Source organism: Chionomys nivalis, chromosome 1 (assembly GCF_950005125.1).
Source record: "Chionomys nivalis chromosome 1, mChiNiv1.1, whole genome shotgun sequence".
Taxonomy (NCBI): domain Eukaryota; kingdom Metazoa; phylum Chordata; class Mammalia; order Rodentia; family Cricetidae; genus Chionomys; species Chionomys nivalis.
This window is the reverse complement of record NC_080086.1, coordinates 126,763,640-126,835,728: the sequence shown is the minus strand read 5'-3', so window position 1 is coordinate 126,835,728 and position 72,089 is coordinate 126,763,640. Positions and strand designations below refer to the sequence as shown.

The 72,089-nt window shown below is 44.2% G+C and overlaps 1 protein-coding gene and 1 long non-coding RNA gene across 2 annotated transcripts; one reads left to right on the top strand and one right to left on the bottom strand.

Moving 5' to 3' along the window:
- Window positions 1–47,791: 47,791 nt before the first annotated feature.
- Window positions 47,792–60,778, bottom strand: LOC130878214 (uncharacterized). The gene is made up of 3 exons (XR_009057437.1): window positions 60,622–60,778; window positions 50,977–51,219; window positions 47,792–47,874 (listed from the first exon to the last, which is right to left on the bottom strand). It is a non-coding gene; the product is annotated as an uncharacterized LOC130878214 (long non-coding RNA).
- On the top strand, window positions 48,240–50,128 carry LOC130878207 (protein RCC2-like). Its single transcript, XM_057776047.1, has one exon. It carries the CDS (start codon window positions 48,357–48,359, stop codon window positions 49,914–49,916), a length of 1,560 nt encoding a protein of 519 aa, XP_057632030.1. The 5' UTR covers window positions 48,240–48,356; the 3' UTR covers window positions 49,917–50,128.
- Window positions 60,779–72,089: the final 11,311 nt, after the last annotated feature.

Sequence of the window (72,089 nt, the reverse complement as noted above, 5' to 3'; positions counted from 1 at the left end):
AGAAAATAATTAAGGAGAGCATACTCGAAATGAACAGCCTCTGCAGGATCTCTTCTTTCCAACACGCGGAAGTCCGAGATAGAAAGCTCTGTGGGATTTCGTTTCTGGAAATGAAGAGGAGGGCAAAAGCCAGGCTGACTACTCTTGAAGAAACAATGGCTAAGTGTCTCTTTCCAGATAAGAAAAACCAGACTTCGTGGATCATTTCTTTGTTTGTTACAAGAGAAGATATTTTTTTGGGGGGGGGGGAGTGTAGAACATTGGAAACTACAGGATGGGGTGTAGCCTTCTCTCCTGGTGTGAAGTTGGGGTTCAATGTTGCTTCATGGCCTCTACTTTCAGCTGTCAATCAGCCTTCTTTTGGGATATCAAGAGAGAGGGTGACTTTGAATGTTCTCTCTCTTAAAATAAAAGAGACACATCACTTTTTATGAATGTGGAAACTCCACTGGACCACATCCCATCCATGAAATATAATGGCTTAACGCAGAAGCCATACCACACCCTATACTTCAAGTGTTTAGAAGCCATCCTGCCATTTCCCCAACAGAAACATCACGGACACTCTGGGATGGCTAAATCTGATTGTCAACTTGACAAAGCCAAGCAGAGGATACTCAGTTGAAGAACTGCCTCCATCAGATTGGCCTGTGGGTATGTCAATGTGGTATTTTCTTAATTGCTAATTGAAAAAGAAGAAGCCAGGCCACTTGGGCAGTACCATCCTTGGGTAGGGGGCCTAGACTGCATAAGGAAAGCAGCTTAACTTTAGCCTGTGAACAAGCCAGCAAGATGAGTTCCTCATGGCTTTTGCTCCAAGCTCCTGACTTGAGTTCCATGGCTTCCCTCCATGAAGGTCTGTAACTTTAAGATGAAATAAACCTTTTTTCTTTTCTTTCCCTAAGTTGCTTTTGGCCCCATCCCAGCAGCAGAAACCTAACCAGAATAGATACTGCCCGAATCTTTCCCCAAGTTGCTAACTTTCATTGATTTAAAAAAATAAAACCTTATTCATTCATAGAACAATATTATAACTCCATATGTGACTTGGATATGGAATAAGGACATTTCCTGTTTCCCTAGAACATTTGTACCCAACAGTGAGAAATACAAAGGGGCAGAGTATAGCATGTCTCTTGCTTCAAGTTAGTTCACTTCAGAACTTGATTTCTGTTAGGTGGAGTTCCAGTCAGTCTACAGTGCCACTTTCTTCTGCTGGAACTTGTTAAAAGTTCTAAAACTGTCTTGTTCAGGCAGTTTCAACTCCACTACATGACTTGGCCTGCTCCCAAAGCAAAATCAGAACCTGTCGAGGGTCTACATGAGCACACCTGGATTCATGATGTATTTCTTCACCTGTCCCATGCCTTCTGCAATTGGCCTGGATATGTTTTGTTTCCTTTGATGAAAATCCAACTTCAGGTCACAAGAAATCAATAAGAGCTCTCTACTCTGTTTGACAGTGAAACTAGAGACCCAAGTAAGATGCACTCTCTGTGTTATTAACTGGAAATGGAGTACTCACCTGCGTGCACACGCCCACATACTGCTAATGGAACTTGTTCCCAGACAAGCTGCCAAACTGGAAGACAGTGCAGAAAGCAATTATCATGAACAATAAAGATGTCCTCTAACAGATGAAAAATGAATGTGAATGGATCTGAGTGTCTTGTCGAGGACAGCCGTTTTTATTATGGTCTGAGATTTGAGGGACTCCGTAAGATATTTAAGCAACACAGGCATAGACAGATACACACCTCCCCCCCCCCCCCACGGAGAGAATAAGGAAAGAACATTCAAAATATAACAAAGCAGAGAGGAGTTCACTCCCTAAATCTCAGATCCGAGTCTTGTCTCTAGAGAATATCTCAACAGTGTCGTAGAGAGCTTATGTGGTATACGTGTGCGTGTGTGCACGGCACAGGGAGGGTGTGTCTCTAATGTAAACATACCGGGGCATTACGCCTGATCTTGAGGAGATGTTCTTTCAGAACACAGAGGTACTCGCTTTATATCCAGTGTGCCTTATGCATCCTCCGTGTTGTGGTAATCTCTAGTCACAAGGGCAAAACCAGACCTTGTTCTGGTGTAGTATAAATATTCCTATGAAGAAAAGTTTCTGGTTCTCTGGCTTTCCCTTCATATCCATCTCCATGGAGACACACAAACAAAGCTTTAGCTACAGGCCGCTGGGGCAGCCTGAGCAAAGACGCAGCCAGTTGTTCCCTTTCTCTGGGAGTGCTCTAGCCAGTCACTAAGGTTTCCTTTCCAGCCTCCGTGCTCCCTGGAGAGCAGCACTTTTGTCTGGAGCAGAACATCTCTGTTGGAACCAGAGCAGGAATGCTACCATTTCAGGCGCGGGTCAACCCTCTCGCACCTTCGGTCACACCCGGCCTTCACAGCAAACAGGGAGAAAGAGTCAATTTGTGCCCATGTGTTGTATATGAGAAAACTGAAACTGAGAAAAACTTGACTGAGGTTATTTGTTACTGAGTCCTTATTCTTAAGCACGTAGTTTTCTGCATGCGCATGCGCATATGTGTATGGGGTCTGACTACTTTGCAGCTCATGAACAGAATAACTGAAGTCTTTAGGAAGGACCGTGTTGTAAAGACTCTGCAAAAGGTATGTCAGAAATTGCTTAGAGCTGGCAAGACCCTTCCTTCTTCATGTTATTCCTCACATGTGTACTTGGAGCATACATCCATGACAAGGTATTCTGACCCTTATATTATGAATGCATGTTTTTTTCACTTATCACCCTCTCTTCTCCCTAGATAAACATGCACTACCCAAGTGACATATACAGGGACATTACTTTCTGAGTCTGCTATTTGGTGGTAACAGGACACACATACTGTCAAGCTCCTTCTGGAGGTCAGTCCTGGATCACTGACATTGACCTTGAGTTCAAGATCTATGAGGAGCAGTTCTGGCTTCAACATTGAGAAGCAATGTGGGGAAGGCGTAGCACTGGGTCTGTAAGCTGAAGACAAACAGTGAATGTTTAGGTGTCATCATTGGTGTCTAAGGCAACTAACTCCGAGCTAGCTCACCCTGAGGGTGTCTATGTAACGAACAGGAAGTCACTAGTTGGTCTTCATGGAGTCAGGTTACACAGTAAGAGTGCAGAGTTCTCTACGCTAAGTACTCTGTCCCACCAGCACCTATGAAAGCTACTAAAGGAAATGCTTACCCCATCTTGTTCTGGGACAGGGATGCCAAAGCAGAACTTTGCCTCCTGTGGCTCACCTTCCCCTGGCACTGTCGCTGCCTTGCCCTTTCCTGTGTGGTGACTGCCTCTCCCACTTCTACTGCCCCAGGGTAGTCTCATGCCTTGTGCTGAGGACTGCGGAAAGAGACCAGAAAAGCTTCAGTGAGAAGTGTCCTGGCCAGCTCTCCTGGGAGTTACTTCCACCGAACTTCACATTGGAAATGCACCAAATGAGTTATATTTGGGGTTTGGTTTGGTTTGGTTTTGTGGTGAGACAGGTATTCTCAGTAGCCCTGGCTGTCTCCGAACTCCTTCTGTATACCAGGCTGGGCTTGAACTCAGAGATCCGCCCGCCTCTGCATCCCAAGCACTGGAATTAAAACCATGTGCCACCACCGTCCAGTGACAAATGTGTCCTGAAACATCTATCCACCAAGGCAAGATGGTGCCCTGATATCTAGGCCCTCTGGGAAACTGTCCTACATCAAAGCACTGGGTTCAGCCTGAGGTAGAATCCGTCCACTCAGTCCAAGGAACTCTTCTGTTATCATTACTATGAGATAGGATTGGGCTGTACACACACAAGGGAAGAGCACTCTTGACTTCTGGCTGTTTCCAGAAAGTTCACTTTCTGGATCTTATTCTATGGTAGTAGTTCTCAACCTCTGGGCTGTCGCCCCTTTGGGTGGGTTGAATGACCCTTTCACAGAGGTTGCCTAAGACCATCTGCATATCAGATACTTGCATTACGATTCATAGCAGTTACAAAACTATGTAGCAATGAAAATAATTTTATGGTTGGGGGTCACCACAACATGAAGAACTGTATTAAATGGTCTCAGCATTAGCAAGATTAAGAACCACTATTCTATAGACTAAAGGAGATGAACTGTTATATAAATTGCCTTACTTAGGCCTGAAGAAAACTGCTTTTACAGAGTCCCAGGTTAAGTTCCCATAAACCATGTAATGTGACTTAAAACCTCTTGTTTAGTTCCAAGGGGTCCAGTCCCCCCCTCTTCTGGCCTCCTTGAGCACTTGCATACATGTGGCACACACAACACTCATGCAGGTATTATATATATATATATACATATATAGAGAGATGTATATGTAATATATATAATCTTTTTTAAAAGGTACAATTCTTATAATGTACTGTAAAATGGAAAACCCGTCAAATATCAAATGATTATCAACAAGAGAGTGAGTGGCAAGACAAACTGTGGTGAATCCATACACTTTGGCTAGTTAGCAAAACATAAGAGAAATGTAATGTATTATTATGTACAGAATCATAAGTTGGCCCTAAAATAATCATGGTTGTGTGGAGGAGCCAAATGAAGAAGAAACCATACAAATGAATCCTTAGTGACAGGAAGACAAGAGTAGCTGTATGACAAGGGCGTGACCAGGGAGAGGTGGAGAGAAGGATCACAATGAGGCATTGGGAATTCTCTCAAGCCCCCATCCTCCCATTCCTTTCATAGTCCCCACATGCTGTAGCGCCTTAGTGACTAAATATTCACATATTCTCTCTTACCTTTCTCAAAGCTGCTTACTCTTAAAAATAAAGGGCTCCAGAGGAAAGAATTGGATCCCCAAAGAGTTACACCTCTAATAACAAATTTTCTATCACAAGGGCAGAATAGTTTAAATAGCACCTTTTAATGGCTTTAAAATACACCCTTCTATGACTATAACCTCAATATTTCTTTTTTTTTTTTTTTTTTTTTTTTTTTTGGTTTTTTGAGACAGGGTTTCTCTGTGGTTTTGGAGCCTGTCCTGGAACTAGCTCTTGTAGACCAGGCTGGTCTCGAACTCACAGAGATCCGCCTGCCTCTGCCTCCCGAGTGCTGGGATTAAAGGCGTGCGCCACCACCGCCCGGCAACCTCAATATTTCTTAACTATCTTCCAAAGGGAGGCACGAGACTCAGACGTTTCTAGCATTTAACATAAAATTAGGCAAAAATAGCACACAATGTTAGCCAGGTCCTCTGACCCCAAAGCACAGATCTTCCTCCTATCCTGTGAGTCTTCCCCTTAACCACCCTTTTGTGCAAGACTTCGGGCCATTTGCTGTCTTGAATTAAGGCTGACATGAACTTCAGTGGAACAGCCAGTTTTATGGGACTTTCTGTAAGTCAAATAGGTACCTTGAGGATTACTTTTAATTGGTCTAGGTAGTCTGTCAAATGGGTTTCACCTTCTCCTTTTCCTTGGACTTAACCAAACTGTGGCATGTTGTACACAGAGAGGACAGTGGCCTATAGAAACATGCCAGCGTCCTCAGAGTCCTGGGACACTGCTCTGGATTAGCCTGTCCGCTCACCTTCCATGAACAGCTTAGCTCTAGTTGCCGAGACATTTCCTAATGGTCCCTCAGGGAAGAAACACTGCCCTTCTGGTGGCCTTGGCCCAGCCCTGGCCGTAAAAAGGGATTTCACGTCATTAGTGACTTCCCTTTCACAGTTCCTTTGCTTGAGATGTCTTGGCAGCTGAAATGACAAAGAAGACTCCCTCCTCACTCGTGATTTCATGGAGAGACAGAAAACACTCCGTGCTAAAGCTGCCATAGGGCAGCTGCTATTTTCTGCTTTAATTTGTGGCTCTCGCTCAACAGCAAGTTGAGATGCTGGAAAATGACCTTAGCCCTGGTCGTCTGGCTACCAGATGGCAAGTGGATTTAACTTTGCACGGTAGGCCGAGTGCCGAAACCAGCCGGGTCTGGATACCTAACTTGGTTCACTTCTCTAGAAGTCTTATGCTATGAAGGCAGAGCTAGACAGAGAGGCGAACTGAAATGTCCCAGATGGCCCCGAAAAGTATGTGTTTGTATGTGTAGACATACATTTTATGTGTATAAAATGTAAATAAATGTTTTACTCAATAGTTCTTGACTATCATCCAAAGGGCGGTAGGAGATTTATTTGCACGAACAACTTACATTTGAGGTCAGGACAAGAAGTTCGAGTCTTCTTTTAGACTTGGTTCATGCACGTTAGGTCAAGAAGAGATAAGAGTTGCAAGCAGTAGATTCCAGAGCCCTTTGATATGTGCATTCCTTTAAAAGACAGAACAAGAACTGTTGCCTGAGTCTCTCCAGTTCCCAAGGTGACGACCATACTTCTCATACTTCTCACCGCATTTAGAAAAACTCATGTTTTGACTTTAACTAAATGCTTTCCTCTTTGGGCCTACTGATCTAACTGCCATCAAGAATCAGAGGTCATCATCAAGTACAGTTTGAAAGACGGAGGTGAAAGGTGTCCTGCGCAGGGTGTTACCCCTGTTGTTTGCTAGCAGTAATGTGGCAAGTTCTTACTAAGACATCCCATCTTCACCTCTGTCTAATAATTGCACTCCCGTGTAATTCTCTCTCAGTGGATGTATGCTAAAGTTGATTTGCTTCTAACAAACATTTTTTTAAAAAGCAGCGTTTTGAAATTAGATTATTCATCTAATTGAATAATTATTGAGCTCCTCGCTTGCTCTTTCATCATTTTGCTCTTACTCTCTCATTTTTTCTCCCCCTCTGATGACAGAGACATCAGATGCCCTAGCCCAGTGGAGAAAAATGCAGCTCTGCCAATAAGTATACAAAAGAGACGGCAAATGGCTTTCTCCCCTCTCCACCCCTGTCTGGACTTCAGTCTCTCCGATTTTTTTTGACCCGTAGAAATTAGAAGGTAGTGTTTGTTATTTGAAGCCACTGAGATCTTGTCTTCTCTGTTAATCAGGCAGCGCAAACAACCTCCCCAGGGGCAATGGGAGACTAACCAATGAAGGCACGAGCCAAGTGCTTACAGGACTCGAGTTATAAATAAACCCTGGTTTCAAGGAGGAGTTTTTCTAAGTTGAAACGGTGGAGTCACCATGTGTAACTCATTGTGCATGTGGGGACTCCACAGACACCCTTCAACCACTCCTTAGGGTTTAGAGATGTTCCTGCCAGATTACTGTTAAAACTGCGGAGGTCAGAACTCCACCCCAGACATCCTAAAATAGTGCCTCTTGTGGTGGGACCTGGATCTGAATTTTTAGAAAATCAGCCTGGCAATTTTGTCATTTAGTTCAGTTTAGAAACTTCTGGAAAAACAAACAACCTTTCCAGGTTATATGTTTTTCTTCTTTATGGATTCTTTGGGGGTTCCGTGTGGTGTGCAGCACAATTTGCACAATCTAGAGACTGAGTCCCAGTGTGAGTTTGTCGTCTTTAAATACACTGTTGAGGGACATCAATAATAGATGACAAGGAAGCTTGAGCAACCTCCAAAGGCTTATTTGTACCCTCAAATATATCAACATAGTAAGGGGACTCTAGCATAATTCCATGAATGGTTTGTTTTCTAAATATTTAAACAAGCAATGGTGTGTTGCTTAAACCAAATGCTGTCAGACATGGGGAAGGAGACCTCGGAGTTCGTCTCAAGGGAACTGGGCTTGGGCGCTACTTCCTCAACTTGGCAGATACATTAGCTTGAGGTTTCTGAATACATCCTATTTCCTTCCCATTGAGTTTGACTTGATTTAGACGGTCTTTTATGTTACTAGACCACAGACCCATTGTCTTGACTTTTCACTTTATGCCCTGCACACTTTTCTGCATCATTAAAGGTTCTCCAAAGCACTGTTTACAAAGATTCCAAGATACTAGTCCGTAGGATATAGTGATTGTATTCTTGTGGTCAAATTCTTAGCGTTATTGCCAAGTATTCACCACCATGTAGGACATTTGTAATAATCATAGCGGTATATAAAATATGCCTAAATTCATATTAACTCCTGAAAGGAGATCTAAGAAATGAAGTGACTACACCCAAGGTTATGAACTTCTAAAGCTAATGTGTGCCACAAATCGCTCTTCAGGAAGACTTACTCAGTGTTATCCCACCAGCAGAGAGAAACTGCCCATTACCAGAGAACTTTGGCAATTTTGCCAGCATGATAGATAGATAGATAAATAGATAGATAGATAGATAGATAGATTATATTGTATTTTTGAGATCTTGCTTATGTGATGATACTTTCTAGTTTGAAGGTCAAATTTTACTCTTTGCTTGACTTTTTATCATTCCAGTGAGATCGAATACTTGTCCTACGATAGTACTGAGACTCTTTTCAATGGAAACTGAGAATAATAACTGTTTCCTCCATTGTGGAAACAATGCAATTATAATTGCTTTTTATAGATTCAATCACATTATATATTTAGCGATATGACTCTTATGATACTAATTTAGTTAATAGATATATATTTTTTTTATTTTTTTTATTATTTATTTATTTATTTACTTTTTTTTTTTTGGTTTTTCGAGACAGGGTTTCTCTGTGGCTTTGGAGCCTGTCCTGGAACTAGCTCTGTAGACCAGGCTGGTCTCAAACTCACAGAGATCCGCCTGCCTCTGCCTCCCGAGTGCTGGGATTAAAGGCGTGCGCCACCATCGCCCGGCGATATATATTTTTTTAAATATTTAATTTTATTTTATGTGCATTTAGTATGAAGGTGTCAGATTTCCCAGAACTGGCATTATAGGCAGATGTGAGTTGCCATGTGGGTGCTGGGAATTGAACCCAGGTCCTCTGGGAGAGCAGCCAGGGCTCTTAATAGCTGAGCCATCTCTCCAGCCCACTAGTAGATATTTTATATGTAGCGAACAATCTCTCATGAGGGATTATAGGGAATAGGAGCAAAGGCAGTCCCGGTCTTCCTTCACCCCACACATTTCCATGTTACGTAGCCAGAATTCAGTAGCAGTATGAACTGTAAGAAGGAATACTTAAGCGAGAAATACACCAGACAGTCTGCATGGCTATATCCGCACTGTCACCCTCAGGAATGTTGGGTGTTGGGAATACAATTTGGTTAATTGTTTTTTAATTTAAGTTTAGTTCACTAAATAGCCACTTCCCTCCCCTTTCCCCCCATACTTCTGAGGTATTGCTCAATTATGGGGCATAGTAGACATCAGCTTTCTCACAACAAAGGACTAAGGATCCATCCTTTCCCCAGTCTGCCTATGTAGAAACTGCTTGGTTTCAACACAAGGAAAGAGGGCGGCACCATAAGAGAGCCATAGTTTCCAGAATGTCTGCAGTAAGTAAATGACTTGCATATTATTGTTCCCTCAATAAGATCATCTCCCTTATTTGAAAAAGAAAAGAAATAAAAGCAAAAGTTATGATATAGGTTCAAAAATATGCAAAAACTCTTTCAGCAAATTTAGTGTAAAACATTCAAGATGTTAAATGGTGTGTGGTTTTTCAAGGGGAAAAGATGGTGGATTTAAATGGAATCCATGTCCTGTCAAACTAAAACTTCACTATCAGAGGCCTGGAATGAATGAAACTTTTCCTGTTTTCCTAGAATCAATCTCTCTCTCTCTCTCTCTCTCTCTCTCTCTCTCTCTGTGTGTGTGTGTGTGCGTGTGTTCATGCCTGGCAGCTACAATGAAATAAAAATTGTAAAAGTAGAATCTGTCCTTTCTTATTTATAATTAAAAATATTTTTTAAAGTATTTGGGGACTCCTTGTACTAGTGCCTGTAAACCCGCAGCAAGGAATGTTGCTTTAGTGGCTCGAAACAGACCATTCTTCTTTCTTCCAAATTTATGGAAGAACTTTAAAGGCTGTGTACAAGCTGTAATTATGCTGTCTGTGCTTAACTCGCTGAGAATTTGGGCTGAGCATGGGCCGCAGACTTAGACATTTGGGCTTCAATTTGCTTTGGTATATCTTTCCTAGCTACTATTTTTTTTTAATATATGATATCACAGTGTGTCTATAAACTTGCCGTTGATCATGGGCATCTGCAACCTCATGCAGATGAGAGGAGTAGTTACTCATGAGTAGTGGCCACATGTGGAGGTGGGATAGGAGAGTCCGCTCCTGCACCTCTCCCCGTGACTGGGATCTTTTTGTTGAGGGGAGCTCGGGCTTTACAGTAGTTTGCTCTTTACCAGAATTATGAAATGAGGCTCACAGAGTCTCTGAAAGTGAGGGCCTCTATGTGCTCACCAGAGAACCCTGAAAAGACCGGGAACCGCCAGGGTTTCTGCAGCTTCCATTAGCACAGGACCGGGTTCTTTGCTTTGCATTGCTCCCCCAGCTTGACCACTTAAAATGGAAAGCAGGGAACCACAGTAGAGAAAAAAATCACTAAGGACTGTACCCATCTGAAACTGGCCACTTCAGATCTTTGTGTTCCTTATGCAATAAGACAAAATTCTCTGAGTTTGAACCCATAAAAAGGTCGATGTGCTTCAACCACATGCTCTCTGCGTTAAGCTGTCTGCCCAGTGCAGAGCACAAAACATTGTTTCCTAGCCATTTATCACAAGAAATATTAATAATATTAACTAATAACTATCATTTAGTGGAGCGTAGCAAACAAAGAACGATGGGCAGTGGAGATTAAAGGGACACTATGAAACACCTCAGTGAGGTAGGCGCTATTGCGTCCTGTGTGATAGGCTGAGACGGGGTCTTGCAGGTGAGCTAAAGTGCCCTAGCATTTAGCAAGAAGGGGTTGTTGCAGAATTACGCCTCAGGCCCGGATTCCAGAGTCCCTGTGCCTCCCCACAATGACTGCTGTAAGTGGTGCAGAGGTCAAATGCTCACAAGACTGTGCTCCGTGTGTCTTCCTTCCTGTCAGAGAGCAGAGGAAAGAAGTGATCAGCCTGCCGCACGCACGGTTGGCACTGCGTGTCTAAGCTGCCGCTCGCACGGTTGGCACTGCGTGTCTAAGCTGCCGCACGCACGGTTGGCACTGCGTATCTAAGCTCCCATTTTCCTTTTCTACAGCTAACTTGCATGAGCAGACAAAAGAGAAAGGAATAAAAATAATCTTTCTTTCCCGATATGTCCCAATGGAAGGTTCCATGGAAAACAGATGGTCCAAGGTAAGCATCCAGAAATTTTATTTTCAAAACCAGATTCAACTGAAAAATCCTCAGGTACTAGGAGAGGGCCTTCAAAGAAGTCTCCATAGTCTTGTGTTTTTGTCTATGAGGGAAATAAATTTGATTGTCCACAATCCTGTGCAGCCAGGTTCTCCCCTGGTGAGTCTATTCCACAAGGAAGTGAATACCTAGGGAAGGAATGGAGAATTCTAACACCCTAGGGCTGCAGCTAATTGAGTCAACTTGTTTGACTGGTCTGCTGATCTACCTGCAGGACCCAGCTCATCTCCCTTCGAATTCCAAGGCTTATAACTCTTATAATTCACTTCTGGATAGTTTTTTCTCACATACATGGAACAAAACATCCCCTTAGCTCTTCTTAAAGTCATTTTTTTTTCTTGTAAATCTGCCTCTCTCCTTTATTTTTCCCTACTCATTGGCTAATGTAAGAGTGTCCCTAGTAATTCAATACTCCAAACCACTCAAGTGATGTTAGTGAAAGAGACAAAATATAAAGAGAAAGTTCAATTTGAACCCTATAAAATTGAGACTATCAATCTATGATATTCTAGAAGCACCCATTGGATCATTTTAGAATCTCCCTTTACAGATGACCCAGATTTGTATGAGAGATTCTCCAGTTTAGAAACAATCTCAGTGGCAACTTGAACTGTTTGGCTGCCTTGTGCCCATCACATTTTCATTCAAAAATCAAATAATGGGCATCTGGGGCAAGCAAGGCCTGGTCTCTGCCCTTAAGAAGCTTGGTACTACAGAGCAGATAAGGAGTTTCTTAGGTAGCACAAGGTATAAGATCTTAAAATAAGCTGGTTTGGGGAGATGGTATGGAAAATTTCTGTGGACAAGAGATGTTTGGTCTGGCTCTAGAAAGGAAACAACTCTCTGCTGCTGGCAAGTGACAAAAACTCAAAGTACTTAGGTACAGCAGGCAGTAGCCTGAAGATATATGGGCTGTTAGACTGCTCAGCCGTGACACATACCTCCAAACAATAGTGCAAAGAAGGAAAGACTTCCTGGGCTCAATTCTCAGCACCTACATGGTAACTCCAGTTCCAGGGCCTCTGTCTCCCTCTTCTGACCTCTTTGTACACTAGACATGCATGTGGTACACATACATTTATGTAGGAAAACCATTCAAACACATAAAGTAAAATAAATCTTAGTTTAAAGGAGAGATTTATTTTGGCTCATGGTTTCAGTGTATGGTCTGCTAAAGGCATTGTTTCTAGGTGACAGTGAGGTAGACATCACGGAAGAAGGATGTGGGACACCAGAGTTACTCACCTTCTGGCATTCCTGAAGCAACAGGAGCAACAGGAGGAAGCCGGGGCCAAACTATACTCTTCAGAGGAATGTTCCCTGTGGTAACTTACTCTAATCAGACCTTGCCTTCCACAGTGCTACTAGCTCTCAAGAGTCCTCTCCATTCTTAAATTCAACAACAGATCCATTCATTGATAAAAACAGAAACTCTTCTCAAAATCTCATCACCAAATACTGCTTGCATTGGGAACCAAGCCTTAAATGTTCATGTGCTTAAAGATACACTTCCTATCCAAACCGTAGTAGAGACTTCCTCACATTAGTTGGTAGGGATGGGGATAGCCCCGAGTCTCGAGGCTTCTTACAGCATTCCATGTGTGCTGCTGCCCTCTCCTCTCTTTTTCCCTTAAGTGGCAAGAATCTTTGCTTAAGATTTCTCATCTCATTTGCTACATGTCTATGTGTGGTGTGACTATTTAGCTATCCCCTCCAAACGGAAGCAGTCCCTACTAGAAGGAAGAGATTCAAAAGAATCAGGAAGTAAACAAAATTTGAAAGACTCAGGAAACTCCCGAAACTTACAGGCTCACAAGACCCCTCGCCAAGGCTATTCAAGCAGTAACAATGGTCAGGGAGTCATCATCCTCCCCACAGGTACTCCTACAAATCTCAATACATGCACTGAGTCAGTAAGTTAGACTTCAGTAAAATTGTTTCTTTGGTCTGCAATCAGTGCCTTGTCTGAAGTGAAAACACATTTGTTCACGACTCCCAGAAAAAGCCAGACCACACTATGCCTCCAAGGATGAATTGCTTCTATTTCTTCAGATCCAGTTTGACAAATCGCAGGGCTACTGAAGGGGTTCGACACAGAGACAATCAGCTAAAGTCAGAGGCTATGTCTCCACACATCAACACGGCACCTGGAAAACAACCCTCATCCATTCCCAGCAAAGAAAATGCCATAGGGGCAACACAAGCACTCCACTTAGGGTCTCACACAGACATGCCATTCTAGGGCAGCGCTTTCACTTTAAATTATTAACCTCAGAAGCTTCCCTAAGAAGCTTCTTAAAACCCTGACTCCCCTTCCTCTCTGCTTCCTAGAATTCTTAATGACAGAAGGTGCTGTGCAAACTGAGTCGGGGACAAAGTCATCCGCAGCCCAATCTAGTCATGGCCTCTGCACTCCTCAGTAACCATCCATCATCCAAATCTCAGATATGGCTGCAGATATAATGGTGACACCAATGGAGTAGCCAGCTTATTCCTGCTTGGATCAAGGCTCTCTTCCCAGGAAGGAATTCATACTTGGTAGTATAAGCCTGGTCAAAAGCCTTGTGGCTATTGAGGTCATGGATCATGTGTAGGAATCTCTACTGATGTTTTGATAAATGGGCATTTAGTTGAACTCCCTGCAAAGAAGTATATTTGTACCCATAAACTGGTACAGCTCTTAGCCTTAGTCACAAAGAAACCTCTTTAGACAGCGGGCAATGGTTAGCGGATTCCTAATGTGCTGAGTGCTAAGCCCTAAACTGAACGTATGCATCACCCCTTCTGTGGCCCAGGGAACATCCTAGTGGAAGAGGGAGAAGGACTGTGAGAGCCAGAGGAGGGGGAGGAGTTTCATAGAATGCTGCCTTCTAGATAATGACATCACCATTGCAACTGTAAACACACAGCAGCTCTGACCATCTGCATAAAACTTGAACACATGAAAAAGAATGGAAAGTTGCAGGGGCAATAGTTGGGAAGGAAAAGGAGTCAGCAGGAATTGGAGGGAGCTAAGAGAAGGCAACCGGAGCAAAGATAGAACCACTAACTCATTGAGTACCAGGAAGTACCTGTCAAAAATAAAATGGTTTTAAGAAAGTTGGTTTCTTGTTCAGTGTTGTTTCAAGTGCGTGTGATGTGAAATGTACCTGCTCAATGACCCTCAGATGTTAAACAAATTGCAATTGAGTTGTTCCGTGATGATGGTGATAACCTTGCTACATGCTACCTTACTACATACATTAACAGTTGGCTCGCTCCATAACATCGTCAAATTCAGCTTTAGAGAATGCTCAGACTAAGCCAGAGGGCCATCAGCAGTACATGAGACCTATCGTTTATTCTGGTTGCTGATGTCTGTTACCCCCCCACACACCCGTCCAGTGACTAAAATGACCCTGAGTGGGAACATGGGGTAGAGCTTACTCTACCACGGGCTTCTCATGGGTTCTGGGGTCACTCACTGTGGGTCTTCTCGTCCATAAAATGGGAGCATTCATTGGAAGGGTGGTTTGCAGAGCCCATCTGTACTCTAAAGCTCACTAAGTCTTGATGAAGACATGGGGTGTTCACATCTACAATTCATTCTCAAAATGGTGCCTACGAAATTCATGACAAAAACAGTTAATTTTGAAATCAATGAGGTGTGTTCTAGTCTAGGAAGTGCAACCTCTTAGGTACCACTCACCTCCATATTTCCAAATAGGCTCCTTACCGACCCATCAGTTAGCATCTCCAGGCAACCAGGCAGGAGTCCTACCGGAACACAGGCAGATCAAGGCACAAGGTATAAGAAGGCATGCAAGAGATTTTTAACAGGTATACCACTAAAGTGCCAACACGCTAGCTTCAAGGAGTTATTCCTCCCCAAAGCAGTGCATGTTAGAGGCATTTATTTAGTGGCTCATGAAGGGGTCCCTGCTTCTGCTTCACATTCTGCAGCTGTTTGGGAAATGCTATGGTATGGCTCAGATCAGTGGAAACAAAGTCTTTTAGACGCCAGAACAGGACACGCTGGTCTGAAGTCTAAGCTCGGTAGACGCCGCGGAGAAACACTCCTATAGCTCACAATGAGCCCTGTGTCCTGCTCTTAATCGGTTTTTAGGTAAAGTTATTTCATCTTTACAACAGTCCTGGGAGGAGAGTTTTCCACTGAAGGTTTGGATTCACAGAGATTAAGCAATGGTCGGGGTCACCCAGGTGATTAATAGTGCCTGTCAACAAATTATGGCTTCAAACAACAGCTCCATTTCTCACAGTTCCATCATCCAGGAGCTTGAGGTCAAGGTATTCGCACAGTTACACTTCCTTTCCAAGGCTCATCCTTGCCCATCCTAATGCCTGGTGGACCGACGTATTCTTTGGGCTGTAGAAACATTACTCTGATCCCCTCCTCTGCCTGCACACGTTTTCCACCCGTGTGTCTATGCCCCCTCTTCTGTCTCCTGCACTGGCCCTCAGATCCCGGAACTGCCCTGGTAATCCAAAATGATATCACCTCATCCTCAAATATGACATCTGCAAACTCTTTCGATGTGGGATTTCCCCCGAATGCTGTGAATATATTTTATTACCATTGGTTAACAAAGAAGCTGCTTTGGCCTAGGGCGGGGCAAAGTATAGCTAGGCAGGAAAATTAAACTGAATACAGGGAGAAAGAAGGTAGAGTCAGGAAGACACCATGTAGCTGCCCAAGAAGCAAGATGTGAGGTAACAAACCATAAGCTTATGGTAAAATATAAAATAATAGAAATGGGTTAATTTAAGATGTAAGAGTTAGTTTATAAGAAGCCTGAGCTAATGCCTCAGAGTTGTTATTTCATAAGTGGCTTCGGGAACAGGCGAACAGAGAAAACCCAGTCCAAGGGGACCAGTGGGACTGAGAATATTTGTAGCTACACTCCTTCTCCGAATAAGGTCACATTCACAAGTGAGAGGGGTTAGGAGGTACACATATCCCTTACGGCTGAGTAGGTGGGATCTAACTCAAGCAACTCCATGCCAATGCATTAAGTAATTACGTGGACATTTGTGTGGCCCGGAAGCCTCCGAAACCTCCCTTACACCCTGGCTTCTCACAGGTCTCAGCACAAACCCACTAAATGATGAGTTTTTCACAAATCAGCACCGAGCTGGAGGGCTGTGTGTGTGTGTGTGTGTGTGTGTGTGTGTTACTAACTTTCTTTCTATACATGTTCTAGGAAGGCAACACATGAAACCAATCTACACTGCCCCCACCTCCCCAATCACAGGGGGATAATCACAACAGAAAATCAGGTTTCAAGGAGGACTGAGTTCAGCCCCACCAACGTTGAAAGCTTGTGCGTTTTCAAACCTCCATGAGCAAATATAAAACCTCACTGTCCCAAAGTCACAGTTGACAAAAACCGACGCTGATGGAGAATTACTCCCCACGCTGTGAAGTCCCAGCACAAGGCAGTGACAGTCCAAAGTACAGTCGTCGGATCATCGGTCAGGCGCCAGCAGCACTGGGCTTCCCCCGTCATTCTTTGTTGAAGGAGAGAAGATTCTTCGATGAAGCCTGCTACTTCAGTGTAGAAAGCACAAAGCTGTGGACAATCAATGCTGTCACCAAAGCAGGGAGCTCTATTTCCTCTGAGATAGTGATGAGCTCTGGCAAAGCAGCCCCTCTATGAGATATGATTCGAAACAGCTGGGAAATAAACATCTGCCAATGAGATTCGCAGACAGAAGGCTGTCAGAGCTCCAAGTGCAGTTCGGAATAATAACAATAAAAAGAAAAGATGGTAAACAATGCCAGAGGCCAGAGGAACAAAGGGGAAATCCTTTCTTGGTTTGTTCTCATCAAATACCGTAGAGAAATTCTGTGCTTAGGCAGCTGTTCTGGAGGCCAGCTTCTGCACTGCACACATTTCTTCTTTCTGTTTGGGCTTGCCTGCTTACAAGCTGTCATTAAAAGGCTTCCATGCTAGATGGAGTCAAGCTGGGTCTCAGGCTAAAGCCAGCAAGAGCCTCCAGGCAAATTCTGCAGACCTTAATGCCTGAGCCTGGCCAGGTGAACTTTTCCTGTCGCTGTTGTGACAACTGTCTCGGTGTTAGGCACCTATGAGAAAGCAGAGTCCATTACAGAATCCTTATGTCTTTGGCAACCCCAATTAGCCAAGAACATGATGTGGAGCAGATCATAAGAAAATCACCCAGATTTAGCATTTAAACAAGTGGCAATCATTCTGCTTGATATTTAGAGTTGTCTGAAGAACAAGTTAGACGCTCAACCAATCAATGAAGAAACAAAAGATAGATAAGAAGTAGGGAAGATGTCTATGTAACTGAGACTTGACTCTATGACCAAGCACATCATAATTAATATGAAAATTATCAGTATTCCACCAGCTGCCTTAGGCTTGCCAACATCCCTGGACCCTATATTATAATGAGATTCTTCTCATAAGTTCTTCTTTTGGATGGAGTCCAAGAGGGGCACGTGCCCTGAGGAATTCTACACTGCAACCAGCCATCCTTCAGAGACATTCCAGAATCATGATGTCATGACTTAAGTAGACTGAAGGTTATCTGCTTCTCCTCCTCCCAGAGCCCCATATACCAAGAGAAGGGCTCCTCGTGAGTATCAAACAACAAGAGTCTGGTTCCCGGTACTAGATGAGATTTGCGTGTCTCAAGGACTCTGGAAGACCTGAGAAGCCATCCCTTTTGGTTTTCTGCTTAGGAAAGCAAGCATCAGGATCTGACGTGGCAGCGGGGACAGCTGAAGCCTGGAGTCAGTGCTCACCCTTTGACTATTTATGGAAGCTTGGGAGGAAATGTCCAAAGAGCTCTTTACAGCTCTCATAATTAATCCTGAAATTCTGGTTGCCACTCATGAACAGGAACATATGGATTGCAAATGGTTTGATGATTGTTTTGGGTTTTATTTTTTGAGAACAAAAAAAGATTCTGAGGGAATTTAAGGAGAACATGCTAATACATTTTGATAGAAGTCGTAGTGTAATGGTGGGTGGGGTGAGTAAGGAGAAAGTGTATAAAATTTTCCCTTTCTTTCCTTCCATTATGTGAAGAATTAACTAAAGAAATGACATCTTAAAGGGAACAGATGGAATTGATATATACCTCTATCTGTCTATCTGTCTGTCTTGTCTGTCTTCAGACAGGCAGGCAGGCAGACAGACAAATATATCTCAGCATATACATCTATGTTACCGACTGATTAAGGGATAGACAAGAAATAAAGGGAAGTCAAAAGATAACCGAGGGACCTAGGGTCAGACAGTAGTAGCATGCACCTTTAATCCCAGCACTCAAGAGGCTGGTGGATCTCTCTAAATTCAAGGCCAGTCTAGTCTAACAGAGCAAGTTCCAGGACCACCAGGGCTATGTGGAGACACTTTGTCTTGAAAAACTGAAAAGAAAAAAAAAATGACCTTGGTTCATGAGAAAAGCTGAAGGATGGCAGAGCTAGCTCTGTGCTCTGGGCTTGGGAAGGATCACCACTACCCGTAGGAACAGACTTAGCACAACCAAAGAGTTCTCAATGAGGGCCCAGAGAATAGGAGGGAGGAGAGCTGAAGGCTGTGTTGTGGGATGGAGGCAGAGTCTGCCTTACACTGTAGATTTGTGACCTTTACTTACCCTTTGGTGACTTACCCCATTCCACAGGGCTTTCCCAGCAAGTTAAGAAATGAGAGAGGTTGGGCAAAGTTCTTGCTCCTGGAGACCAGGGAGGAAGCAGCAAGTGCTAATTTGCAGGGATTTGAGTAGTAAAACATCTTGTAACAGATGTCCGTGTAATTACTTGGTGCCAGGCTGAATTCCGAGGAATGCTCCTTTGGATGGCTCTCCAGGGGAGGTCTGTGTCGCACAGAAGATTTTCACCAGGACCGGAGTCCCCATGGGTCCAAAGTATCACCAAGGCTTTTACCTGTTTCAGCAAATTGCTAATCAATCGGCCAAATATGCCATGGAAGCCGGACGGTGGTAGCACAAGCCTTTAATCCCAGCACTCAGGAGGCAGAAGCAGATGGATCTCTGTAAATTCGAGGCCAACCTGGGCTACAAGAGCTAGTTCTAGGACAGGCTATAAAACTACAGCGAAACCCTGTCTTGAAAAACCAAAAAAAAAAAAAAGTTAACTCAACTATGCCATGGACATGATCATGAAGAAGGCAGCTCTGAAGCTGAACTTCATCTTCTTGGAGTCTAACAATTTTCCATTATAGACACTAATGATTCACCATCCAATTTCTTTGAAATCAGTGGGAGATTTTAAAAACTACTGATGCTTGGACCCCTACTGAGAAAAGGAAAAATGAGACAGGACTTTGGGAGAGCCAGGGATAAGCAGTTGTGCACAACTTCAGGACAGTCTAGCCTGCGGACTGGTCTGAGAGCCACCAGTGATGATCTCCTGTTGAAGGAGCTGCGGGCCGCGCTCCTGCCGCCCAGCTCCTGGCCGCCAGCTAGCTTATGCCCCGAAATAATTACACAGAAACTGTATTCTTTTAAACACTGCTTGGCCCATTAGTTTTAACCTCTTATCAGCTAGCTGAAAGATCTTTTTTTTTTTTTTGGTTTTTTTTTTGTTTTTTTTTCGAGACAGGGTTTCTCTGTGGTTTTGGAGCCTGTCCTGGAAGCCAGGAAAGATCTTAACCTGCGTCTGTCTGGAGTGGGAGAATCATGGCGGCTGCTTGACTCAGCTTCTTTCTCCTAGCATTCTGTTCTGTTTACTCCGCCTATCTAATTTTCTGTCCTATCAGGGCCAAGCAGTTTTCTTTATTAATGAACCAATGAAAGCAACAGATAAATACAAGATCCACCTCCATCAGTCTCCCTCTATGAGGAGTGACAGTCACAGCTGCATGAGCTGGCAGTGTTCCTTAGTGGGCAAGGTAGAGAGGTGGTTAGGCCCTCTAGAGCTAGAGCCAGGCAGCCTGGGCTTGAATCCTGATTCTTCTCCTTACTGAATATCGGTTCATATACCTGAACAGTCTTAGTATTTCCAAGGCAACCAATGCCATCCAGAGAGAGAGAGAAAGAGAAAGGAGAGAGAGAGAGAGAGAGAGAGAGAGAGAGAGAGAGAGAGAGAGATTCTCCTAAAAGGATACCCATGTACATACAGGCAGCACTAAGTAAAAGAAGAAGGTTTTTAAAAAGAGCACATGATGTTGGGAGGGGAAGTGGTGGAAAGACAGGAGAGTAATTGGAGGGAAGGAACTTGGGGGATGGATTTGATCAAGACACATCATATGCATGTACGGCATTCTCAAACAATGAAGAAGAATATTAAAAAAGAAGATTATTTTACTAAATGTAGTTATACAGCTTTAGCCTCCAGGAGTTTTGGTTATCAACCCAGAAAGGTTACTTCCGTTTGGCCTGTCACCATTTGTGTCTGCTGCAAATGGCAGCGGGCCTGTAGCTCTGCCATGCAGACGCTTGGGCTATGCCCATGGTAGAAAGATCCTGCATGGTTCAGCTGTTTGAACAATCAAAACAGAAGGTAGCATGCTAAAGCCCATAGCTCCAGAGACTTCTGCCACACAAAGCCACATGCTACGAACGTTTTTGAAGGGGGGGACACTGTTTGAGTTCACGGCATTCGTAACTCTGCCGACGTTTCAGATATTACGTGCTTTGTCACTGGTCCATGTCCCAGTCATCTAGAGCATAGGGACCAACATTTCTGGCTCTTAACTTCATAAAATCACACACTGGGACTTGCTTTATAAATGATTCTTGATTATGGAAGTAATTCTGCCCTTGAAAGCATTCTGATTCTGTAATGGACCTTAGAGCCACAAACCTTGTAACTAAAAAGCAACTTTCTTGGAGTCACAAAAGTATGTAGAGACAGTCCCAAATTTGAGTCTTCCTACATGAAGTTCATTGTTGATTCTGCTTTCATATTGCCTCTGTATATGTCTATAATGCCCCCCTATCTTTCTCTCCCACCCCCACCTCCCACCTCTCAAAGGTCCATTTAAGTTCACTGACTTTCTCTGCATGTTGAAAATAGAGGTGAGTTTTAGGTATAAATTTCTCATTTTTCCATGTTTGAAATGCTTTGGAGAATTGCTGTCCTTGTTCCTTGTCTTGCTCATCTAACAGCTTAAAGAAAAAAGAAGCCTCAAGTTTTTGAGCCAGCAATAGTCCAGTCCTCTTTACCACTCCACGCAGGAGCCTCTCCTCCTTCATCCCTGGAATGAAGCCAGTGCGGGCAAGCAGGCCTGCACAGTGGTATCCTTTCAACCCACCCTGGCTGGAAGTCTCTCATAGCCTGGCCTGATGGCCTTACCTGTGGTAACTCCCCTCACAAAGGAGGCTCTCACAGGCTCCAGTCATGGAACCCAACTTCTGGGATTTCAGGAAACTGGGATGAAATGGGCAGAACAAGAATTTGTCCACAGACCAAACAGGACAGGAGGTTCCCACTGCTTAGGAATCTGTGTGTTCCAGAGACGTGCAGAACAAAGACCTGCACATGGTTATTTTGGCAAGAAAAGGAAGGTTTAGATTATCCTTTTCCAGCCCATGAAAGTGGCCACCTAAGACGCAAGTGCTGAAGACACATCTGTTTTAGCACTAACAGAGCGGCAGCGAAGGCCTCACCATGGTCTTCCCTGCTCAGACACAGCCTTGCTGATGGGGAAGCTGCAGCTGTCGATGCACACAGGGTCCAGGGCTCTGGATCTCCCTTTCATCTCGGTGTTTGCAATGTAACGATGGGCACTAAATGTGCTCTGATTAGCTCTGTTCCCTTCAGGGGCCACCAGCAGCTCTGAAGTATCCTGCCAGGCCACATCTTGACTCCCTAAAGGGTTGGTTTTGGTGAGGGCATTTGGGAAATGACAGAATCAAAATAGCCTAAACAAGCCTTTGCACATCTTTCACGCGCTGGGTTCTGGGGGCAGCTTGCCCCATCTGGAGCCCAGGTGCACAGGTTTATCCCTCAATCCCAGATAGAGCTGTCAGTTAGCAGTGAGAACATGAGCCGCCCACCCTGCCGATGCTTGCTTGACAGAAATACTTTTACTTTCTGATGTACAAGTCAAGGCAATTAAACATACTAAGGAAAACGAGATTTTTGTAACTTTTCGTTGAGAAGCAATGTGTCATCACGGCTAAAGACTTTATTTATATTCTGAAACAAGAGAAACATGAGCCCAAATGCCAGAGTTTATCTGTTTTCTGTGGGGCCCAAGGAAAGCAGCATGCGTTATGTAAGCCTCAGCCTCTTCTATATAAGCCAACAAGCGTAATTATAGAGCCTTCCTGACCGTAATGAGAGGCAAGGCAGACACTGAGAAGAAACAAGAAAAGTCAAAGGCCAGTCACGTGGTAAAAGCACAAACTGACTGTTTCTATCACGCAGAATATCCCCAGGTCCATTCTAGACTCTAGACAGGTCCTCTCTATTCGCGCTCACTCTCAAACGGAATCTTTTAACCCCAAATCTACTACTCTTGTTTTCTGGATTATTATTTTATTATTATTATTATTATTACCTTTTAATGTCCCATGGGAAAACTCAATTTCCCTTTATTTTTGTGTCTTAGGTTCTAAAGTAAGCAGGTTGAGCAAGCCATGAGGACCCAGCCAGTAAGCAGCAGTCCTCCATGGCCTCTGCATCAGCTCCTGTCTCCAGGTTCATAACCGGCTTAAGTTCCTACCCTGACTTCTTTTGATAATAAGAAGTGACATGAAAATATACAGCAAATAAACGCTCCCCGGGCTGCCTTTGGTCATGGTGTTTTATCACAGCAATAGTAGCCCTGACTAAGAGAATATCTAAGATTATTATTCTTGGGCCACACTACTTCTAAAACAAAGTGCTAATAACTGAACTACCTTTCCAAGAGAGAAATCACTTGGGCCAAAGAGACAAGAGTCATTTTCCTCGATGCCATAAATGGAGTTCCAGTGTGATGCAGGTCAGTCTTGGTACTAAATACCAAGGAAACCCTCTTTTGTGCTTGACTTGCTCCTGCATACACAGCATTGATCCCACAAGATCCCACCTTTTTTATTTCACTATAAATATTCCTGTTTTCCATGATCCCCTTTACTGAAGATTATTGAGATAGATCTGGTTTTTGATATTTTCATGACTCCCGTTCTCTTGCATAGCTTCTGAATAACTAAAAGCATTTCTAATTTGATTTTATTTATTCATTTTATATCATATGGCTTTTTTCAGGTTTATTTTTAAATTTTGGTTTGAATCATGTATCTTGCCTGCCTGTATATTGGTATACTACATGTGTACCTGGAGCTGTGGAGGTCAGAAGAGGGCGTAGGATGCCATGTGGGTGCTGAGAACTGAACCTGGTTCCTATGTAAGAGCACCAAGTTCTCCTAACCACTGACCCATCACTCCAGCACTTAAGCTGAATACTTAAGTAAAACCAAAATAAAAGGACCATATTTACTAAGAATTAAAAATGGCCACTCTGGCCATGCGATGAATCTGTGTACACATTGTCCAAGGGACGAAGTATCCTGGAGGAAGTAGTGGAAAATTCTTATTTAGTTAATGAATTAAAATTCTCCAAAGTACAAGCTTGATGCTTATGGGAGTCCTTGGCAATATTCTTCATGTCTGGTTTTACATATATGTGATTTCCAAACTATACCCTGTGAAGCACTGAGGTTCTAAAATAATGCCCCAGGTACCTGTGGGAGAAGCAGAAAGACCAGAGGGACAGAGAGTAGGGCTCCAGTCTGTCTCCTTTTTTACCCCTTTTCACCTGGAGCTCCCTGCCTTTGGCTACTGTAGGAACTGCCTTTCCCTGTAATAGTATCCTCAGGGGAAAAGCCTGGAAGTCATCAGTTAAGCCACTTCCTGATCACATCAACCTGGTGGGGGACAAGATCATGTCTGTGGTTCTTCAGACAGAACATATTTTTAGGTGAAGTATATTTGAAAGAAGGGTCAAAATTAAGTGTTTAATCACTAGTTTGGTTTTAATATGCTCCAAATTCTCAGTAGCCCACAGTTAAAAGGAAAGTAATTCCACCATCACTGTCCCTGTCAAGTCCGGACACACACAACTGAGGGAAAGTTCAGGGCTAAAGGAAGCCTGGGGTTTTGACTGACAGCTAGCCAGTGTCATGGGTCTTTGGTTTTCTTCAGATTTCAGGGAGCCCCTTGAGGAGTCTCATCTTCTGCTTCCATGATGGGAAAACATATCTACTTTGCTTCTGAGGAGTTCTTGTGTTTTTATCACCTTCGTAGCAACGTCCATATCTACAAATGGGTCACTTGCTAGCCCTGTATGCTGAGTCTTCTTTGGGGAAATTTCTAAAGGAAAAAGAGTCGCCATATTTTTTCTGTATCAAGAAGGGTTCACAAAAGAGGTTGGTAAAGCCTTGGTAGAATGTGCTGGCATTGACTTTGACACCTGGATTATAGATGTGAGAATTGGCTTACTCTAAGGGGCATACTTTAAATAAGGACTGCCACCCAACCCAAGCTTCTTGCTTTTTACAATGCACAATAAATACTCAGCAATATCTTCTCCTGGATCTATTGTTTCACTGTACTCTTTGCAGTAAAACAAAGAGATGATAACTTTCACAGAGAGTGCTTGCATGAATTCAATGAAAACGCATGAGAAACAGGAGCAACCACGAATGCAGTTAGTCAGAGACGGTAGCAAACTACATTGACAGTTGACTTAGGTGATGATCCCAGCCCAGGAGCGCTAGGGAGGAAAGTCATAGGGAACACAAATATTACCATAGTAGAAAAATAGACAAGGCTAAATGTTTTCTTTCCACTTATATTTAAGATTTTTAACTATTTTAACAAAGTTCAATATAAAAATTTAATTAAAAGATAATAAACTATTTCTGGTTTCTTTTCCTTCAATGCTATAAAAATCAGATATATATGTGTGTGTTTGCATGTATGTACATATATGTGTATATATAGCTGAGTATATAAATGTTTGTACATATGTATGTAGTTTTACAACCTGAAATGTTGACATTAATTAATATACCAGGAATGGGGAGCTCTTCGTATTGGGGACTTTACCCAGTTTGGTATTTTCAATTACTATTAAAGAAATTTACATGTATATTTCCCTTCTATGGTGTGATTAAATCCATAGAGATTTTAGCAACATTCAAGCTGGTTGGACCTTAGCAACTAATTTTCACAAGTCCCCATTCTGTTTGGCCAGAAGATGACAAAGAAACAAAGGATAAGAAGTTTCCCACTTTCAAGGGTCTTTGGACTTTAACTTGCTTCTTCGCATTTAACCAGCTTACTGAGGGTATCCTAAGCATTTCTGGGAAATGGTTAATTATTTAGGTTCTCCCTACACCCAACAAGATGGCATCTGGCTGAGAGGGATGTGTCCTCTTTATGATGTTAAAAAGGATTCAACAGCCCAGCTTCCCATCCAGTGCAATGAGCCAGGTTTGTGCCTTTGTGTCTGGTGTCTAGGGTTAAAGTTCCTTGATCAGTGAATCACATGATCTGTTCGTTTGTTGCCAGCTCCACCTGCTGGTGGCCTCCAGTGGTCTGAGTTTTGGGTCTAATTTTTGGCTCCTACATGTAGCTCTTCTCTGATAGTTCAACTACTAGCAGATACCCACACCTGGTACCACAAGCATGACCTACTCCTCCTCCTCACTTGGCGGTGGGGTCCATGTCCGGGGTCATTGGGAGAGTTCTTGTTCTCTGAGGAAAAACTTTATCTGGTACTGGTAAACTTCCTCTGTCTTCCATGAAGCCTCAAAATCCTGATGTGCTGATTCACTTTTGATGAATATCCAGGCCCTTGGCCAGATCATTATGTTACAACTTTGCCCCAGCAGTTTTCCAAAAACCTCCGTGATTCTGTAACTCTTGCAACTGGCATACCCGGATGACCAGGTAAACAGCTGCCAGCTTCTATTCCCAGTTCGAGGTGTAGTCTATCTGCTTAGTCACAGTGAGGCAACACTTCCCAGGACTGCTGTTTGGGGGCGGGGCCTTCTTCAGTGCATTTCCCCCTTCAGGTTCACTAAGCTGTAGTTGGAGCTTTCAGATGGTAAGGCCTGGCCCGCTGACCCCCTTTCTGTGAATAGCAGAAGACCTAGACTTTTTCCTTAATTGTGCCAATCTTTTTCAGTTATAAGTGCTTCATCTGCACTTTCATTATCCACGGGCTTTAACTGGCTCATTCCCCAGGTTTCACCATTTTTCATATCTCTCTACACCGAATGCTCACTGTAAATGTCAGTAAGTGAGGTGAGCAATAAACATGCCACAGCCTGACTCTTAGGCTGTCTTGAAAGGTCCTCTGCCATACATCTTGGTCTATTAATTTTTTATTTCAGTTCCATTCAAGCTTACAAAGCCTGAGGAGATGCAGTCAGATTCGCTGACAGAACGTCACACGAACAACCTCTAACCGAGCTCGCTGCTGAAACCTCACCAGCCGGGCCTCCACTGTCCACATTCTTCCGAGCATGCTGGCCCTCTACAGTCCCACCAGAGTGACTCACTGCGCTCTGCTTACAGCATTGTAGGGATTTCTAATCTGCAGCTCCAAACTCTGCCACAGCCCTCTGGAGAACAAGTTCCAAAAACCAATAGACAACATGGTCATGTTTACCACAGACAGTCCTACTCTCTGGTACCAACTTCACAGACATTTTACTTGCCTCAGGGCTATGACAAAACACCTGACAACAATAACTTAAGCAATGAAGGGCTCAGCTTGGTATGCAGCCCATTGTGGTGAGAAAAGGCATGAAGGCAAATGTGACTCCGGAAGCAGAGACGCTCACTTCCTCCTTTACTACGTTTTAGTCTGAGACCATGGGATAGTGTCATCCCCATTCATTGACCTTCGTACCTCAGCTAAAGCACTCTGAAAACGCCCCTCCACAGGCACACTGAAGGCCTGTCACCTAGTTGACACTAACTCTAAATTCTCACGTTGACAATGAAGATTAATGATCATGCTGAGGCAGCAACTGCTCTGTTCTCTTCCTTCCTGTTAATGACAAGAAATATGTCAAACCAAAGGGCAGGAAATGGGGACTAGGGAGGTGGCTTGCTGACTCAAGCAACTGCAAGGTAAGCATGAGGACTTGATCCCATACGAGAAAGGAAGGCTGGTGTGGCCCCTGCCTGTAATCCCAGCACTCAGGAAAGAGACAGGGGAGCCCTGGAGCAAGCTGGCTCTCTGAGATCTGGGTTCAAGTGAGAGACCTTGCCTTGATAAATAAAGCGAGTTACAAGAAAAGAAGGCACCTGATATTAGCTGTAGACCTCCATACACTTGAACATTCATGTGTATGAATACCCACATACATGAGAACACCCACACATGTGCCTCTGCTCATCACACACTAACCAAAAAAAAAAAAAAAAGCAAGATGTGGTTTGAAGTTATTGTCTTCTGTGCTTTCCAGATATTGTATCTCTTATGAAAGCTACCACAAGCACCACAAGACATGATGGTCAAAGGTTAGACCACTGATGCTGTCTACACAGCATCCAACAATGACCTGACTTGCACCAAGACAACAGGCAAAGACCTGTACTGTGCTCGTTGACAACAATGTCAAACCCTGCTGTGCATTGCCCCCGAGTCATAACAAGGGGTCCAAATGACTCCTGAGGAAGAGGAGATTTTCAATAAAAATGGTCAAAGAAAATTCAAGAGAAATACGATGAAAGGAAAAATACTCCATAAGTCTGCTAGCAGTTCCGGGGCAGCAAGCTTCTTGCCTGCATTGCACTAGACTAGAAAAGTGGGATAGAGCCAGTTGCTGTGCGCTAGAGCGGAAGGAGCTGCTGTTCTATGAGAGGCAGGTCAAAACCCAGGAAAGCAAGCAAGCCCACGGGATACAAGTGTGTATTGTTCAGTGCTAAAAAATAGTATTGTCTTCTCTGGTGGGCTGAGCAAGAATAGCCTCCATAAATTCATAGATTTAAATACTTACGTGGTTACCAGGGAGGGGCACTATTGGAAAGATTAGGAGATATGACCATATTGCAGGAAGTGTATCACCAGGGTGATAGGCTTTGAGGTTTCCAAAAGCTCATTCCAAGAGGTTCTCTTCCTGCTGCCTGTGGATCTGGAGTAGAATTCTCAGCTACTGTTCCAACACCATGTCTCCCTGGAAGCTGCCATGCTTCCGGCCATGACAATAACGCACTAAGCCTTTTTTTTTTTTAAACATTTATTTATTTATTATGTATACAATATTCTGTCTGTGTGTATGCCTGCAGGCCAGAAGAGGGCACCAGACCCCATTACAGATGGTTGTGAGCCACCATGTGGTTGCTGGGAATTGAACTCAGGACCTTTGGAAGAGCAGGCAATGCTCTTAACCTCTGAGCCATCTCTCCAGCCCCCGCACTAAGCTTTTAAACTGGAAGCCAGCCCCAATGAAATGCTTTCCTTTCTAAGAGTTGGTATGGCCATGGAGTCTCTTCACAGCCATAGAACACTGACTAAGACAACGTCCTTATACATACCATAACCTTTGCAAAAGCCCTGAGTGGTATTTCTTGAAAATGAGGAGACTGAAGTTCATGGCGATTGTTTTACTTCTTGATATTGAACCATGATGGATGGAAAATTCCTGTGCCCTTCTCCTGTGCCAAGCCACCGTACTAGGAATTGGGAAGGCAGACAATGATGAGCTGCCGTCCACTGGCAAGAATTTGCTCTTCTGCCTGAGGGCCCTAAGCACTTCAATCAGATTCACTTCGCAGGATTATACGCCTCCCCACCGCCTCCTCCCCCTTAAAATGCAGCGCAGAAGAAGAGAGTCCTTTTAAGGTGTATAGTCAGGGATCATTTTACATGGCATCAGTACAACACCACTGAAACAGGCTTCCTCTGTGAAAATAAATGACAGGACAACTCACTTGTCACCACTCTCTTCCAGACAGGCGAGGAGCAATGGTGACGTGGGGAGCTTACAATAAACGGGAGACGATGGAAGCCACGGAGGCTTTTAAAAACTAAGTCCAAACATTTGGCCGGAGCCCAGGAGACATTACTCTTTGTCCATTAGGATTCTCTCCTACACAGTTTTCCAGAGGAGGATGAAATTCCTTGGGTCATGTTATAAACATCCATCTTCTAAATCACGCCCCTAATAGAAAGAACAGAAGACAGAGCATGTGCCGTAAGTCATCCGTCTGCTGAACGTGCTCCGGACGCTGTGATATAACATGCGGGGTCAGCCTTTGTGTCAAAGACCAAATGCGCAAGTGTAAGGAGGTGGGAGGCAGAAGACAGAATCCACATGGCCTGCCTTGGGGAGGGCGAGGCCTCCTCAGGAGGGCGTTCTGAAAAAGGCTGGCCAGGGCAACATCCTGGGCTTTATAGATGGGGACGCCAAGGGATTCCTTGTCTAATCTATCAAATTGATGCGGGCTGGAAGCAGTTTACAGTGACAGAATGCACCTTCCTGCTTGGTCCAGACTCCAACCCTTTCAAATTCTCCAAAGAGCCCCCACTTCAACTTCTTCACTCTAGATTCCAAGGGAAAAAAAAAGACTGGTCCTCTACCGGCAAAACCAGGTAAGTTGGTTCTGTCCCCTCATCTTTTCTCTTCTCCACCCAAACAAATCCGTAAGCTTCTCTATTCTCACCAAGAAGTCAAACGATATATTCATTCACTCAGCATTTCCTTCTCAGGAGTCCGTGCAGGATCCAGCCCTAGATGACTTTGCCTCAGTAACTGATATGTACAATTTGTCTCGCTTCTGTTAATCCCCCCCCCCACCTCCCAGTCTGTTTTTTATGCTGCTAAACTCAAGCATAGTACAGAGGTGAGACAACCCTCTTTGAGTTCTGGGAAGTTGAAAGACCTGCCTTCAAATACTGGTTCTTCTTATTGGCTGGGTGACCAATAACAATGATGATGATGATGATGATGATGACGATGACGATGATGATGATGGTGATGATGATGGTAATGATGATGACGGTAATGATGATGATGATGAAACTGTCTACCACCAGTTGAGCACGCAGTAGGCCAAGCCCTATGCTAAGAATTTAGGACTTAGAGTTGCTGTCTTAAGAAAACAATTATCATCATTTAAAAATTTCCTGGTACCACTGGTATTCTATTATCTTATTTTCCCTGGTTATTAAATTTGAAACAGAAAAAAACAGCAATGGAAACAAATTTTATACAACTGAAAATGTATTCCTGATTTCCAGGAGAGGGCAATTCAGATCATGTTCGGTGGTATACTTTTCAGTAGAATTCAAACTAAAAAAAAAAAAAAATGATGATGATAATAAGGCAGCATAGAAGAGCAGGAAAAATTAAGGGGCATGGGCAGGGAAAGGAATCCTTCATTTCTGAGTCTGTTTGAAGCCCCTCGCTGAGAGTCCAGTTCACAATTAGCATTTGCTATGAAGCTTGTCAAGAAACAATACACCTTCTACATAAGGATGCTTCAACATGAACGGCGAAATGGCAATGAGTCCTGCTGAAGATGCGCATGTCCACGGTCTTGAATACGGCCCTACTCCTTTCTCAGATGGTTTCTGGGACTCTCACAGACAAGATCATATACTTTCGTCAAAATTCCCTCTGCTACTCTTGTGACCTTTACCTTATTAGTTGTAATCCCACCCCTGTGTACCTCAGGAACCACCCTATGAGCTCATAAAATTCCTCAGCAACTTCTGGAGATGTGATTTCAGAAGCCACTAAAATTGCACACATGGCTATTATAACAACACTTAAATGTGACTCTCCCTTGAGACGCCCATACCCACACTTGGGCGGGTCTCACCCTTTCCCTAAGCACCACTATTTCTAATAGTCACTGTGCTCGACTACATTAAAAATCTTTTCTCAGTGAACCCCAACTGTTTCACACTGACTCATCCTGAAATTCTTTTCTCCAGCAGATTCAAGAATCAAAACTCCCAACTTCATCTGACCTGAAAAGACTCTCTTGGGCTTCTACAGGAGACTCCCTGGAGCTGCTGGTGCAGCAGTAGGAAGAGCAGGGGAGGAAATCCCTGGGGAATTGAGGCCAGGAAGAAAGGAGGCAGAATGACAAGCTCCATTCCTCGGATGCTGACTGTTCACTTTGGCACTGGAGGATAGCTAGTGACGTTCGCTCCAGTGGTTATTCCACTAGTAACAGTGGGGGCTGCCTCACCTTGAGATTCGGGTCCTTTTGTGTAGGACTGGCAATGGCCAGTTACCAAAATTAGAGGACACAATTGTGGATCAGTAACTGGAATTCCACAGCAAACGCGCCAGCTTTCACAGCTACAACAAGCTAGACCTGGTGACCCGTCACGATCTCCTGGTTAGAGCAATCATGAAAAGTGGATAGAGATTTCAACAGCATGGTTCCAATGGGGAGAACAGACACGGGTGTCCTGTGACCCTCAAGTCCGTCTTCAGGGTGTTGGCATGAGCTTTAAATCTAACCAGGGGAAGAATCAGGGGTAGAGCTATGCATAATTAAGCAGTCTTAGTCAAGGTGTGGTCTTCCCACCATCTCAGCTACCTTCCTGAGTGGTCCATCAATGGATAATCCGTTAACCACAGCCTTAATCTGAAGGGCCCAGTACAGTTCTTACAAGATAAGGTGCTGCAGAGTGCATCCGCTCCTCCATTGTTCTCACCTTCCCAGTTCATCCTCTCATTTTCTGGACAGTTGGCCCTGCAGGCTCAGTGTTCTTCGGGGTAGTTTCAGTCACTTCTCACAAAAGCATTTATTTTCAGTTCTGTTATTCCTATAAGGCGTGGTGACTTGAAAATAAGGAATGAAACACTTAGGACAGTGACTTTACCTCTGTGCTTTTAGCCTTCCAGAGAGACAGCTAGGCAGACCCTTACTGCTCAGTGATCAGCATGTCTCTGCAGAATCAAGCAGGAGTCCGAGCCAAAGTGAAGGAGATGGATAAAAAGGAAATACAAGTAGGGGTGCCAGGGCTCATCCTGCTTTAGTTACCTCAATGGACCCAAGAGAGAAGTGTGTACTCCCTAGAAAAAGCAGCTTCTAGATGCCTGTCTTAGCTTTACCCCAACTTCCTGACACACTAACTCACTGTGATCTCAAAACAGGGTTTATCTGTGTATCCCTGGCTGTCCTGGAACTTGTTCTGTAGATCAGACTGACCTCAAACTCAGAGATCCGCCTGCTTCCGCTGGGATTATAGGCATGGGCTACTACCGCCAGGTCTGTGGACCCCTTTGAAAATCATTTCCTCATTTAAATGAAGGTATTGTTGCCTGCTCTTCCCTATAGACCACTGGGGCATCTGTGTGCTAATGCTAGGGTTGGTCTTGAAGACAGGTTAGGGCAGGGGTGATGGACAGGTAACAGGCAGATCCTTTCCAGCTAAGACATATGACGTCTTGATGACGTAAAGCCTCCAGCTGCCCCATGACTCCACGTGACTTGGTTTGTTTGCTTGTTTATTTCTTACTACTATTTAGAATTGGAATGGCTCGTCCCAAGCATTTACTCAACAGATGTCATCATTCCTCTGCTGCTCAGAGTCTGACCGAAGAAAGAATAAAAGACTTCTTGTTCAGTCTGTCAGTCAGGTTCTTTCTCACTCCAAAGTCACTGAGCAAGGTCAAGTTCAGGGAAGCAAAGTCCTAAGAAAAGGGTGCCCTGATCTTCTGGGAGAAATTGCTTCACAGTTAGAATGATGTGCTGAGATAGTCAACCCCCCACTCTCACCCCCATCCCCACCCCCCTACACACACACACACACACACACACACACACGTATACACCAAAGCATTATCTTTCATAGGATTTCTGTGAGTTAAACCAACGGTGGATTGTATTGACCCGGGCAATAGCTGTGACCTTTTTTTATGGCTGGGGTCTGGTACCCTTTGTTAATTCTCTGATCCCACTGGCCTTCGTCCTTATGGGATGAGTGAGCTCTGTCTCCAGTCCCTGATTTAAAGTAATCATAGTTCATCCTGTCCAAACATCGGACTGTGTACACAGGTGGACAGACCATTCATCTTTCAGCATTTAAATCCTGGCCGCTTTCACGTATCAGTAAAGATCGACTATCAAGCTGCCCAAATATGAAAACCATCGCCCAATGAGTGCTGGGAGACAGCTTCTCAGAGGTTATCAAAACAAAAAAAGAAACCATCAGCTCTGGAATCCATACTATGATTATTTTGAAGGGGCTACCGGCAAGAAAATGATGTGAACGCTGTCTTTGAAGTGAGTCGAATTTGGTGGCCTCCTTGGAAAGTCCCCGCCCCACGGCTTGGTAGCCACTCTTGACCAAGCTACCTCCATTTTCTAAAGCTCAACTCAGTTCCTTCACCTGAAGGTGAGTGTAGACATAAAACTGTGCCGCCTTCCCACCAGAGACTTACTTTCATTCTCGTGCATGAGTTAGTCTCCCTTCTGCTCTCTGTGAGTCAAGGATAAAGCATGTCTTCCACTGTACACTAGCATTAACAAAGTGCCATGGTCTTGGCGATTGTTTTACATCATTGATTTCTTGGTGTCTGCCCTACTGGACACCCTCATTTTACAAAGAAGGCACTGGACAGGAGGAGAACTCACCCCAGGGAGGCAGAAAGAGGACTCCGTGGCTCAGAGTCTTAGACAGTGGACCAAGACAGCTTTCCAAAATCACACCCCACTCTCCTCTTCACCACACACAAAACAGCCCCTCAAATCTTGTTTATACTTACTTAAGGGTTTAAAAGAAAGTAAGTGATAAAAAAAATACTAAGCTCATTAATTACCACTTGAATTATCATGAGTCTCAAATCAGTGAAGCCCAAGTTATTTTTTAATGTTCTGTTGAGAGCAAACTCTGTCTTCAAAGTCAAAGAAAATCCATGATAGATACGAACAGGGTGAGTAACATCTCATATAGGATGGTCTTCCGAGGAATTTCAGATAGTTGAGGGAAGACCAGAAGGAAGGGAGGAAGTCAGCCATGTAGTTGATTTGAGGAACAGCAGTTAAGCAGATCACCATGGCTACAGAGAGTGGAAAGCAGGGAAAAGGGAGATAGGAAGGCTAAGACATGATCTCCCAATTACCCCGAGAGACACTGTCTCAAAAAAACAATACAAATAATACAGAAAGCAGAATAAACCTGCAATTTGAAAAGGCCAATAAAATATACCAACAATAGAAGGTATCTGGGAAAAAGAATAAAATGAAAGGATGATATGGAAAAAACAGGAAAGGCATGAAAAAAGGGTTCCAAGTGGAACCCAGGGCATCCTGATAGCCAGAGACCAGAAACAGGAAGAGGAACCATAAGAAGTGAAAGTTCTGAGAAGCTTTGCTATCTGGGAAAGGAAGGGCCAGAAGAGGTGGTGACTAAGTAGAGACTGTTTCAAAGAGAAATAGTGGCCAACTGTGTCCAATATTGGAGACCAAGATAGTACCATTGAGCATAGGGGTATGAGAGGTGGGTGTTTGGGGCAAGAGTTGCTTTAGGAGAGAGTTGTGGGCACAAAAGCCCGATGAGGTTTCATAGAAGAACAGTGACTGTAGATACAGAAAACTATGTAGAGGATTTATTATTGTAATTGCTGTCATCCCCCCCCCCCCCCATCCATAGCAGAGATGTGGACTAGGGATACATATGGAGTTGAGGATGTATCTGAGTGACTCTAGAAATGATCCTGGTACAGAGAGAGGCACTGAGTAAAGAGAGGGAATGATTAGAGCCACACATTGATGAGAGGACGAGGAAATACTGTGACCCCATTAAGGAGTTGGCGCCAAATAGGAGCCTGGTCAATTCACTGTAACCAAAGGGTAGAAGAAGCGTGGATATACGGATATAATCTGCAAGATCTGTGAAAGTTCTCTCATTGGCTGAAGGGGGATTGGTGACATATTGGAAGGTTAAGGAAAGAGAAGAGTTATATAATGATTGTCAAAGAGAATGATATCCTAGAAAAAATGCAGGGGAACCACTAAGAGGCTTTCACACTTTCAGGATAAGGCCACTAAGTGGCTCACACACTGCAGGACAGGACCACTAAGAGGCTTCCACACTTGCAGGATAGCCAGATTCAGTAAGTAACATCCCCTTAAATGAGTGATGGACCACGAGCCTGAGGAAAGAGGCAAACTGAAAACGACTCGAGACCCAGTACAGCACACAGCTCAGCCATGCGAGATGGATCCACAGTCAGTCGTGTATATCTGGCCATTTTCATGAGGTTGTGCTGAAGGAAACTATAAAATCTGTGATTTAAGCATCTTTCCTGGCAACCTGAAAGAGGTCTCAATCTTTGCCAGATGGTAGAATTATAGACTCTCTTCCTTGGAAAATTCTCCTAAGAAGGGATTTTTACTGCTTGTTTCATCTCCTAGAGCAACACTGTTCTCTTTATTGGTACCTTTTCATTCCTTACAGGATGTTAAACATGACTTTCCCAGCGTCTGCCACCCTAACATCCTCTCTCCCAATTGTTCACACAAAAACTCTTCTCTTACATGTCTCCCAACAATGTCTCATTAATTTCTTACGTTTGCAAACTTCTACTGTCCATAGAGGTCCTTCCCTCCACCCCTAGAGAAGGATCTGCTCAGAATAAGCATGATATATATGCAGCAGAGGTTCAGTATTCATTTCAACTTGTTCATTCTCTTTAAGGAAGTCTCCCGGGTCTCCAGCTCCCTGCTCCATGGATGATTCGTCTGCTTGCAGAGAATTTCAGTATTTTTTTTATTTATGTGTTTATTTTATTTTATGTTTTTAGTAATGGTTTTGGTTTCCTTACCAGATGTGTCCTCCAGAAGTCCATCTTCCTAATGTTTTGAGACTCACAAACTTTGAGCAGAGAATAATTTCATAGAGACCTAATACCAGTTTCTGTTTTCCCTCCTTGTTTCTATTTTATTAAAAAAACACACACACATATACATACATATACCTTTTTGTTAAGACTAACCTTTTTTGAAGTCAGATAATTATGTTTAGAATTAATCCAAGCTTAAGATTTAGTTCTCAAGAGGTCTATGATATAGGCTGCTAATAAAAACTATCTATAAATATAGACACAAGTTTTATTTTACTTTTGATACAGGAGAAAAAAAGAAACATACAGACAATAATATAACAGACACAATTATTCCTTTACCTCCCCACCCACTTTCTACAGGATATCCTGTAGTGGTCTCTGTTAGATTTTATTTTTTAATTATATGTAGGAGGATGTGTCTGCATGGAGGTCCTGCCTGTGTGAGCACAGGTGTCTTCGGAGTCAAGAAGGGAATGAGACCCCAGGAGCTGCCATCACAGTCTGCGAGTGGCCCGACATGACTGCCGGGAACTGAACTCAGGTCTTCTAAGGAGCAGTGCGTGGTCTTAACTGCAGAGTCAACTCACCACCCCCGGCAGGTTTCTGACTTAAACTTAGCTTTTGTGTGAAAGCATCTGTTTCCTGCTCACTCCTGAGTGATTTATGTGACTGTATATCTGGTGTGATCAGTGTTTTAAGGTTAGATACGGGCACATTGCTCCATTTGCATTAGTCGTCATTGTGGTTGTTGAAAACCTGAGAGAAGTCTAAGCATTCTAAGATAAACTCGTGGAAGCTTTGGAGACGTCTTTCCCGGTGGTGTTCAGAGGCGCGCTTGATGCATCTGGATGATAACTGAATGCGTTTTTGCTCTTTAGAACCCCTATGTTTCTTGTCTTTGGACTCATGTCTGTAGTTTGTAGAAGATCCTAATCGTGAGGTTTTTAAATACTCTCCCTCTCCCCTTCCTCTCCTCTCCTCCTCCCCTTGCTTCCCTTCCTTCTCTTCCCTTTCCATCTCCTGTAATTCCTACTAGGAATAAATCAGACTCCTAGCCCCATCCCATGCTTTATCGTCTGTTTAGTATTTCAGTCTCTGTTTTCCCAGATTGATCATTTCTGACTCCTCACATGGAGTTCCTAATTTGCTGACTTTTTCTTCACTTGTATCTAGTCTTTCATTTTATCTAACCTGAAATTTCAATGTCATTTTTCTTTTATATCTGTAGATTCTCCTGTAATTGTACTCCTATTTTCCTGTGCTTCTAAGTTCTTTGTTTTTACCTTCAACTATTTAAAGAGACTCTAGGAAACTCTGCGATTCTCTGAAGTATTTGGACCTCCAAACCTTTTTTGAGTGGGATCTGGTTTTTTTTATTAATATTGACAGTTTTAATCTCTTATATTTTACCCTTTGGAGGACTTTTCTTTCTCCTGAAGTTTCTCTGAAAAAATCTTGGTTCTAGACACCTAGATCTCGACGTCTTCCTTAGCTCCTATGGGGCTTCACAGACATCACGGCTCTGGGGATCCTTAGATAGCACAATTGCATATATTTAAAACAACAACTTAGTCACCGCCACAGGTCTGGGATCTTCATTCCGCAAGGCGATTTTAGTCGCTCGGAATGTAAACAGAACCTTGGGAGTTTCCATGTTTATCCTGACACACAGGACATTTTCTTTCAGTTTTTTTAGCAGCATTTTTTTACTTACTCTTTGATGGAGGAAGGTCATTGGCTAATAAAGAAACTGCCTTGGCCCATTTGATTGGCCAGGCTTTAGGTGCGTGGAATAAACAGAACAGAATGCTGGGAGGAAGAGGAAGTGAGCTCAGACGTCATTTCCTCTCCTCTCTGGGGCAGATGCAGGGCAGCTCCTCTCAGGGACAGACGCAATGCAGCTAATCGCCAGGACAGATGCGATGAAGCTCCGACCCAGGATGGACATAGGCTAGTATCTTCCCGGTAAGCGCACCTTGGGGTGCTACACACATTATTAGAAATGGGCTAGTCCAAGTGTGAGAGTTAGCTGAGAAGAGGCTAGATATAATGGGCCAAGCAGTGTTTAAAAGAATACAGTTTGTGTGTTGTTACTTTGGGGCATAAGCTAGCCAGGCGACGAGGAGCTAGGGCAGCAGGAACACAGCCCACAGCTCCCACTACAACTCTCTGACAATTTCATTTGTGTATATAACACATTTTGATTATATCCATCCATAGATCCCCCAACACTGCCCCTTTCCACCTTCATGTTCTCTCTCTCTCCTACTGGGTTTAATTCCTGTCTTCTACATGGGCATAGAAGCACTCGGCCCATGAAGGTATTAAGGTCGTGCACCACAGCATGGGCCACCCACCAGTAATCCCTTCCCAGTAGAACTATCAATTGCCAATAACTCTTCAACTCCAGATGCAGCCACATGACCTCCTCCACAGCGCTGAAGCTTTGCTGACTGGCTTGCTCTCGTGTGAGTTGCTGTGAGTCCCTGAGCCTAGCAGCCATGCCGTGTCCAGATCACAGCATTTACAGCACTCCTCCCATCCCCTTGCTCCTACGTGTTTTTCGTCCCCATCTCCCATGCTGTTTCCTGAGCCTGGCGGTGGGGATTGATAAGAACATCTTCCTTCGGGCTGAGTGCTCAACAGCCACTTATTCTTGGCACTTTGACCAGTTATGAGTCCTCTTGTTGACCACTACCTGCTGCCACCAAGAAGTTTCTCTGGCCAAGGCTGACAGTAGTGAAAATATCTATTAATATAATGTAAGTATTTAGAATGCCTTTTTACAGGGGGTCCATTTAGTAAAAGAATAATAGCAGGTCCTTCCTTAGGACCTATGTCCTCCCCACTCATGGGCTTTTGACCAAATTTATAGTACCAGGCATAGATTCCCTCATGTATAGCACACCTCAAATTCAATGGGAAAAAAAGCAGGTTGAGTATCTCCATAATATCCATGCCATTATTTCACCAGTGCAATACCAACTACTTGCCTTGCACTTTGGTGGTGTAACATTCAGGGAGGTATCTGGCACTAGAATTTTTGTTAATAGCCTTGACTTCTGGGAGAATAAATACTTTTCCACCCACACAGGGTAGTCCATTCAAAATCCTTCAAAAACTTTTATTCGTAAAATTAACTTACATAGTAGTGACTTTCCACAGGCCCTTTCACATCTCCTCAGTTTGGGTTAACCCACCTACCACCACCCCCATAGGACAGCTTCTCATCCACTCCTTCACTGGTGCCCTGCAAGAGTGCAGCAGACACATTGGCCCCTTGTGTAGGCCGATGATCTCATCTCTGCCCCTGAATAGTTGTCAAACTTCAGTCCAGGAGAAATCATGATGGATCCCCACTTCTTCCCCACACACCAATGTTAGAGCTTGCTTTCTTAAGACTCGCTTTTTTATCTTTTGGGAACTCAGTGTTTGCATTCTCCCTTGGAAGTGGAAGACACCATAAGAGAGCCTCTGAAACCTTCCCTGTCTGTTGTGTTTCTCTCCCATCCATCAGCTGCCCTCTGTCCTGTCTCTGGTTCCGGGAGAGCCACCTGTGAGGTCAGTGTCCTTTCTCCTGCTCAAAGACATCAACACTTTTCTCTCCTGGCCCAAATTCTCCTTCTTCCTGAATGACCCTAGTTGATATAAAAAAAAAAAAAATGCTTGACGTATTTCATTTACGAGAGGATTCTTCTGGAATCTTACAGGTCTACTGTCCCTTATCTCTTTACACAAAACTTCCTTTCTGTCTCCAGTTCCTCTCCCGTTATCTACTTCAGTGAAGGAACTGTCCTCGTTACTCTAACAGAAATACTCTTTCCAAAGTCACAAATGATTTCCATACTGCTGATTTTGCTCTCAATGAACATCTTCCTTGAACATAATGTGATATGATTGATGGTCCCCTTGTGGAAGGCCTTTGAACTTTAGTGTTCAGGAATCCAGTTCCTTTGCTTTCCTTTTTCCTTTTTGGCTATTTTTCTGTTTCATATGAAGTTATGGAATGCCTAGGTCCACTCTCTGAATGTCTTCTCTTTCCTAGTCAGACTGAGTTCAAAGAATGCTCCAACCAGATTTTGAGTGTCATTTATAAGTTGATAGCTCCCAAATATCCGTCTCTAGCGTACAGCTCTCACTTTCGATCCTCAGATTTGCATGTTGAATTGCTCTCAACATCTACAGTAGATTGACTCATAGACATGTCACACACTTCCTGCCCAACGCTGACTTTCTAATCTTTCTTACCAATCAATCATGCTCTACCCTCAGTTGTCTCCACTGTAGCTAACAGCAGTGCCATTCTTCTGAAGGCTCAGACAAAAAATGTGTGCCGCTACCGCTGATTTCTTCACTTGGACCTGAAGGCAAAGTTCTAGAGTTAGGGCATTTGTTCCATCCAAATGTATATAACTTTATGAGAGGTGCTGGGGATAGGGCTCACTGGGTAAGCGTGTTTAATCTGGAAACGTGAGGACCTGAGTTTGAATTGCCACAGCCCATATAAGAATCAGGTATAGACTGGAGAGATGCCTCAGTGGTTAAGAGCACTGGCTGCTCCTCTGAAGGAACTGCCTTTGGTTTCAGGAACCACGTGACTACTGACATCCATCGGTAACTCCAGTTCCATAAGTATTCAGTGCCCTCTTCTGTCCTTTGTGAGTACTGTACCCACATGGTGCACAGCCATACATGCAGACAAAACACCCATAAACCCAAATAATAATGAACAAAATCTAAGGGGAAAAAATAGGGCATGGTTGTGTGTCCCTTAGACAGATGGATCCCCAAAGCATGCTAGCCAGTCAGCCTAGCCAAAACAGAGAGCTTCCAGGTCAGTGAGAGTCCCTGTCTCAAAGCGGTAAAATGGAGAAAGACAAAGGGAGACAGCTGATGTCCTGCTCTGGCCTCCTCATGCCCATTGGTGTGTGCACCTGCACGATCATTGAATGAACTAAACACACACAGCCCATACACCACACACATACTCACGTACACAATCCGCATGAGAGTGTGTCTTCTACATAAAAATTAAATAAAGTAAGTTAAAAGGGAACATACCAAAGGAGAGATGTCAAAAGTTCTAAAGGTTAAATGTAGGGAGAGATCACACCTAAACATAGATAGAAACCCGAGACGCTTATGTATTTCTGGGCTGAAGAGGTTTGTGTAATGTTCCTTGGGCGCGCGCGCGTGTGTGTGTGTGTGTGTGTGTGTGTGTGTGTGTGTGTGTGTGTGATTATTTGATAGTTAAGGTGGGAGAGAATGAGAATTCCCACGGTGAAGGGACCGGCAAAGCAAGATACATCTTCCTGGCTAGTTGAGCCTCCTCTTTGCTCCTCCCCTCAGATAAGCTGCTGTATTTTATCAACACTCACTTCTAAATTGTTGCTTATAGGCTTTCTTCTCTCCAGTATTTCACCCCTCTTTGCCCATATTTCCCTTTTCCTTTGTGTCACAATGCCAGTCCTCTTAAATTCTGCCCACTGTACACCCTGCATCTAGATCTGGGATAACAGCAAGAATGAATTCTCAGTAAAAAGAAGAGAGCTCCGCTCTCAAGGAGATCAGTAGTTCCCCGTAGAGCACATTTGACAATGTGTACAAAGGACGGTGCATCTACAAAACTGCACAGAGCACAGTGTGCAGAGGGAAGAACTGGAAATTACACTAGGGAGGCGGGTCACTCCAAATCTACTCATGACTCCTCCCCCTTTACAGAATGAAGGTATTCCACAACATTAACTATATTCTCTGCCTTATTTCTTTCTTCATGTATCCATATTCTAGCAATGCTGTTTCCATATATGTTCTGAACTGTTTGTTCCCACACTTTGCTCTTGTTGGCCCATCTGTCTGGAAAACTGTCAGTGCACATTACAGGATCGAACCCTACTCATATATAAGACCTTGAGTACAGTGCCCTGCTTGTCTCCTCCTCCCCACCTCTATCCCACCTCCTCCCCTCCTCCTCCCCCTCCCTTTCTTTTTCCTCCTCCTTCTTCCTAGAGAGATTAACTCAGTTTGTCCAACTCTTAATCTTTAAAATCATCTATAAACAGACCTTGCTACACCCTGTTAGATCACAAAGAGGAGAGTCAACGGGTTGGTTTGGGAAAGGAGTTGCCACAAACTTCTCCTTCTGGAATGAGCTTTATTAGGAGAAAGAGCCCCAAGACCATGAGCAGCGATAGCACGAACGGAGTCTTATGGGAAAGAGACAGTTCACATTTCCCTTTAAGGCCTAGAGAGATGCTTCATTAACAGGGATTGCTTACAGTAAGAAGAGAGGTAGCCATTGTGGACAGAACAATGGGGGAGGGTTCAGAGAAATCCCTCAAACAACAGAAAATATGTAACATTTATACCCCTCCGAGGGGTATAAAGCTTTGTACCACATGATATAGTTCAACACAGTCTGTGTGACAGAAAGCATGGAAGAGCCAGGTGGTAGGTAAGACCGTGAATTACAGGCTGTAAGAACCATGGCACATAGCAGCTTCTTACCTCTCTGACTGAGAGAGCCATCAGCAGAATCATGTGGTCTAATTCCTTCAGATTGTGAGCCAGCCTCTTCGACTGGCTAACATCTTAAAGGAGAGAACTGGCGATCTATCACATACATAGATTTCCCTGCCTCTGAAGAGCATAAAGTGTGTCACAGGAAACAATCTTTCCCCTTGGCAACAGGCTGAGCTTCTGTCAGTGAATGTCCACAGGCATACATAAAATATTCAATCTGACTCAAGTGGGTGCAGTGGGTCTCTGAATTTCCTAGCAGTGTGCAGAGAGAAAGCCCAAAACTAGGACTGTATGGGTCCACCTCACATCGCACCCTGACTCACGGTGTTTAGCTCAGATAACACAACGTACGTCAGAGGCAGACAGGGTTTAAATGGTCTGCAAACAAACGTTGTAAAGGACCTGAGTGTAACGATTAGATGCAGATAATGGAAAACTGGGTGTTGTAGGTGGAGAAACACTTAACGGTAAGGGTGAGGAGGCTGTTGGAAAGAGAATAGTAACCCCCTTTGTCTTGGTGATTCTCTCTGGCCTCTACACTCCTCCCTCCTCACAATCTTATGCCTGATGTGATGTGACTCTGGGCTTCAGACACAGCCTGCTTGACACAGGGTTCAATCCTGCTGGTTTTGGTTTTTGTTCCGGTCTGCCGTTCCATCCCAGCCCCTGCTCTCTGCGACAAGCCTGAACAGGACAGCGATGTGAGGAGAGCATAAATGCTAAGCCACATTCTCTTTAGGGTGTGAGAAGATGGAGCTCAGATCGAAAGCCCTGGAATCTGGTGTGAGCCTGGACAGAGCTCTCACAACCAAGAGTGTACATGCTACACCTTGTCATGGAGTTTCTGTGAGGAAGGGAGCCAATGGAGCCTTTCCCCTTTGTCAAGTAGCTTGGAGGAAAAGCATACAGAATCCACATCGTGGGGCTTGTCCCTTCCTAGATAACGAAGAGCCCCTTTCTTGCCCATACCAGTGTCCTTGCGTCCTTATCTTGAGGACTGGTGTGTGTGTGTGTGTGTGTGTGTGTGTGTGTGTGTGTGTGTGTGAGAGAGAGAGAGAGAGAGAGAGAGAGAGAGAGAGAGAGAGAGAGAGAGAGAGAGAGAGAAAGTAGAACTTAAAGGGGTGAGGGTGCAAATTGGGTAAGCTAGGAGGACACAGCTTACCTTCTTCCAATCAATGAGGACAAAGATAGGGACTTTCCCAGATTCTATCAAAGTGACAGAGTATAACATTGCTGGGCCCTGGGCCCTCTAAGATATCACCATTCTAGAGTTATGCAGCAAGGTAAAGGGACTTGACATGTGTGTGACAACAGAGAAGGTGCTTCAACACGAGAGCCCCACTCCACCATCACCAGACAAACACAAACCATTCCATCACTCCATGAGCCCAGCAGAGTGCCTTTCTCTGCAACCTGCAGGAATCATGCTTTTAGAGCGGACAGTGTACATTGTTGACAAGGAGGGAAAATACAGATAACCTCCTCAACCCCTGTGCCAAGGTACCAGCGTCAGTCACAGTGCCTGAGAGAAGACAGACACATGAATCAAGTCACTGACTCAAGTTCACTATATTGGATACTTTGAGATACCTTTAGATTTCTGTCTCATATTTTCCCTAAACTAAACACCGATCAAAAATAACAAAAAGCGGATATCAGATAATTAGGGAAGCAAAGTCAAGGGTTATATCTTTCCTTGCACGCCACTTCTTCCCTAAGTCAGGTGTATTTTCTGTACCACCACAGCCAAGTCTCTTAGCATCACAATTGTTTTCCGCTTGTGAGAGGGGTGGCACGGATCTCACGGCATTTGGGGTTAAGGAGGCTCAGGAAGTAGCATTTAAATGTTAGCTGTAGGCAGTGAGAAGTAGACGGAAAATTAGCTTGTCCGGGAAGGTAGCCAATTATTTATTCCACTTCTCTCACGACTGTAATCTTTCTTGCAAGAGAAAGAGAGCATGCCCTTCTTGTGCTTCTCAGCCTGCAGGTCTCAGTTTAAAACCTTAAAGGTCACTCTCTCATCGAGGTCTATGATAGCCACTGCCAAGTAGGTGTTATCTATATTTTTCTTTAGGACATTTCCTGTCATTTAGCTTACAGTCCTAATCAGGATGTGAACTTATTTGCCGGGTTGTTCCTTATCTATGTCCAGCCCCTACTACACTCCCAGAGGTCAGACCCCTGTCTGTTTTTTTCTCTTACGCATCTAATATAATTACATTTGTGCTAGCACTTATATTTTTATTAAATCTTAGTTCTTAAGGCTCAGAGATTCTAGTTGAAGGATCTGAAATAAGCAGTCTTTTTAGTTTGTCCCTCCCTGTCGCTTGTTTGCTTATTTTGGCAGGGAGAAAGTGAAATGTGTTTTAGATTTTTTTTTTTTTTGGACTTACAGACATCATCAGTATAAACCGCAGATGAGATATTTTAATACATGGAACTTTATGAATTTTTGCTATCAACATCAGGAATTTTCTACTTGCCCCATGAGATGTCACCCCCCAAACTGTGTTACTATAGCAACCTACATTTATTGAGACAAAAGCAAAAGCAACCCATGAATTAACATCAACCATCCCCTAAACGATCCTCCCAGAAGTGAACCTCTGTGTCCTAGAAGATATGCCAAATGTTGGGTTAGTACCATGTTTGACACCTACACATGGAGGGAAAACAAGCATGGACAAAAACTGGAATTTGGTAGCATCAATAGAAACCGTGAACTGAAAAACAAAAAGAAATTACATTTAAACATAGTGCTTGGTTGTCACATAAGCAGTGCTGGAAATAGTCATATACTAATTTCAGAAATTTTCCTTACTTGCCTGCTGACTTTGACCAACGTGACTGAAGAGATACCATGGGGATGGACCGCGCATCCCAAGCCTGTTATCTTCTACAAATTCAATGGTCAGCTAATTGTCTAGTTCCTGTTATTAGTCGAGGTTCGTATGAGCCAGTATGATTCTCCAGAAAAATACCTCTAACAAACCAAAAATTAGAAAAGAAAAGAAAAGCTACCTCTCTTAACTAACTGGAGGAGGTTGTTACATACAGCAGCCTTGTACAAATTATAGAAAAGTTTCCGAAAGCTTCTAGATTGGGATTCCGAGAGGTCCAGTCCGTCCTTAGGAGGGTTCTTAGCAGCACTGACAGAGAAAAGGCATAAATGGCACCCTTTCTCATGGCATTCTACAGCTATGCCCCACACATACCACGTGAGCCAGTATGCAGTGACATTGACTTGAAGAAAATTAATAAAATATTATTTGGAAGAGCACAGTTTTGCTGTTCAAAAGGGTCCAGCATCAACAACATAAGTCTTCTTAGTTGGTACGCAGAGCCACCCCAGATCTACTGACTCAGAGCCTGGAAGCTGAGATCTGACAGCGTCACAAGCATGTTGGAGGACGGGAAGCACTCGTTGATCTTGCAGATTTTCCAAATAAGCGGTGGAGAAAAAGAAGCCTGGAAAATGTGCACTTGTGGGGGACGAAGATGGAAGCTGATTCACGGTTTAGCCATCACTGTGTGCCGAAAAGTAAGCTATGACATATTTGCTAACTAAAGGAGAGGATAGGAGGAGAGGCCAAGGCACTTTGTGGGAAGTGACGAACATCTTGAGGAATACAAGATCTTCTTTATTTCTTCACCCTCCCACCACCCCCTGCTCACTAAGTCACCTGGGATCAGAGAGGAGAGGTCGATGTCTGAATCTTGGCCCTTTTACTATTGGAGAAGTTGCCCTGGGTTTCTACCCGTTTCTTCAGTCAGAGGTAAAAATAAAAACAAAAACAGGATAAAACATTATACTGTTATAGAGGTCAGAAGCTAGGAAGGGCCTATGGGAGGTGGGAAGTAAAGAACCTAAGTCAAGCAAGGGGTAGTTTAATGTGTGTGATATGAAAGTAGACAGGGGATACTGGGGTGGAAAGGGTGAAGCAAGGATGGGAATATGGGGGAGAGGAGTGTGTAGGGGGAGGGTTAATCAAAACTAAACATCTTTGAAAAGCCTTATGGAAACCCATTACCGCATCAGATAATTAAATGTGTAAATTTTTAAAGGAGTTTAATAATGGCTCCCTGTATGTACGGATAATGTCTCTCCCAAAAAACAGGAGTTGTTAAACAAAACCGGAAGTGGAATACCGCCTCATGAATGATTGTTCAGAGAAGCCCCAGAGGTACTTAAAACAACACAGGCTATTGCCATTCCCTTGGATGTCCAGCAGAACGAGATGGCGAGACCATATTACGAAAGATAGCACACACTCCGAGTACAGCACACAGTGAAATAAATCTGGAGCTGACTTGGAAACTTCCTCCCTGCTGACTAGTTTCCATCCTGCTTGGCGTTCCTATGCAGGCCGCTGGGGAGGAAAACCTCTCACTGGACTTTCCCAGCAGTGGACCTTACCATACTACCCTGCCAAGTGAAAGGCGCCCACGGGCACAACAGAGGCAGGCGTGGTATGGGGGTCATAGGCCCTAAGGAGGAGGAGCCTATTAATGCTGGGTTGCTAAATGGACGTGTCTAAATGCCTCCTAAACATGTGTGTTTATACGTGTAGATTACTGCTGATCTTAACCTTGGACAAAGAGGCGTTGTTTTGTAGTCAACGGCAGTCAAGTAAGAGACTCATAACTGATCAAAATGCTAGGAATAAGTAACTATTGAATCCTCGGCCCTAAACTGGATCTCTACATCAGCCTCCCTGAAGACTTGAACATCACAAAATCAGGGAGAGTAGAGCGGTTGTAAGAGGATGGTGAGAAATGCCAGGAAATGCTGTCTCCTGAACATGACATGGACATTGTACTCACGAAAGCTCAGAGCCATGGTTATAAGCAGATCTGCACAGGACCAAAATCAACATTCCAACACGGATAGGTAGGGGACCATGAGTCCGCATAGCTAAGGAGTTATTGGCGGTTGGTGTCTGCTGGAGGACAGGGACTCATTTTTCTTCAAGGGTACAGCCACTGACAAGATCCAAAGACCCAATAAATAAGTCCACACATGCAAGCAACTATAACCATACTCAGTGGGCTATCTTCAGATAAAAAAGTAGGAAAGGGACTTCCTTGGTAGTAAAATATTTCCAGAGGAAATTGGGAGAATGAGAAGAATAAATATGACCAACAGGTATTATAAACAAGTACAAAATGGTCAAAATACCATTCAAAACAAACAATAAATCGGTGCAGAGTTATAAAATCCTAGCTCACCTAGGCACATGGCCGGATGTCTCTGAAGAGCAGTTCGAGTCTCCTCATTGACTACTGTCCACTACTGAAGCCGTCAGCTTGATGTCTCTGTCTGGTGTCTTCTGTTTTCCTCTCTCCACTTCAGCTTAAAACACCCCAGATGCTAAACCATATTTCTATCTGCAGTGGGAATCCCAACTCCAGCACACCTATGTGGAAAGTCCACCATGAGTCAAGTGTCCTAAAGCTAAGGCAGTTTGATGTGGATTTTTAAATCCAAGTTCTGGGATGAAAAAAGTTAGAAGCAAATATTCTATCAGGCATTTATTATTTGACAGGATACTAAATGTGCAAGCTAAGTATCTTGTAGCTTTGTATTACGCCTATGTCAAAGTTCTCATATTGTCATCTACCAGTTTAATAACTTACATACTATTGGTATGACATCTTGCTATTAATGTGCTACTTAATGCTTTACTTTCTTATCAAATTTATTTTTTTCTCTTTTGAGATTTGGCAATTCTTATGCTCTACGTACCAATAGTGGAATTAAGACATACAACAGGACATTTTAAGTGTATCTGGTGAGTGGGCTGGAGCCCTCGTCCCGGCCGGGGAGAGAAGAAGCCGTCGACCCGTCTTTTCAGTCGCTTCCCCTCCCTTTTCTCATCACTCCAACCAGCCCGCGACCATGCCCAGGAAGAAGGGGGCGGCCTGGGAGGAGCCGAGTTCGGGCAACGGCACGGCGCGCGCGGGGCCTCGGAGGCGCGGCGGCCCCGCGGGCAGGAAGCGCGAGCGGCCCGAGCGCTGCAGCAGTAGCAGCGGCGGCGGCAGCAGCGGCGACGAGGACGGCCCGGAGCTGGACGGGGCCCCCGGCGGCAAGCGCGCGGCCAGGCCGGCGGCGGCGGGCAAAGCGGGCGGCGCGGCCGCGGTTATCACCGAGCCTGAGCACACGAAGGAGCGCGTCAAACTCGAAGGGTCTAAATGCAAAGGGCAGCTTTTGATTTTTGGGGCAACAAACTGGGACTTGATTGGACGGAAGGAAGTGCCGAAGCAGCAAGCTGCTTACCGCAACCTTGGTCAGAATTTGTGGGGGCCCCATAGGTATGGGTGCCTGTCGGGAGTCCGGGTGCGGACCGTGGTTTCGGGTTCATGTGCTGCCCATAGCCTCCTCATCACCACAGAAGGGAAACTGTGGAGCTGGGGTCGGAATGAAAAGGGGCAGCTGGGCCATGGTGATACCAAGAGGGTTGAAGCCCCTAGACTCATTGAGGCACTCAGTCATGAGGCGATCGTGCTGGCAGCATGTGGGCGCAACCACACCTTGGCGCTGACAGACACTGGCTCCGTGTTTGCCTTTGGAGAGAATAAGATGGGACAACTGGGCCTTGGGAACCAGACAGATGCTGTCCCGAGCCCTGCTCAGATCATGTACAATGGGCAGCCAATTACCAAGATGGCCTGCGGGGCTGAATTCAGCATGCTGATGGACTGTAAAGGCAACCTCTATTCCTTTGGGTGCCCTGAATATGGCCAGCTGGGACACAACTCAGATGGGAAATTCATCGCCCGGGCACAGCGGATAGAGTATGACTGTGAGCTGGTACCCCGGCGGGTGGCCATCTTCATTGAGAAGACCAAGGACGGGCAGATCTTGCCTGTCCCAAATGTGGTAGTTCGAGATGTAATCTGTGGTGCTAACCACACACTGGTCCTGGACTCACAGAAGCGAGTCTTCTCCTGGGGTTTTGGTGGCTACGGCCGACTGGGCCATGCAGAGCAGAAGGATGAGATGGTGCCTCGCCTGGTGAAGCTGTTTGACTTTCCAGGGCGTGGTGCGACCCAGATCTACGCAGGCTATACCTGCTCCTTTGCCGTCAGTGAAGTGGGTGGCCTGTTTTTCTGGGGGGCCACCAATACATCCCGTGAGTCTACTATGTACCCGAAAGCAGTGCAGGACCTCTGTGGCTGGCGGATCCGGAGTCTCGCGTGTGGGAAGAGCAGCATCATTGTGGCGGCCGATGAGAGCACCATCAGTTGGGGTCCATCGCCAACCTTCGGGGAACTGGGATATGGGGACCACAAGCCCAAATCTTCCACTGCAGCTCAGGAGGTGAAGACCCTGGATGGCATCTTCTCAGAACAGGTGGCCATGGGCTATTCACACTCCTTGGTGATAGCGCGAGATGAGAGCGAGGCTGAGAAAGAGAAGCTCAAGCGGCTGCCCGAGTACACCCCACGTACCCTCTGAGGCAGGGTGGCACTCCCCTCGTGGCAGCTGTCATTTACACGTGCACTGGGACCAGAAGTCAGACAAGGAATTTAGGAAGCAAAAGTTGACCGACGATGCATTGGGTCAGCCTCTCTGCAGTTCCGTTTCCAAGCAGTTCAACGTTAACTACCTTTTTCTGTATGCTTTCCAAAGTGTTTTCCCTCAATGTTTGATTAAAACATCTGCTCATAGCCAGCTTGCCATTCTACGAGACAGGCAGGAACTCAGAGCAATTTAGGCTTTTTTAAATATAAAAAAAAAAAAAAGACATACAACAGTAATGACATCCCAGAATTGGGAGCAAGAGGAGCCAGACCTCAAACCTAGATGTCCCATGTCAGGGGACATGGTAGTCGAGAGTGATAACTGGGGTGTATGAGACTTCCTTAGCCAACTACAGGAAGTATTTCAGGAAAATCTTTCTGTTGATTCATTATATACTTAAAGAAAAAAAAACTAGGTCATTTATTTCTTACAAAATCCCTTGTTCCTTGTGCAACTTTGTTGGGCCAACTCAACAATGTATTTGTGAGACTGGTCACGTGGAGGTTGTGCATGAAAGCAAAGCTCCATAAGCATTCATGATGTCTACCCGCTCACGTCTCAAGGCGAGCTCCTTAAGGGATGACACTGTGACCTTCATCCTTGTGTTCCACAAACATGAAGTGGTAGCCTATAAATGTCTGCCCCTTGAACAAGATGTGAATACCTGTACTGAAGCCTATGAACTCAAAAGAAGTGAACTGGTTCTATTTTGTTACGGAATCCATCTTTCCATGCACAAATACAATGATAGGTATCCAAGGCTATGCCATTCACATTCTTCCTGCCTGTTATATCTGTGTATGTTGTACAGGACTATATTACCCAGAGTCTTTACCTACATAACTCAATATGCAAGATCTGAACCCAGAATGAGCTAAACCCCCAGGATCTTAATGAACATTGGATCCTCATCAGCCTGTTGGGTTCATGTGTGTTTCAGAGCTCCTGCCTGCCCTGTGGCTCTTGTCAAAGATGGGGAGCAGTTGGGTGTTACCTTCCAGGATGTCAGCCAGCTTTTCTTGGCAGGAGCAATGCTTATTGTTGGAGTTCCCAAGTTGGGTATTCATGGTCAGGAGCCAGTGAAGATGCTCCCGTGTCTCCTATCAAAACCTCACACAAGGTGGCAGGGTTCCTCAACTCAACACATTGCTTGGCTCCCAAGTCTCACTTCTCTGTTCCTGGAGTCTTCATTATATAAATGAGTTCTCCATTTGCCAAGTCTTGTTGGAGGAACAGGCTGTTTGAAAAGGGAGAGAAAAGAAATGTTGGCTCAAAGCCGGGAGGTGGAACTTGGGCCAGAAAAGCTGCCTCCCACCTCTCTGCCAAGGCCTTTCCACTCTGAGCTGCTCTGTCCAGCACACACCATTCCTGCTTCACAGCCAGATGTCAGGGTGGGGTGGCAGGCGTCCTATCTGAGGGCAGAGACACAGAGGGAGAGGCTGCAGGCTTGTGTCCAGAGACAATGATGACAGAGCCAGGAGAAGCAACAAGGTTTCCTCCTTCAGAGACCAAATCAAGAAAACAGGTCTGCTGGACCACATGCCTCCAGGTTCCAAGACTTAGTCACTGTGCCATAGCCAGGGAGTGTCTGGGTTAAGTGGGAGACCCGGCAATGACCTGGACATCAGGGTCAGTGAGTAGCCTCTCACATAGCCAGAGCCACCTTGGGCATGGTGTGTCTGCAAAATTCCAGACACATTTCCTGAGATAAAATGACAATTATTAAAGCATTATAGAAATTAAGAACAAGTGGAACAGCCTCCCTAGGCCTTGTCCCGTAGTACATCTACCAACTGCTAGTAACCTCCAGTGGGTGGAAAAAGAAAGCAGCCTTTGAGACAACAGCTATGCTTCCCTCGGCCACAATGCCTTCCTTTCTCTCTTCTCCGTCCCTGTTCTAAAGTCTTAGCCATGTCTGGTCTGGGAGTCAGAGAACACCTAACCTGAATTCTGACTGTGGGAGCAATGGTCTGACCTTGGAACACCTAGGAGTCCTGAGGAGCACACACAGAAGGGACTCAGGATAGGTGCCTTGGGCCAGCGCCTGGAGCCCACGTCATCGCCCCTTAATCTCTGACTGCATCTTTACAGTCTCTGTAGCCAGTCTGCCAGCCTTCCTTTGCACACTCATGCAGCCTGAAGCCAAAGGAACATGTTTACATGCAAATCCAATCGTGTCACTTTCCTACTTCATCCTGATGCTCGCCCAGGGTCCACAAATACACCCCTCATCAGTCTCTTTAGGTATCTATCTCCATGTCCACACTCAGTGTGCCCGGCTTAGCCAGCCTCTTCCTGTACTGGAATCCAGCAGTCTTCCTCCTGTCTTGAGTTTGCTGTACTCTTTGCTTTGGGCATCCTCTCTGCATCCCCTTTGTCTTCCACACAGTGTGAAGTTTGCCTGAACAACTCCTACCTGGTCGGTCTGATGCCTGTCTTCCCCACTCCATGCCACTTAAAGCCAGCTGACCTTCTCCTAGTTCTTGGAACCCTGATATTGGAGCTCTTGGCACAGTGGATAGTAACCTCCTGGTATTCCCAGCAAATACCCCCGTACCCAGCTCACTCAATGGTAAGCGGTATGCCAACTTTTCTACCACTGAGCCTGGTACATATCAAATGATCAACAAAGATTCTTTTAGTTGAAAGAAGTTAATTAACAAAATTAGTTAATAAAATCTCCTCAATTATTTGGATATTCATTCCAGACAAATTCTATCTGTCATCTTGCATCCTGATCTGAGGAGCTATTTTGTATGGCTTATTAGGGACCTGGCCAGCCGTTGGGCAGGAAGCCAGTGCAGGAAGAAAACCTAGACAAGAGAGCAGTCTTGTTAGGTCAGGGGTCCAGGATATTTTTCCATGTTCCTCAGCTATGTGGTGTTCCTCACTTTGACAGAATGATCCTCCATTTCTTAGTGATTTAAAGACACAGAGGTTCTGCCCCATACAAACTCCTTTACACTACATGGAGGCCAAGACAGGAATGTCAGCCAAGGCACACAGGGAACCAGAAGGATGGTTCCCTGAGAGTTCTGAGATGTTTTATATGGATGCGTATGCTCTAACAAAATACATCTTTCCTCGTGCGGGCAGATTGCATTGTGGATTGCATTCCTGCTTCTACCTCGTGCGGGCAGATTGCATTGTGGATTGCATTCCTACTTCTACCTTCAGCCAACCTATTAGGTACCACACACCTTAAACCCAAAGACCAGAATCTCTTTGTCTTTGAGCTTCCACATAAATGCAAGATATGTGGGTGGATACCTTAAGACCTAACAGCGAATTACTGATTCATGCCTGAAAGTTACATTTTATTTTAAAAATAGTTTTGTTAATTCTTTGAGACTTTCATTCAATGTGTTTTTATTGTATTTGACCTTCTCAACCAACCTCTCTCAGATAAACTCCCATTTCATGCCCACTCAAATTTGTGTTCTCATTTAAAAATACACAGACACACACACATATGTGTGTATATAATACATACATATACATACACATATGTGTGTATATAATACATACATATACATACACATATGTGTGTGTGCTGCCTTGAGTATGTGGCCATCCACCAAAATTATTATTATTATTATGGCTCACATCCTTAAGGAAAACTGCCTGTGCCCCTCCTAGTAGTTATCATTTGCCAATAACTCCCCAGCTAAGGGTGGGACTTCATGCCCACCTCCTCCCACCTCTGGCTAGGGTTTTATCTCTCTTGGATTTACATAGATTCTGTACACATTGTCACAACCACTGAGTTCATCTGTGGAACTGCCCTACTGTGCCCAGTAAACACGGTTTCCTCGTAGCCATTCACTGCCTCTTTCAATCTTTCAGTCTCCTCTTCTACGGTCATCCCTGGACCTTGGGAGAGTGTGTGTGTGTCATATAGATGCCCCAGTTAGACCTGACCATTTACAGTCTTTCATTATTGTGCATCCTGACCAGCTGCGGGTCTCCGTGCTAATCACTATCTGTCACCAAAAAATAAAGTCTCTGATGAGGATTGAGAGATTCACTTACCCAGCCGTTCTCAATCAGTGGGTCATGACCCCTTTGGGGATCAAATGACCCTTTCACAGAGGTCACCTAAAACCATTGGAAAACATAGATGTTTGCTTTACAGTTCATAACAGTAGCAAAATTACAGCTTTGGAGTAGTAAGAAAAATAATTTTATGGTTGGGAAATCACCACAACATGAGAAACTGTATTAAAGGGTCATTGGGGAGGTTGAGAAACCAGTGCACTTATCTATGGATATAACTGTGAGTTGTTAGGAGTCAGTTTAATTCTACGTCCACTTAAAACAATAGTAGTAGATAGACTCCCCTCTATAGTCTATGACTTGTCATTTAAAATGGAACTTTCTAGAATACATCTAAATTCAACCACAGATATCAACTAATGGATAGCATTGCTGGCTAAGCCTAGCTCCCTTATGCTCAGTAAAATATATTATGATTTACTCATGAGCATTGGTAATATTAATGTCAATCAGTGGCCATTATTGCACAACCCTGGCTCCCTGATGCTCAATAAAATCTAAATACATTGCGACTTACTCACGGCCATTAGTAATAAGCCTGGAACAAAATTCTCTGTCACACACTATGAACAGAATAAAAAGTTGTGCATCTATAAATATCCTTTCATGGTTATTTTAATAAAGATAATATATTAATTGTCAGAATAAGATTTAGAAAATAAATGCCCATTTGGTCACGAGTCTTTAAAGAAGGGGCCACCAGAATCTTGGGCAGAGAGAGAAAGAAAGTGAGCTATGCCCCTTCCTTTCTAGGCTATGGGATGAGATCAACTCAGTCCCTCTCCTGGACATTCCTTTTTCTCCTGCTGCATTCCTTAGTGCCCAGGCTAGCTGGGCTTCCTAATTTGGAAGTGACCACAGAGCAAATCTCAGTAAGCCTGTGATGTCCTGCCGTGAACTCCCTGGGAGACAGCCTCCACCCCGGGTTACACAATGAGCACCTCTGATTATCTATCCAGCCGCTTTCTAGGGCTCAACAGAATGAGATTTGATGCTATAGTACAGAGCACCCCGTTCCCTGAAGTGGGGGCCTATTGGGAGACCTAGTAATACACTAATATCATTAGCCAGCCGTCTTGAGGGAGCAATCCCTGGGAAGCTGGGACAAAAAGCAGCACTGAGATTTGTTGACTATTCCCTTTGAGGATTGTACAGTGTGATGCCTGCTCTAACCAGTGTTGCTACTGAAAGAGTTTCCCCAACATCCGTCTCCTTGTCTTTGCATAGACATTGATGGACAGGTTTTAATCGCACAGACATTGTCTACTCCTCGTGTCTTCCAGCAGCTCTTCCCAGCTTTCTCACCCTGCTTAGCATCACTTTGGAAATGGCCAGGACACCACTTCTTTTGCATATACCTAGATGTCTAACACACTACCGCGTTCATCAAAGTCAGATAAGCAGCAAGTGGGCTCAGATTGCAGGACGACACAAGAGAGGGTATAAAGATATAGAAGAATAGTGGAGGCTCTAACTCATAATTTTCTCATTTAAGCTCATTCTGAGGACTCTTGCAATTGAGTTCAGTCTGTGAAGCATCCGTGTGGGGGTTCTGAGACAGCATCTAGGTCGAACCTCATCTATGAGACATCTCCAGCAGACATAGCAGGTAGGTATAGGCTCTAAGTAACAGGGGCATGATTCAAAGTTTATGTTTGTGTTTATAGAATAAATATTATTTTATCATTAAATAAAGTTTAATTTTAAAAAAAGAAAGATGAATCATCATGGATAGTTAAACACAATTGGTATTACTTTTACCTATTTCAGTTGTGACTGGGTGTTGCATCCAGCATGGCTTGGCTCTGGATACCTCACTGGGCTGACTGGGGAATGAAGAAGGGACAGGAACAGGAGCACAAGTGCTGAAAGCCGCGATGCACGGGCTGGGCTCACCCTGATGGAGGGCACCTACTATGCCACAGTCTAGCTCAGAGCCTTTAATAAGAACAACACAGGAAGAGAGGTTAGCTAGTCTGTGTGGGGGGTCTTTGTAGGGGAGAAGCCTCAGGCTGTAAACATCCAAGAGAAGTAAGATGCTTTCTGTACACTGTCAATATCTGAACCAGGTGTGCCAGTTCCCAGGGGACTGAGGCACTGCGTCCTGGACATGGCTATGCTCATGTCAATAATACACATTCACCCAGGACTTCATCCTGTCACTCAAACTGAACACCAAACTCCAAAGATAGAAAATTCCTATCAGACTCTACACAGATTCTTATGGCTGGTTCACATTCTGTCTTTCCTGCCTCCTCCAGCCTAAAAGCTTGAAGACACAGAGTTTCCGTGTAGAATCTCAGCACTTAGCACAGTGCTCAGTACTGAATGGGTTCTTACTAAATGTTAGTTTGAAGAGGAGGAACCTCTTGGAAAGGAAAAATTACGATTCATCCACAATGATGATAATCATACCATACATTTTTTATATGTATAAGAAAAACATATAGGATGGGGGCAGGGTTCTCTTCTTATCTCCACAGGAAAACACTCATCTTCAAAGAATTCAAGGGACCCTGGATGTTTAAATACTGACAGATGGAAACTATTTACAACCCAATAAGGATCAGCAAGAAAACTAAATAGGTTCAGTAAGTGAAATTCTTATAAACATATTTTTAAATATGTATTAATATGCATTTATTTATAAATATATAGGGCTGTTTTTGGAGTTGGACTCTGGCTCAGTCCCTCTCCAATTCCAAGCCTGTTGGTAGGAGATATCCCAGAGTTTCTGTCTCATGTCAAGAGCCATGATATGGGAAAGAATAATAATAATAATAATAATAATAATTTATAAACTTTCTTTGCCTTTCCTCATATCTGTTTCTGTCTTTATCATACCTTTCATTTAATATATATGTCTGTATATGTCTTTATAGATAATGCTTAAGTTTCCCATAAGAAGCAATAAATTTTCCTGCAGTAATCTTTGAAGTTTCCAGGAAGAAGATGGGGCCCCACAACATTGACTCCACCTGGTTAATATGACATCATGATGCTGATAGCGCTACTACAAGACCTGTTTTTTTGGTACCAGATGCACAAGACAGTTCCAACTTGGTTAGCTGAAATGGTGCATATCTTTTACAACACTCTGGCCAGACCTCCACGAAACACTCAGAGACTATTTGCAATTTTACCAGACCAAATATTAATCTTGAATTTTACCATCATTTACTTTCACAGGACCCCCTAAGAAGAGCGTCACCCCCATGACAGCTGGAAGCAATTTTAGAGGACAATGTCCCCTCTCCCATCAGTTTGCCCTCAGGTTTAGGGACATCATTTAGGGGTTGGTTATAATTGGTGTGTGGTTGAGGGATGGGGGAGGTATTTTATAGGCTCAGGGGTGTTCTTGGAAAAAAAAGAGGGATAATTGATGATGGGATAATCGATTGGTATTTGCGAGTTATTGTTTTTAGACAATTATATTGGTATCGATTCTTGTATATTGATACAAAGTTAAATTATATTGAATATTGTATGCAAGTATGCTTCTACCTCTGTTTAAAACATTTTTTATGTATTGATATATATATATTGTATTCATATATACATATATTTATAATATTGCAGTGTACATTTCTACCTCTGATTAAGATACTTATATATCGTTTATGTAATGATATACATTGTTTACATTTGGAGGTCATTGTCCTCATTTATTGCACAGTTGTTTATTCTCTTAGTCTTTAAGTTAGATAGGTATTGAAAATTATAAATCAATAGTCATCTATGTTTGTCATATTTATATTTAGGCTAATCAGGTTCTTTAGATACATAGAGATTATACTCAGTATAGATAGTATAATCTTCAACCTCTTCAAAGAGCTGTAAAAAATGGCCTTTAATCTAACCTAGAGTTCTGTGGTAGTGAGACACAATCACTCCTGGCAACACCGCTCTACTCCCAAGAGAATGTTGAGCACCAAAGACACTACACCTGGAGCCTTTCTTCTTGGCAGAAATGGCCTTTGGGCAAAGAAATGCCTATACCTCGACCACTGACAGTGATACAGAGTATCCGTAAATGGACAAAAACAGGACTGCCATATCCTGCCAAGACAGGGTAAGATAGTTCTGAAAAGTTTCTTGCCTTTGAAAATGGTATGTCAGTTACGTAAGGCCTTAGCCAAAGTTGGTTGCCTCAACATTGCAAATGAGACTTTGGGTGATTGCCTAGGTAGTCAGTTGTCTCTGTCATTTGTTGCACATTTTGGAAGTTTCTCGATTGTACTTCCTGTTTACTCAAGTAATATTACTTCCCTTCTCAGATCGTTGATGGAGTTGAAGATTAGATAATTGTAGTTACCCTCCTCATGGTTTAGCTAAATTCAATTTCAATACATTATTTAGACTCCTTGAAATAAAATGCTTAGTAGAACTTTTGTTATGTGTTTCTTGCTTAATATTGTTTGTTGCTTGTAATTTTATATTTGGTATCTGTTCCTATTGTATATAGTTGTATTGGGTTTGGTTCCATCTTGTTTAGACATTGTATTGGGTTTGGTTCGATCTTGTTTAGACAAAATGGGGAGATGATGGGGAAGCTCAGCCAATCACATATGGCTAGGGTGTGGCCGCCTGGGGCCAGGTAGAAAAACCTAGTGATAACGTGAGTTTCCTGGTGTTCAATTATTAAATTATATCTGTTGTTTTGAGCTGGTCTGTTTATGTAAGCGTACGGGTCGAATACGCCTTCAAGTGTAGTGACTTAAAAGAAACCTACCAGGGTGATTGTCCCCTGCTCCTCCTAGGCTTTCAACTGCCTCATGTACTCTTTAAATAAAAATTCTACCTTTTTTGATAATAACTAGTGGGGAAATCATAGTCTGATCAACAGTAACAGCAACAAGTTACTATAGCACCATTATCCTATGCTGCTCAGAGAGGAAACATTTTCCAACAAAGGCAACCGAATTTCTGCTCCTCTGGAGATTGGATCAAACTATGGTTCTCTTCTATCCCATTTATATTGTCCACTTCCAAATCTGCCTGCATATACTTATACATATTATGGTCTATTTTATTTACACTTGAAAATTAAACACTTTTGATTTACCTATTCAACCTCAAAGGAACATTCTAGAAAATACTCTATGTACTAAAATATTTAGTGTAGAATAACTATTTTGCTGTAACAGAATGTCTTCATTTCCAATGGATATAGCCATCTGCTGAGATGGAGGAGTGAGCCGAACTGGTTCCTAGTTGAGGCACTGTGACTTTGTACGGTCATGCACATGGCCTGAGCTGTCCCACAGAGGCATTAGCCTATCTCCTAGTCAAGCAAACTGAGTTAATGTTTAGAAACGCATTCTGAACGTCTCTAGTAACTCTTGGTCAAGCCTGTATTTAGGACTGCTAGAACCCCGTAAACTTTGGTTTTTCGAGAATTAATTGCACACTGTGATGACATAAAGACTTTTTTAAAGGGTCAAGTTAATCTGTTTGTGAAGATACATGAAGAAGGAGTGTGATGGATAAAGTGGCTATGAATTCCTGGATTATAAATTAGCTAGGTAATGACACTGGAGAGCTCATAAATATCTGGAGATAAGTAATAAATTATACATTCTGGAAGTATTTCCAGCAGAGCAACCTTACTTAAAGCTCATTCATCTCCCATAGGCTTTCTAGCCAATCAGCTTACTCCTATAGAATCCCTCCTAATTTCCTGGTCCTCTGCCACAGCTCCAGTCCGTGTCCTTATCAGGCCTGGATTACTGCAGTGCCTCCTCACTCTTTTTCCTGTCTCGGGGTCCCCCTGCCTCTGATCCATCATTCGTACAACTACCAGCTCAGGGCTTTCTGTTGTTAGCAACATGCTCCGCCGTGCTCAGAACTGTCTCTCACTGACTTCCAGGTGAAGTCATGTGCATAGTCTTCTAGTCTAGATCTCTCAGATCCGGTCCGCCTGCCTAACCTCCTCTCACCATCGTCAGTCCAAAGTACCTATGTCTGCTCCAAGTTAGCCGGCCTCACTCATTGTTCCCCGTATTGCAACTCCACCTTCCCATCCCCAGACTCCGCCTTCCTCTCTGTCTACTCAAACTCTGGATTGTATTTCCACCCTTGATAGCACCTCCAAACTCCTATGGTCTAAGTGTAGTTATTGGTATTGCTTTTTCTAGTTCAACAGAAACCTCCTGAAGGTGAAGTAAATTAACTCAAGGGGATAGAAGGAGATCTTAAGTACCAAGACTGCTCTGTGTCCACTTGACTTTGGATGGGTGGCGGGGAGGCTTACGCTGGCTAATCCAGCTAACCATGAAGCTGTGCTCTCCCCTCACTTTGTTCATTGGAAAGCCTTTCTGCACTTGCACTCTCTCCTTTACTATTCTTACACGACTGCTAGCATTAAAGTTATGTGAGTGCCCTTGCTTGCTCTAACACAGAAGCATGAGGTCAGGGCAGACCCTAGGGATACTAACATACTAGCAAAACTCCAATAGACTAAGACGGAAAACACTCAGATGCTCGAACAAGAGGAATATGTGAAGGATAGCATAGACTCAGCTGCTGGGAGATTCATTGACCAAGCCCACCTTGTTCTCCTAGGTCGAGCCCCTAGGTTTACCTCTGGCTTTTCTGAGTCAGCTGGGCCACAGACAGCAATGCTCTCATCATTCTCCATTTATTCTTGTTTTCCCATCTGAGAGGCAGAAGCATCCATCTGTCTTGGTCTGTGCTCTTGGGCCTCCTGTAACTTTGCTCCGTGAACTGTTTGATTTTTCTGTTTGAAAGCTCTCCTTTCTCTTCCTTCCTTCTCTCCTTCAGCACATAAGCAGGGGAAAGTCCTTCTGTATAAAACAGAAGGTCCTCTTCAAGTCAACTTTTTAAAAGAGTATTGAAAAGGTAAAATTCTAATGAGATGTTTGACCCATCCTCCCATCCAAACAATAAGATCCTACACCTCCTTTCTGTCCCCATGGGCCTCGCCATGGAACAAGCCCTTATTATAGTTACTATAATCTATGTGTACATACATGTATTACCTACTATGGACTATTTCATACACATGACTACAACTGATACTGTACTCTTGTGGTTCCCAGTCTTCGTGATAAAGTGCCCCAGACACTCAAGTGAACTCACTGGGGAATAACATTTGTCTTTTCTTCCCAAAGGGAAATTATACAATCTCCTACTTTGAAGTTACGTAGATATCACTACTTAGGACATAAAAGACAAAGTATTTGATTTTGCCTTGGGATGCTGAATAAGTTGTTAAGAATCTAAGAACACCATGAACCAAGAGGGTTTGTGAAATTGATGTGTAGATTTCAAGCCCTAAAAAGTCCTTCAAGAATAAAGCATTCAAATACTGCTTAAGGCCCCAGACATTCTATTCCAAAAGTCTGATCATGCAGACTTTTGTTGGCATACCTTTCCCAGATAACTACTAAAAAAAACCCTGCATTTTGAATAGTTTTTACCACAGTTGGTTTCATTCTTACAACATATTGCATACATATGTCTATGTCACTTCGTTCTGTATGATGGGTGGCAGTTACCACAGTTGTCACTGACTGGCAGCTGGCCTCCTGGCCAATGCTTTCATTGCTTAGCTTTTGGTTTTTGTTTCAATCCGTGTTTCAGATCCTTCTTTTTTGTTGTTGTTGTTATTTTGTTTTTCTGAGACAGGGGTTTCTCTGTAGCTTTGGAGCCTGTCTTGGAACTAGCTCTTGTAGACCAGGCTGGCCTCAAACTCACAGAGATCCGCCTGCTTCTGCTCCCGAGTGCTGGGATTAAAGGCGTACACCACCACCGGTGTTCATATCCTTCTTTAGATCTGATTAGGTCTATGCTCCTCACAGCAGCCCTCAAACCCCCATCCCCCACCAAATCAGTTCACTTCACAACCCTGATGTTCTCAGCTTTACCAGCTGCCACACTTTGTCTGAACCTCAGCTTCATTTCTCCTACATCAGGAATGGCAGCACACATCTTCCTTGACTTATTTTGAGGATAGAAGGAAGACAGCCCGTGCCTATTGAAACACTTAATTTTTCCTTCCCAAACCCTAAACTTCATGAGTGTTTTGGAAATATTTGTTGACTATGAAGTAAAAATGTGTCTGTTGACTTCCAACATAAGTTGATAACATCCAGGGTGGGAACCCTTACCAACTGATCTTAAAACAAAACAAAAACAGGAAAGTCAGTTTCTCTTGCTCTGAAAGGAGGAGGGAAGACACGAACATTTTCTCTTGCTGAAAGAGTAAATAAGATGTTCTGGGGTCCTTGTAACATTTTCAGTAGCAGTGTGTGGGTACCAGCTTGGCTGAGCTGCTCCTCCAGCTGGTGTTTGTCAAGTGTTAGTTGGCTGACCTCAAGGGGAAACTGTCTGCCAGGGAAGACCGCAGGATTAGCTGGGGCCCCAAGTGGAGGCCCATTCCTCTGATGTGCACAGTTGCTTCAAGGCCTGGAATCCGGCCCTTGCCTAGTTGCCAATGGACTTGGATCTTGTAGAGCTGGCAGGAGTCCCCAGTTTACCCATGTGTCTTTGTGTGAACTGCTTTTCACTTGCCTCTTCCCTGGGACTATTTCTAAGGGGATGGGAGAAATTGAAGGCTATAAATGATTATGGCCCTCTAGTTATAGCTTTATTTGTGTGTAATTCTGACAGACTGTTTTCTTATAAAGAAAGCAGTGTGATTTTTTTTTATCTTTTGGCAATCTTTTTGTTCTCACTAATTTGAGACGTGATACTCTGCATGATGCTGGATGCTGAAAGATGCAAGATAAAACCAGTCTCAGCGAAACTGCAGCCTCAGGAGTCTGAGGTCCCTTCGAAATCCCTCTCTCTGACATGGCCACCTCCTGAGTTTCAGATTTTCCAGAGAAGTCAGTACTTATCTTCTAGGAGTGCCATGAAAATACTAAACAATGTGCAGACAAAGAAAACCCATACATATATTAAGAACATGAAAGGGAGCATGTATATGTAATTGTGTCAGATTAGCTACATATATGTACTTCTACACATCAAAACATTAAAGAATGATTGTTCTAAGTGCAAATTAACTATTGCTATAACTATAGCAATAAAAGTTAATCTGTCCCCTGTCTTGGGTAACACAGAGTGACTTATCAAATGTCAATGGTTATGCTAACATTTACTTTGGGAAGGAGAAAATTACAAGGGTTGAAAAGCCCATTGAAGCCATCAGATTGCCCATGTATCAGCTGGTTTCCATCCAAACCCATTTCTAATTGAAAGCGGGCATGGCTTGACTTTAGAGGCAACCAAGGTCAGACCCTCCTGGGCTGTGCTTTTAAAAATGGTTTCCTGGCCTTGGTGACCCCATCCAAGGATCATGGTGACTCTGGACTTCTACATGATACTGCTGACATCAACAGAATTGATCAATCATCCTAATTGCAATTTCTGCCGATGGAAAAATCTGGAAAGATAGGCATGGCTCTTATCGGTGAGAAACCATGTAGCATGAGCTACACTTGTACTGTCGCTTCCTAAGGTCCCGACCGAGCCATGGAATGACATCTAGGTTTATATATTTGTTTTGAGAGTACAGGTAACTCTTCTAAAAAAAATAAACTTTTTCTCGTCGATCTTCTCAGTTTAGCTAATCAGATAGCTTGAAACTTCTTGCTGTGTTGGTGAGAATAACCATCAGCTGTCACTCAAGCGTTCCTTGCTCTACACAGAGGTGTGACAGTGGCATGCTGAGATAGTCCTCCTTTACTTACTGCATTCTTTTCGAGGTTCTTTGTCTTCTCTGCGGGTAGACTTCTCTCACAGAGACTTTGCTTTGCCCAACACTTGAAGTGCTTGCTTGTGTAAATAATTGCTCTTAGCAAAGATTCGATCTTTTATTTTTTTAAAGAGGTTTATTTTATATAAAAAAAAACATTTGTTTTGTGTACTTAAAAATTCTTGGTAAAGTTATTACTCTTTTCCACATATTATGAAATCTTCAACCTTTAGATACTTTTCCTTGACGTCTGCTTTGAATGATGACATAGATTTGCCCTTCAGTCATGTGCTATTTCAAGTATGAACTTTGCCCCTTTTGTTCTAGCCTGTCCTTCACTCCTTTCCTCTGACATTTATTGAGAGCTCTTGTATGTTAGATGCCACACTGGACTTTGCTGATCCCCAGATGAAAACGACTCTGGGTGGAGGAAATGACTTTGCACACAAATCTTTGAAGTAGAGCCAAGGACTTGCCACCAGGGAGGGAATGACCCCCTGAGTCTACTTCACAAGTGGATGCCATTTAAGTTTAAACTTGCAAAAGCTTACCAAGCCAGAGAGGAGGGGGGACCTTTGTGCTGGATAGGTTTTTTTTGTTTTGTTTTTTTGGTTTTTGGTTTTTGTCAATTTGACACAAGCTAGAGTCATTTGGGAAGAACTCTCAATTGAGAAAATGCCTCCATAAGACTGGGCAGTGTGGCACACACCTTTAATCCCAGCACTTGAGGGGGCAGAGGCAGGAGGATCTATGTGCATTCAAGGCCAGCCTGATCTACAAGAGTTAGTTCCAGGATAAACGCCTACAGATGAAACCCTGTCTCAAGAAAGAAGAAAAATAAGATGATGATGACAAAGAAGAAGAGAAGAAGAAGGAGAAGGAGGAGGAGGAAGAGAAGGAGAAGGAAAAGGAAAAGGAGGAGGAGGAGGAGGAGGAAGAGAAGGAGAAGGAAAAGGAGGAGGAGGAGAAGAAGAAGGAAGAGGGGGAGAAGGAGGAGGAGGAAGAGGAGGAGGAGGAGGAGGAGGAGGAGGAGGAGGAGGAGGAGGAGGAGGAGGAGGAGGAGGAGGAGAGAAGAAAGACTGTGGGGGCATTTTCTCAACTAGTGATTGATATGATTGATGTAAGAGGATCCATCCCACTGTGAGTGGTGCCACCCCTGGCTGGTTGGCTGGTGGTGGTCCCAGGGTTATAAGAAAGCAGGCTAGACAAACCAGGAGGAGTAAGCCAGTGAGCAGCACTGCTCTGTGACTTCTGCTTCAGTTCCTGACTCCAGGTTCCTGCCTCGAGTTCCTGCTCTGACCTCCTTTGATGATGAACTTTAATACAATGTGGAAAATGAAAGAAGCTCTTTCCTTGTCAAGTTGATTTTAGTCATGGTGTTTTATTATGAGACCTGTCTTAAGGTTAAAGATGGATTGACATGAAATGCAGGGGTGCATGATGTGGGGAGTATTTGGTGGTGTTAGGTAGAGAGGGTGTTAGTTAGTGAAACACATGGGTGAACATATGCATCCACACATATAATTTAAAGACACCACTATGTGTCAGACGGTGGTGGTGCACACCTTTAATCCCAGCATTTGGGAGGCAGAGGCAAGTGGATCTCTATGAGTTCAAGGCCAGCCTGGTCTATAAGAGCTAGTTCCAGGACAGGCTCTAAAACTACAGAGAAATCCTGTATTGAAAAGAGAAAAAATAAAGACCCAGGATTAGGTATGTTCTTCATTGCCACATTCACTTTCATAAGAACACTCTAAAGAAGGATAAAAAAAAAAAAAAAAAAAAAAAAAAAAAAAAACACCGTCTTACAAATGAGGGAAGCGTTGTCACTGGTTGAGACTCTGTAGGACTCAAGAACTTATCCCAGGTCTGGGAGTGTACCAAGCATCATTGACATCAAAGATTTGGTCTTAAGAGCTATCTAAATTTGTAGGCATGTTCATTAGGGTGCTTCCATGTCATGGAAAGCCTTTGGGCTTTGTCTTGCTGATGAGGGGCACCATCAGCATCCTTCTGGTAAAGCGGTGATGAGCACTGAGTTTCAAGAAGCTGACTGTACAACAGGAAGTGGAAGGAGAGTGGAAGCGAGAAGCGAGCAAACACCGGAAAATCAGTCATAAGGCTGTGGAGAAAGCAAATGACATAAAACACAGTAACAGAGCACAAAAGTGGATTTCGAGATCACTCCAGCAAACAGCAAACGATGAGGATCCAGTTTTAAGTATGTATGGGAATGAGTTGGGATTTGCAGAGTAAGATTACCTGGGTTCATTCTTGTAAACTATGGAACCTATGTATCTAAGACAATTTAACAATCAAACAAATTTTTTAAATGATATAATAATTTACAAAGTATTTAGAAAAGGCAGGAAATTGGGTTTAGACGTGTTCTAGACAAAACTAGGCTGCCACTGCATCAACTGAAGCTCCTTACACTAGGCTTAGGCACTTAGGCATCTGGGGATCGGCTTCCTGGTACTGCTATAGCTCATTACTACAAAGCTTTTAGTTAATACCAACAGTAGTCATTCTTACAGAAGTCCATATGAGTATTCCATACCAAGGCTGGTCTGTAGCTCAGTAGGTAGAACTCTTGCCTCATATGCATGAGGCCCTAGGATCAATCTTCAACACTGCCAAGTAAAAATAAATAAAATTTGAAAGGTTTTTCCCTGGTTACACTCTTTCTCAGACAGTTCTGGGTGAGAATTATTTTCCTTGCCTTTTTTAGCTCCTAGCAGGTGCGGGCACCCTTACTTCTTTCACCTTCATAGCCGGTGATGTAGCATGCCCAACCCCAACACGTGTCTCCCTTCTCTTTGTCCCCATCTCATATTCCCTTCTTCCCTTCTTCCTCCATTATAATATAACTTTAATATCATTGTCTCTGACCATTGGTCTTCTGCCTTTCCCCTCTGTTACATCAGTCTCACCCAGATAATTCAATAGACCCTCTCCACCCCCAAATCCTTAACTTGGTCACATCTGCCGAGCTCTTTGTCCCTGTGAAGCACATATTCAGGTGCTGGGAACTTGAACATGGATATCTTTGGGAGGTCATCCCTTTACTTCCCCCACTACTTCAACTAATCTCTCCAACTCCAAGTCTAGGATGCTCCTCACCTGTCCTTGAAATGCTGGGTCTCACGGTACCCAGAGTGGTCACAGCACACGCATGTGTCTTAGTTTCCATAATTTCAAAATGCCAGCCTCACATCGGGAAATCTGGAGCACACATGCAAATCTCAGCTGCAGGGCAGGCTGGGATAGCAACATCTCATTCTTCCCAGTGTCTGTTTTTGGTCTCCAGCCTGCCGTCATGTCAGAGGACTTGCTGAGGTCTTTGCATTCTGTAACGTAGTCATCTGAACAACGGCTCTGTGGAGAGCGATCCCCATGACAACGTCAAGTGCCGGTTGGCTGGACATTAATGAAATTATAGGAACTAAGCTATTTAATTCTGTTTTTCCTTGTTTCCTATATGCAGTTCTGCCTAAATTATTACTGTTGCTAGAGAGGCCTTGATCCATCGCCCTGAGTTGCCACCCTTGCACAGAGATGGTGGCAATGTGCACTGGGGAAAGAGCAAGGTCTTGCTGATCTAGTTTTTTCCCCAAACTGCTCAAAGAACGACGTGGCAACATGTCCCCATTGAGTATATCAGGAAGGCTACTCTTCAGGTACAGGTCCACTGCAGGAAACCCATACCTTTCTCAACTACAGAATCAAGATGATTTAACCTTGACGTATGGTCGCCGTTTGCTCTGATGGGTGGTTGATGTGATGCAGGTTTCTTCAGTGGCCCCAGCAGCATTAGTAGTGGCATTTAAACCTTCCTATATATTGTTTCAGTGAGGAACTAAACTTTTGTTCAGTCCAGAGAACCATGGGTAAAACAACAGGTGACTTTTCACCTTAAAAACTGAACTTTTTGCACTTTTGAAAGTGTTATAGTCCATAATACTGCGTTGTGAGAGTGTCTGGGTGTCTGTGCGTCTGCATCTGTGTGTACATGTGCATCCATGCTTGCATACAGCCCCATATGCACACGTATATGAGATGGTAGTACAGCTGTGAAAGGGAAAGACAAGAAAGTGGAAAAAACAGAAACAAAATTCTCAGTGTTTTCTTGACCTTTTCCAATCAAAGTCCGCACCAAATACTAAAGAAAGAACTCTAAGGCCAGCCTGGTCTACAAAGGGAGTTCCAGGACAGGCTCCAAAGCTACAGAGAAACCCTGTCTCAAAAAACAAAACAAAACAACAAAAAAAAAGAACTCTACAGTACAGAGACATTTGCTTCCCTTCCTTCTTAGAAAGCATCCATCAGCTGTTTTCCTTTGGTTCTGAGCTGGTGACGATGCTGCATATGGATGAAGAGGATCTTGGTGAGTAGGTGATGCAATGAAATCCAACTGGCAGCAAAGACACAGTGGTAGATAATCTCAACAGGGTGACCCCTCCCGCAGGACACGGTGGTGGATAATCTCAACAGGGGCGACCCCTCCCGCAGGACACGGTGGTAGATAATCACAACAGGGTGACCTCGCCCACAAGACACGGTGGTGGATAATGGCAACAGGGCGACCCCTCCCACAGGACACGGTGGTGGATAATCACAACAGGGCGACCCCTCCCACAAGACACAGTGGTGGATAATGGCAACATGGGCGACCCCTCCTGCAGGACACGGTGGTGGATAATCTCAACAGGGGCGACCCCTCACAGCCACCCCTCCCGCAGGATCACTAGTCAGCCATGCTAAGCAGCAGATCCCACACGTGACTGTAATTATGCATCTTTTCACACAGCCAAAGCATCTCACTCTACCTCTTCGTGGAAACGCTCTAGAAGCTATAAATAGACTATGTTCCACATTTCATAGACATGGAATTCGGTCTAATTCCTTCTCCAAAGTGTCTTATTTTTGGTCCTTAATCTCCACCCCCATTCCGTTCCTTCCTCCTCTGCAGACCACTAGCCCAGACGCTGCCCTTCACTTTCAAGTTTTTTTCTCACTGGAAGACAAAAGTTTGCATACCGTACCCCCATGCCCACACAAAGTGGATGTGCTCTTTCCTAAGATTCCATAACGGAATCCCAGCGGCCCCAGCTCCCCAGCCCTGTGGAGGTCAGCTGGGCTCAGAGACCCTGGTAGCTAAGGACTAAGGATTAAAAGCTGGGATGGGAGGTGGCCGGAAAAGGGACTCCAGAGGTTGTTTTCCACAATGCTATGCTGTGATGGCAGGGGTGGGAGAGCAGCTTGATAAAAGCGTGGACAGTAAGTGGCAGCCCCAGCTGGCCAGCAGGCCTGTGTCCTATCATAGCATTAACCTTGTGACCCCATGCATGCCCCAGGACAGTTAAGGCTGGGACAGGGTTGGTCCTAAACTCTTAACACATGCTTTTCTGCACATAGCTCACCCAGGGCTACAGGGTTACAATGAAGCCGACCGTTTCCACCAGCACCACCACACCCACAAGGAATCCACCATTAGGAAACAGCCTGGAGGAAGAACTACTGAACGTTTGGAGTAGAGTCTGGAGAGGAGTAGCAAGACAGCTCGGCGACTCCCTGGAAGTCAGAAATGCCATCTTCTCCCTCTACCTACCCTGGCATGTTTCCATACCTTCTCTGTTCTACCTCAACCCCACCCTCTCTTAGGACCTTCAGTTCCTGGAAGTTCCATTTCAAAGGCAGTCACATTTGGAAAGAAGAGCAGGCTCAGGAAGCCTAAGGAGACAGAACAGGGATTTTCGGATTTCTATGCCTGGCTCTCTAGTTGCTACGCATCCCACCCTAACTCCTGACCCCTGGCCCAGCTCTCCTTTGGTATCCCTGAATCTGAAAGCATACAGTGGTTCAAAAGAGCTTCCATTCCCGGGACTCTCCCTTTCCTCCTCAGCGATCTCTATTGCTCACGATATGGGCAATTACCTGTGAGAACCACGTCTCCCCTTCCTGACATCTCCATTCTCATGTGTTGCTATTGACATCCCTTCCCTGGCAACAGGGCTCCTGGCCCTGCTCTTCCTACTTGCTGCCATACTGGCAAGTCGCATCATCCAGACCTTAAAAGGTCAGGAGAGGGAGAGAACAGACAGAAGAGGAGCCAAGCATATCTGTTTCCATCAAGGAAAAAGAGCTAACATCTGGGATGTTTAATCTCTGCCATTGCCGGTACTTTCAGCAGTGTCTGACATTCATCCAACAAATGTTTGCCATAGCTCAATGCAGCTGCTGTTCTGGACCTGGGGAGACAGGAGAAAAACCCAAAGCTCCTGACCTTGTGTAGCGTCTATCCTAGGACAGAGCGAGGTAGCGGACAAGTAGACTAGAGCATAACAACCAGGTAGTGATGTGTGATTGAACACCTTTCCTCTTTCTTTCTTCCCGCCTCGAACTGGTGTAATTGTGCTGTCTTCTTGACCCTGCACTACGGAACGTTGCTCAGCCTTCTTTCAGTAGCTCACACCTACAGCCAAGCCCTTCTGCTGAACTAGCCAGGGTGTCTCCTGCTTTCAGCCTAAGGACCGAATCCAGACAGTGACAAGTACAGTTTCCAAAGCACAGTCGGAGGAGCTGGGCACTCTCCACCTCCCTACAGACGTGACTTCTCAGTCTCTTCAGACAGCAGGAGAGTGCAACCACATGAACGTAATTGTCCTGGCAGGAGTAAACACTCTAAAGAGACACCTTTGCCCCTTCTTTTGGCTAGAATACTGCTGAAACTATGGCCCCAAGAAATGGGAATTTCCTCAGGGATCTCACACTGGGGAAAGGAAAGGGCAGGGTCCGAGTATCAGCTGGAGGAGGCGCTTGTCTCGGGGGGGGGGGGACACCCTATGATTCTGACTTCCCAGAGCGCCTTTCAGGACAGACCGCAGCAGAGACAAGACTGGGTCACTGAAGGACAGGGCCACACCTTGACGAGGACTGCTTAGCTGCACAGACCTCTTACTTTCTATCACAGCCAGACCTCATGTTGGGACTCTGGAGAGGGGAGGAGTGATAACTGAACACCCCATCCCCTGTTTTTAGTGTGGCCATATTAAATAAAGCCCCTTTCTCTGTTTCTCACTATTGCTTGTCTGTGATTGGCCTGTTGGGAGACTGGCGGCCCAGCCTAGTTTCTTAGGGATGCCAGGACCCATGTACCGGCCTTGCAGCTCTTGAAACAGGAAGACTTCAGGAGAGAAAATTTCAGACAGAGGACACAGTGTGCAGTGAGCAACAGGCTGAGTATCTGAGGATGTTATCGGGGAGCCATCAATGCCATCAGGAAACCTATTTCTTTGGTTCATTTTGCAGACAGCTGCTCAGGAATCACTCAGACGCTGGCTCGCCACGGAAAGGCCACTCTCGCACCAAAAGTTTACAGCATTCTGCTCGGTGAAGTCAACAGAAGGAGTGGGCAGAGGCCTCTTTATGGAGAAACATGAGGGTCTGCCACAGATGACCACAAGTGGCAGCTTAGTGACGGTCACTTAAGCACACTGAGCGACCTCTGCAGCTAAATACCTTCTCCTTTGCTCAACCTTCTGCAGCCTTCCACTGTCACCCTCCTCCCGTCAGAGCCCCAGACCCTTCCCTTCTCCGCATCTCATATTATATACGGGAGGATCCTTCGTGAAGGCACATACTAAATTGCAATGGTTCCTGGCTAGTGTGCCTATTGCCTGACCAGTGTTTCATAGGGTATAATCATTAAAGCTTCAGAGGGACAACAGTACTTTTAAAACTCCCTTCCAGAAAAAGGCTAGGGTAGGGAAACAAAGATGGGCAGAGCCAGAGCTGCCAGACCGTGTGTGAAGTGTGACTTCCGTCCTCTGCAGGACATGCTTCTGGCTGGGTTAAGCGGGAGTGACATGATTTGGTAGTTTAGATCACTCTAACCTAAGACAGACAAAAAAAACACAATAAAATGGTCCCTAATGATAGTCTGCTATGTTCATAGATTGGTGCCTTGCCCAATTGTCTGTCATCAAAGAGGCTTCCCCCCGGTAGCTGATGGGAGCAGATGCAGAGATCACAGTCAAGCATTAGGTACAGAGGGAGCCCAAATTGGAGATCTCCATCTGGTCCCTTCCCTTGGGAGCTTGAGGAAGCTGGTGGAAGAAGGGGAGAAAAAATTGTAGGAGCCAGAGGGGTGGAGGATACCAGGAGAACACAACGCACAGAATCGACCAGACAGGGCCCACATGGGCTCACAGAAACTGAAATAGCAATCACAATGCATGCATGGTCTGCGCTAGGTCCTCTGTAAATATGTTACGGTTGTTATGTTGGTGTTTTTGTAGGACTCTAACCGTGAGAGTGAGGTGTAT

Coding starts and splice junctions, on each gene's coding strand:
- LOC130878207 (XM_057776047.1), top strand. CDS start 48,357: ATGCCCAGGAAGAAGGGGGCGGCCTGGGAGGAGCCGAGTTCGGGCAAC.